The sequence below is a fragment of the Panicum virgatum genome, chromosome 3K (genome assembly GCF_016808335.1).
Source record: "Panicum virgatum strain AP13 chromosome 3K, P.virgatum_v5, whole genome shotgun sequence".
Lineage (NCBI taxonomy): Eukaryota > Viridiplantae > Streptophyta > Magnoliopsida > Poales > Poaceae > Panicum > Panicum virgatum.
This window is the reverse complement of record NC_053138.1, coordinates 12,083,828-12,136,287: the sequence shown is the minus strand read 5'-3', so window position 1 is coordinate 12,136,287 and position 52,460 is coordinate 12,083,828. Positions and strand designations below refer to the sequence as shown.

General features: G+C 46.8%; 6 protein-coding genes across 8 annotated transcripts; 4 read left to right on the top strand and 2 right to left on the bottom strand.

The window, feature by feature from the left end:
* The first annotated feature begins 12,565 nt into the window (after window positions 1-12,565).
* LOC120697639 (acid phosphatase 1-like) lies at window positions 12,566-14,319 on the top strand. Its single transcript, XM_039980922.1, has 2 exons — window positions 12,566-13,543; window positions 13,934-14,319. Exons 1-2 carry the CDS (start codon window positions 12,891-12,893, stop codon window positions 14,106-14,108), a joined length of 828 nt encoding a protein of 275 aa, XP_039836856.1. The 5' UTR covers window positions 12,566-12,890; the 3' UTR covers window positions 14,109-14,319.
* An 826-nt stretch (window positions 14,320-15,145) lies between these two features.
* On the bottom strand, window positions 15,146-16,988 carry LOC120697636 (leucine-rich repeat extensin-like protein 7). The gene has a single exon (XM_039980919.1). The coding sequence runs from the start codon at window positions 16,893-16,895 to the stop codon at window positions 15,327-15,329; it is 1,569 nt and encodes a 522-aa protein (XP_039836853.1). The 5' UTR covers window positions 16,896-16,988; the 3' UTR covers window positions 15,146-15,326.
* Window positions 16,989-21,958: 4,970 nt separating this feature from the next.
* On the top strand, window positions 21,959-24,118 carry LOC120697635. Of its 2 annotated transcripts, XM_039980918.1 has the most exons (4): window positions 21,959-23,135; window positions 23,221-23,373; window positions 23,452-23,662; window positions 23,704-24,118. In XM_039980918.1, the coding sequence occupies exons 1-4, from the start codon at window positions 22,200-22,202 to the stop codon at window positions 23,760-23,762; spliced, it is 1,359 nt and encodes a 452-aa protein (XP_039836852.1). In that variant the 5' UTR covers window positions 21,959-22,199; the 3' UTR covers window positions 23,763-24,118. The 2 variants fall into 2 exon arrangements, with proteins under 2 accessions (XP_039836852.1, XP_039836851.1); XM_039980917.1 differs by having other exon boundaries at window positions 21,960-23,135; window positions 23,452-24,113.
* A 2,449-nt stretch (window positions 24,119-26,567) lies between these two features.
* LOC120700611 (probable inactive purple acid phosphatase 1) lies at window positions 26,568-28,107 on the top strand (the record flags this gene model as incomplete). The annotated part of the gene is made up of 6 exons (XM_039984858.1): window positions 26,568-26,753; window positions 26,860-26,952; window positions 27,175-27,304; window positions 27,415-27,496; window positions 27,609-27,741; window positions 27,841-28,107. Coding segments are annotated over 6 exons (843 nt in total), but the record flags the coding sequence as incomplete, so codon positions are not given.
* Window positions 28,108-43,205: 15,098 nt separating this feature from the next.
* On the bottom strand, window positions 43,206-45,827 carry LOC120697634. The gene is made up of 2 exons (XM_039980915.1): window positions 45,396-45,827; window positions 43,206-43,546 (listed from the first exon to the last, which is right to left on the bottom strand). The coding sequence occupies exon 1, from the start codon at window positions 45,695-45,697 to the stop codon at window positions 45,452-45,454; it is 246 nt and encodes an 81-aa protein (XP_039836849.1). The 5' UTR covers window positions 45,698-45,827; the 3' UTR covers window positions 43,206-43,546; window positions 45,396-45,451.
* Window positions 45,828-47,299: 1,472 nt separating this feature from the next.
* Window positions 47,300-51,854, top strand: LOC120697633 (derlin-1-like). Of its 2 annotated transcripts, XM_039980914.1 has the most exons (7): window positions 47,307-47,477; window positions 49,315-49,450; window positions 50,518-50,591; window positions 50,705-50,798; window positions 50,889-51,017; window positions 51,140-51,300; window positions 51,428-51,854. In XM_039980914.1, exons 1-7 carry the CDS (start codon window positions 47,461-47,463, stop codon window positions 51,540-51,542), a joined length of 726 nt encoding a protein of 241 aa, XP_039836848.1. In that variant the 5' UTR covers window positions 47,307-47,460; the 3' UTR covers window positions 51,543-51,854. The 2 variants fall into 2 exon arrangements, with proteins under 2 accessions (XP_039836847.1, XP_039836848.1); XM_039980913.1 differs by having other exon boundaries at window positions 47,300-47,477; window positions 49,315-50,798.
* Window positions 51,855-52,460: the final 606 nt, after the last annotated feature.

The window sequence follows — 52,460 nt, the reverse complement described above, 5'->3', positions numbered from 1 at the left end:
CCAGTACACCATTTATTATTTGAAGGCATGGCGGGCTAAACAAAGGGTGTTCGAGATGCGGTTCGGCACATACGAAGCATCATATGATAACCTGCCTCGTATGTTATCCCAGGTTGCTGCTAGAAATCCTGGAAGCTTTTATGACACATACCTCGTACTAGCCGTGACTAGGGGCAAAGAATTATGCAACGAACCTTCTTTTGCATAGGTGCTTGTGTTAAAGCATTTCAGTGTTGTCTTACGGTGATCTACATTGATGGCACATTTCTGAGTGGAAGGTATAAAGGTCAGATACTCACCGCAATCAGGGTATATTGCAACAACCAAATAGTTCTGCTCGCATTTGCATTTGTTGAGAATGAGAACTTAGACAGTTGGTATTGGTTCCTTGAACGAGTGAATGTTCATGTTGTTGCTGCACGTCCAGATGTGTGCCTTATTAGTGATAGGCATGCAGGTCTGCTGCAATCAATACTGAAATTGCAACGTGGAATTGCGACAACGCCTCCATTGTGGCCCGATGTCCAAAACAGGTGGTGCATTAGGCATATGGGTGCAAACTTTTATGACCACTTCAAGAAGAAGAATCTTAAGAACATGTTTAAGAGGTTGTGCACCCAAAATTAACAGAGAAAATTCAATGCATTATGGCAGATGCTTGATCAGTTGACTGCAGAGCTAGTGAAGGTAAGGGAATCAGGAACAGGCACGAGTCAGGCTGCAGAGGTTAGGGATTCAATTGAGAAGCCATTTTCACACTGGATTCGAGGTGCACCTAAGGAGAAATGGTCATTCATTTATGATACCAACGGAATACGGTATGGTATTCAGACAACGAACCATGCGGAGTGTTTCAATATGGTTATGCGTTTTTGTCGTGCCTTTCCTCTTGTGGGAATTGTTGAGTTCATCATGTATGGGTGCATAAAGTATTTCATAGATCGTTATATGGCTGCAAGCATAAACATCAGCAACTCCCAAATTTAGTTTTGCACAAGAGTGACACAATATATGCAAGAGAAGATTGAAAAGGCCAAACTGCACCGCGTCATATCGACAGGTACAATGGAGCATAGATTTGAGGTTCTATGCAAGGATAGAACTGGTCGTGGCATCCGTAGAGATAGGGTGGTACAGGAGAGTTTGATTACAGTAGATGGCAAAGCCTTCTGCTCCTGCATGAAGCCTAAGTTATTGCATTTGCCATGCTCGCATCTCATTGCGGCATGTGCAGAGTCTGGGTTGCAGCCAGGAGTATTTGTTTCACCTTACTTCAGATAGGAAGCAGCTGTATCTACCTGGGGACATGAGGTATACGGGATTGGAATAGTGGGGCCTTTCATTCAGGATAATGAGAATAAGATGTTTATTCCTGATCCAGCCACTAAGAAAGGCAAAGGCCGCCGTCAGACACGTCATATTCGGAATGGTATGGACGAGTCCGAAGCAAGCAAGGCAGAAAAGCGTTGCAGCCATTGTGGAGCATTGGGTCACAACTACAAGAAGTGTCCTCAAAATGCACTTCACGATGCTGCTGACGTCGGTCCTTCCGGAAATCCCAGAGATGGAGCACCTCCTACATTCAGACGACCATCGGCGAGAATTGCTCGTGGAAAGCATTCGGTGTCATGATCCACAATTGTATCGAACATATCTGTAATATGTAGTACCTCTGTGTTCTTATATATTTTTGAATGCAGGTATGGAGGTGGACTCCTTGCTAGACCCAGTTACCGACTCGAGCCACAGGTCTTACTTTGCAGCAGTTGAGCACCGAGCCCTAAAGGTGCTACGTCCTCGTCCACCCGGGGAGGCGATCTCTATACACCACGATTGGTGTGACAGGTATGTAATGAAATATTATTGTTTATCACTTATGTATTCGTCGGTATTTCTTTGTTTCGACAATTTTGTTTATTGCAGGTTACGTGAGGCCGGTCTACTGACTCTGGGCCGTCTTGTCGATGGTGGGCCTATTCAGCTCGACCGATCCCTCCTGACGGCGCTCGTTGACAGATGGAGGCCGGAGACACACACTTTCCACCACTCGTGTGGGGAGATGACTCCTACGCTGCAGAACGTTACCTACCTCCTCAGCCTCCCTATCGTCGGGGAAGCTGTAGGTCCGCGTGTGGTGGCGGCCTCGTGGAAGGATGACCTGGAGACCCGTTTTTCCATGGTTGACCGCGTGGAAGAAGCAGGTCCGATCAACCCGCACCCGCGAGCAGCAGGTCCTTCGAAGACCTGGTTCCTACAGTTTACAGTACGTATTCATTGCATACTTAAATTTAATTGTTACAATTCACATTTTGCATTGTCAATTGAAACCATTAATCTTAATTGTTTATGCAGCCTGCCCTGTTGGCTACGGATGCCGACGAGTACAGTGTGACCAGATCGCTGGAGGCGTACCTACTTTGGTTGTTTGGTTACAACATGTTCAACAACACTCATGGCAACTCGGTCGATAGGATTCTCCTTCCGTATGCACGGGAGATTGCGGATGGAGACGAGGACGTACCGGCCTATAGCTAGGGTGAGGCGGTACTTGCAGCCACTTACCGTGGACTCTGCGACGGCTGCATGAAGACACATGGGAACGCTATCCTGGTAGGGTGCCCACTACTGCTACAGCTTTGGTCGTACGAGAGCCTAGCCGTTGGTCGGCCCATGGTCAGCCACGAGCCTTACCACGGGGCCATGTACGGCGACGAGGAGGACGACAGACCCACTATGGGAACTATCTGGATTTGGCATCAGGTACGTTCGCAACAAATCTAATTTTGTTATTCATTGTTACATGATGCATTAGCGCACTTTTAATTTTACTTATTCGGAATGCAGAGGTCCTGGGCGCATGCGCAGGTTAGACACGCATATCCTGAGTTTGTTTCGGAGCTCAATATGCTGACGCCCGATGACGTTGTCTGGGAGCCTTACAGCCCAGAGGCTGTGGCTACCCGTGCACCAGCAGGCCTGTCTTCGCACTGCTCCGCGAATGCGAGCCTGTGGCTTACTACAGCCGTCCTGTTTTATGACATCGCGGTTGAGGCATATTGCTCCTGGAGAGTCAGGAGACAGTTTGGGCAAGGCCAGGAGTTTCCGATGCCCACCGCGTTGGAGCTTGTCAGTCGCCAGGACCACATGTAATTATGAATGAACTTGGCTCATACCTTCGTGTCGAATCTAACGATTCTTCGTGGTCCACTTTTGTAGGTTGTCAAGGAGTGGCTTGCCGTGCTATGATGATTTTCTCACCAAGATGCAGCCATGGGTGGACCAATGGGAACAGGCAGACGAGCATTTGGTCCATCCAACAGGACCACACACAGACAGCTCCTTTAGGGCTTACCTCACTTGGTACTTACCCCGGACTCGGGCTCGTCTGGTTTATGTTGACACTCACCCGCAGCCACACCAGGCGAGGCCTTAGGATGGCTATGCCCGGCACCACATGCATATGTATATTAATATTCATAAGATAATTCATGTGTTTCTAACTGTTCCTTTACTGAATGGATGCAGTTTCGCCTTTGCAACATGATGGAGACGGACTGCTAGACTTACCTGACGAGGGTACGTGCCGGATCCCCAATGACCCAGTTTGAGCAGACAGAGGCATGGTCGAGGCAGTGTGACCAGTTGCGTCAGGTAGTGCACAACTTCGGAAGCCGTGTGCAGTACGAAGACAGCCACGGGTCGTCCCAGGCCTCGTCGTCGTTCCCGTGTCCGTCGACCGTGCACGAGCCGACGTCGCAGTTCTTCCCAAGTGCAGGTAACGTAGATATCTCTTTAAAATTAGATCAAGTGTTCCTACATATTTACTAATATCACAAACAGGATACGATCCAGCTACTGCGTTCGGCCATACTGGAATGTTTAGAGGGACAGCACCAGTTGGCGGACCGTATCCAGGGATGGTACCGGGGCCACAGATACCGGCCTACACAGGTTAGTTTATGTTTCGTATTTCGGTTTCTACATGTCATGATGAAAGACACGAGCGTACGCTAACATCCGCATTTTATGCATAGGATTCTACCCCGATGCGGGCGCCGGACCTTCTTCTTCCTCCTTTCGACCTGGTACATAACACTCTCTCAATGCACTCACTAATTTACCACGCAACATATGTTGGTTTATATTTATATGTTACGCAGGGTTTGTTTCGAGTACGTTCGTTCCAAATAACGAGGGTTTCACCTTAGACGAACTCGACAGCCTGACTCCAGACTCATCTGGCGCGCACGGTGACCCCGATGTCTTGGGGTATTCACAGCTAGGAGGAGCACCACTTGTGATCTCTCAGCAGCAGACACCGCAGCCCGTTTTGCGTCCTGAGCGACAGGTGAGGTCTCCGGATCGTCACACCTACTCCGAGGGCCATGTCCGTGCCCAGCAGAGGGCTAAGAGGGTCTGACGCCCTAGGGGTGGTTAGATATATCTGATGTTTGTATCTCTGATGTTTATTTGTAATGAGATAGTTGTGGACTGCTTATTTTTATCCGATGTTTATGATTATGGTAGTTTACTTGTCATTTGTTTCTATAGATACTATTGATGTGAACTTGTTATGTTTGTGGGTTCCATAATGCTCGTGAAATAAGGAAAGTTCTTACGAATTTTTTCCGTGATTTAATGAAGGACAAGTTATGTGCGGTAGGAGTTAGCGGCTGAGATCCCGCCGACGATGATGACGACTACCGCATACAGTGTAAACTTCGTGACAAGCTCGAATAGCTCAAAATAGGAACCATATTGTATCTAGCTGCGAGTAAGAGATCACAAGTTGCCACTGCTCAGCACGGCGATCATGGGTTTCCCAAATGTCGCATTCTTTGCCCAGACATACGTGACAAAAGACGACAACCCAATAGCAGTGCCCTTCCACCATTTCAAAAAGATGTGACAACACGGCAACCACACCAGCTCACCTTCAAAGCAGTCTCTCTGGCGAGGACGATGGACCTGTCATTCTACAGCGAAGGTCTGTGGTGTGTAGTGGGGAAGGCGGCATCTAGGCGCGATCGACCGAGCGGCAGCAATGCAGTGCTGTGAGTCTGCATGCACTTAGATGCTCTACATGCACAGAGATGCATCGAGTTGTCATTTCGAGAATCGAATCTAATCTTTTCAGTGTTAGGTCAGCTAGCCTCTTCACTGTGTTGTCATGTTGGCTTTTTAGGTGCATTTACACTCCACACTCCGGGTATCAGACCTTTGTGCGCCTATAAATACTCCGAAGTTTGTGAACTCCCAGCAGCACTCAAACACCAAAGCTCATTGTATACCCAATGTCTCGAGGTGGGTCTAGCGGGAAGAATTACTACGGTTTTGGGAAAGGGAAAGGGGAAAAGAAAGGGAGACCCCATAATATGGGAGGGTCCTCTTGGACCTGATTCCTTTCCGGAACCATTGTTTGAGTTTCCGCCACAGCACAAGAGTGAATTTACCAATGAAACTCCTCTTCGACAATACGATAACCGTAGAGAACCGTGGCCAAAATGCAGACATGGTGAGGACTGCTTAGTGCAGATGTGCACCGACGTGATGGATGGCGGTCGGCGTTTCTTTAAATGTCCACACGCATGGGTAATACTCGGTTGTTTAATTTCTTTATCTTCAATGAGACACCTTACATTAAATTTGTTTTGCAGTATTCTGATGCTCTAGAAAACTGTGGTTTTACTAGGTGGGTCGATCCTGCACCACTTGATTCTGTTCAGGAGTTCATCGAGTACCTCCAGATAAAGATCTTTGATCTAGAATGCAAGGTGAACCATTATGAGGAAGTGAGCAAGGGTAACAAAGACGACGAAGATGATGATACCAGCAATGCTGCCGGTTCACAGGATGAACCATGCACTATTTCTTACTGCAACTGTCCTTGTCACAACAAGAAGGGCCCTGCGCCTCCGGCACCACCGCCTGCACCACCTGCAATGGGTGGATAATGCGGAGAAGGCTCAACGCAGTTTGCTACGTGGGGGTACGGCTACTTGGACTACCCTAGTGCTAGTGACATGCTGCATCGTTGTGTTTGTTGTGTTTTTTTTTAAAATTACCTAAGGCATGTTAGGTTAGTCTAGATTTTGTTTACCGTAGTTTGCAACGAGTTCTGGCATGCCACTGCATGTGTGATGTGTGTTTCATTATCGTTGTATTATAATGTAAAATTTGATGGTTCACATTATGTAATGCATTTCTTAGTTCTTATTTCTTATCGTTATATTAATTAAATGTGTGCTTTTTAGTATTCTAGTGACATGAAAAGCTCCGAAAATATTAAGGACAAGTTCAAAGATTTCATAGATTCCCGGCTACAACTGCAAATTAATGGTAAAAGTTACAACACACAGACTCAAGCTCTCAACTGAAAACATAAACACCTAATTGCAGTGGCATGTGCACGTGACAAGGTAATTTCTTATTGTATCTAAACCTACCATGCCTTATGGAATGTAAAATGCCGGGATTACATGGTACTACTCTACTGAGTGCACCGGGGATATTTGCCCTTCCTAGTTGCTTCGGGCCTGGCTTCCTTCGCACGGCGTGCCCTCTCTCGCTTTCTCTCTCTGTCAGTTTCACGTTCGGCCGCCGCCTTACGATCCACCTCCTCCATCCTCTTGCGGATCTCTTCTTGCTCTTTCTTGCGCTTCTCCTCTTGCTGTGCCTCGTGCTTCATTCGGCGCCAACGTTCTGCAGCCCACCTTGCTTGTTGTTCCACAAAGTCCTTTGCCTGCTGCGACTGTACGGTGTCGAACCACTGCATAAAATAACAAAGAGGCGGAGGAGACTTTGTCCAACAAAAGTTAGAATCATAACTCAATGTTAGGTCACAAAGAAAAATAGCGTATGTTGTCCTGCTACCTTGGCCCGGTCTTTGCCGTATCGCTTAGGTGGATCATATTCGTAGTTCTCACACATAAAGAACCTCATGCCGTAATCATCTCTTAAAACCTCAGATTGCATGAACTTGCATAACAAACCGCAGAAGTACATTGGCACATCAATTCCTTCAGGTACGGTGGCTTCACACTTGCTCCACGGAATGTAGGTTGATCCTGACGAAGACATTGGCGCTATAGTGTGGTGCGCCAAATGACGAACAATGATTTAAATAATCCACATATCGTATACCAAATCGATGCGTGAAAATATAGGTACTGTCATAATTCTATTATCTTATGCTGCAATATCAATAAGGTACTGTCATAATTCTATTCTAATGCATAATTAATTTTAAAAAAAAGTCTGTAATAGTACTCAAATTGTAATACTAAACGAGTGTTCTAAAGCACCAAATCTAATTCAGCTAATCCACTAATTAAATTAAATTGTTATACAATATCAACGGATTCATACGGAAGTTACCGGTAGATCACAAGTGCGGAATTCGGCAGAGCTTCGCCGCTTTTCTTCTCCTCACCCCTCTCTTTTTTGCTGAATTTTTAGGCTCAAATGATAAGAGAATGGCGGCCAGGGCTTATATAGGGAGGGAGGACCCTGTCGCTCCTGGGGTGGGCGACAGACCCCTGTCGCCCTTTGGGGGGCGACAGGCCCCCTCCCCCGGGCCAGGGACCTCTTTGCAAATTCCAAAAAAAAATTACATTAGGGTCCTGTCGCCCGTGGCTTGGGCGACAGGACCCCTGTCGCCCCCCCATAGGGCGACCGGGGGTAGTTTTGAAATATTTCAAAACGGACATATATTTTTGAAATTTTGATTTTTTTTAAATATAAAAAAGAAAAAACGCCACACAACACCCATGCCGGCCCAATAATGAGATTTTCCATCGTCTTCTACCTCCTGGAAAAAGAAAAAAAACAATTAGGCGGGCTTCTGCTCCCAGACATGGGTGCCTGTCAATGGTCCTGTCCTTCAATTGGAGCCTAGCATAACCGTTTTGTCGGTACCCCAGGACTGGGGTACCCCCTCTTGCTGTATCTTGGCAAGAGCCTTGTAGTTATCCTTAACTACGTCCAGCAGCCGGACCCCCGCGGTCCGGAGTCCTGTTCCCCCGACAACGGTCCCGGAACCATCCCCTGGTTGGGAAAGGTCCGGGAGCACCACGTGTTCCGGAAGAAGCAGGCGCTCAGCCCGAACAGCCGGATCAATAGTACCCCCTGTATAGTAACCGGACCCCTCACCAAGGGAAGGAATCGACACCCCGCCTCGGGTGGTCCGGAGCCGCCACGTGTCTGCAAGCACAGACACGTATATAAGGCCGCTTGGTCTCCATATTAAGGCTCACCTACCAATGCATTCATTGCGGTAGGAGGACGTCCGCATTGATGTAGCAGAAGCCGAGGCGATTCTTTGACCAGGGGGTACTATTGATCGCGTATTACCAAGATGCATAGTGGAGATGCTGGCGCCGCCCACGCCGCGCCTGTCAGTCTGCCATGACAGTTGGATACGACGGTTCGGCTTCACCCATTATGACGCCTACATAATAGCCTCAACAGGTCACGCCGCAAGCTACGTTCCCCCAACGGGCGCCTTGCTGACGGGACAAGAGAAGACCTCCCTTGGTCAGAGGCTCAGCAGGACATGGAAGCATATCGAAGGAAAGATTTACAACCACTGTAGCCATTTAAGTACTCTGCGCAGTATGCTACACAGTCACGTTGGGCCTACCTGTCGGGGCCTCAACGTCATATGTATCCGCACCCCTTGGTCTATAAAAGGGGGCGTCCGCTAGAAGAAAACTCAGGCTGGGTGAAAGCCAAGACCCGGCAGAGGATAGATTCATACACAACCGAGAACAATACCTCTCCCAGTGGATGTAGGGTATTACGCTCCGGCGGCCCGAACCACTCTAGATCGTGTGTTCTTGTGTGCTTGTCTCAGTGCTAGATTAGCCCAATCGCCAAGTACTTCCCTGAGTACTCCCACTCTGGGAATAGGCGGGTGCCTTCCGCCACCCGGCTATGGGTACCCTAGAAATCCCGCAACATCTGGCGCCGTTCGTGGGGAGGTCAGGTGCTGGCTGGATCTTCAGGCTTCTGGGGCTGTGTTCATCCTCTGCAACGGCGAACGAGAAGATGAAGGAAGGAAGGGCGTCACCCACGCCACATGCCGTGGCACTGGGGCGCCAACGCCCACAGTGCGGCGGCGCACGACAGCGGCGTTTGTTGTGCGTCGCCACTGCGACACCTCAGAGCCGGCGCGGCGACGCACAGTGGAGGCGCCGCTGGGCTCTGCCACCCCTACGTCGGCTCAAGGTTTTCTCTCAAGCAACGGCCACGCTTCCTCTGCGGTGGCATGGTGTCGGCTCAAGGCTTTCTCTCAACATGGAGCCTGGAGCCGACAACCATCCCGGAGGAAGTTGACCGTGTCGTCGTGTCGTCTCCGGCACCACCCGAGGTTCTTGGTGCTGCTGCAGACAGGACCCCGCCACCAGGTGTGGGGACCCCTGGCGCTAGCACCAAGGACAAGCCGGCGAACGACCGCCCTTCTCCACGCTCCGTGCTCGTCCATACGAGCACCCATTCTCCTGCTGCGCCAGGGTGGAAAACCAGTTTCTGCCGCTGCGAGCGGCAGGCGGGCTGGCCTCCGGTAGCAGACGACGACGGCTGGGGGCCTCTCCCATTCAAAGCCAAAGAATTTGTCTCATGCTACCTAAGTATATGACAGCTCTTAGGCAAGGAGTGGCCCCCCGAGCCCCCGAGGTGATGCTGGATGATGCAGTTCAGGCACATCTAGGGCGCCTTCGCCTCCGACGACTATGAAGAATTCAGGAGTGGCCGTACCACTTCCAACCAGAGAAGAACATGCTGTATAGAAGGCAGCTATAGGTTACCCCTAGATAAGACTAAGAGAGTTCCTCCTTTGTAATAATGTGGCGCCTACGTGTGGTCCAGAGCGGTCAAGGTCCGGCCTTGTAAACCCGACCTCTGGTTCTACTGCACAAACAGGCAAAAAGTGGTCCGGAGCGGTAGAGGTCCGACCTCGTAATCCCGACCTCTGATGTATACCATGATAACCACAATAATAAAGGAGATTTATTTTCTTAGTCTTATCTCGACTCCACCCTGATTACATTCATTCGTTTTGGTTGGCTATTTCTTGGTTAACCGTCTCTTTCTCCCAAACAGAGTCTTTTCTTTTGTTGCTAGCGATCCAAGTTAAGTTGCTGGCTTGTGGTCAGGTGAGGACACCCCTTCTAGCTGGAAGGCAGTCCGGACCCCTAAGGACCTACTCTGGAGAAGTGGTACTCGTATCCTGGGGTAGAGAAGCTCCGCGTAGCTTAGCCTGGTAATGTACCATAAGTTTACGTACTTCACTACCCTGTTACAGGTACTCTAGTATCCGAGACTGCTGTCTTTAGAGGTCCCGGGCTCCCTTCTAGTGTAAGGCTTGGTTTCTTGCACCTTACTGTGAGGTCCGGTGACATATTTCATCGGTTCGTCAGCAATAACTAAAGTCCACTCCGGTGGCCCGCTCCGGCGGAGACCGCTCGCCACGGTCGTTTCAAGTCCACTCCGGTGGCCCGCTCCGGCGGAGACCGCTCGCCACGGTTGACTCAAGTCCACTCCGGTGGCCTGCTCCGGCGGAGACCGCTCGCCACGGTCGTCTCAAGTCCACTCCGGTGGCCCGCCCCGGCGGAGACCGCTCGCCACGGTCGACTCAAGTCCACTCCGGTGGCCCGCTCTGGCGGAGACCGCTCGCCACAGTCGTCTCAAGTCCACTCCGGTGGCCCGCTCCGACGGAGACCGCTCGCCACGGTCGACTCAAGTCCACTCCGGTGGCCCGCTCCGGCGGAGACCGCTCGCCACGGTCGACTCAAGTCCACTCCGGTGGCCCGCTCCGGCGGAGACCGCTCGCCACGGTCGACTCAAGTCCACTCCGGTGGCCCGCTCCGGCGGAGACCGCTCGCCACGGTCGACTCAAGTCCACTCCGGTGGCCCGCTCCGGCGGAGACCGCTCGCCACGGTCGACTCAAGTCCACTCCGGTGGCCCGCTCCGGCGGAGACCGCTCGCCACAGTCGTCTCAAGTCCACTCCGGTGGCCCGCTTTGGCGGAGACCGCTCGCTACGGTCGCCAAGAGCTGGGTCCGGGAAGTGGTGCTTGCTCCCTGAGCGATACGAGGTCTGTGTAGCCGCTTAGCTTGGTTCCGCACCCTAAGCCTACACCTTCGTCGCCCTGTGGAGGGCGCTCTAGAACCTGAACCTGGCAACCGGTGTACCGGCCTCAGGGGTCCGGAGCACCCGCTCTTTGCATGAGCACACCGACGCAATCAAGTTTGCGTGGAAACACATCATGATAGTAGGCCCCACCCGCGGGTTCGTGCCTCTCCCGAGGTGGGCCCGAGGGCCACTGTCGGTACCCCAGGACTGGGGTACCCCCTCTTGTTGTATCTTGGCAAGAGCCTTGTAGTTATTCTTAACTACGTCCAGCAGCCGGACCCCCGCGGTCCGGAGCCCTGTTCACCCGACAACGGTCCCGGACCCATCCCCTGGTTGGGAAAGGTCCGTGAGCACCATGTGTTCCGGAAGAAGCAGGCGCTCAGCCCGAACAGCCGGAGGCTCCGGACCTCCCGTGGAGGTCCGGATCCCCGCGGAATCCCAGACCCCCTGTATAGTAACCGGACCCCTCACCAAGGGAAGGAATCGACACCCCGCCTCGGGTGGTCCGGAGCCGCCACATGTCTGCAAGCACAGACACGTATATAAGGCCGCTTGGTCTCCATATTAAGGCTCACCTACCACTGTATTCATTGCGGTAGGAGGACGTCCGCATTGATGTAGCAGAAGCCGAGGCGATTCTTTGACCAGGGGGCACTATTGATCGCGTATTACCAAGATGCATAGTGGAGCTGCTGGCGCCGCCCACGCCGCGCCTGTCAGTCTGCCATGACAGTTGGATACGACGGCTCGGCTTCACCCATTATGACGCCTACATAATAGCCTCAACAGGTCACGCCGCAAGCTACGTTCCCCCAACGGGCACCTTGCTGACGGGACAAGAGAAGACCTCCCTTGGTCAGAGGCTCAGCAGGACATGGAAGCATATCGAAGGAAAGATTCACAACCACTGTAGCCATTTAAGTACTCTGCGCAGTATGCTACACAGTCACGTTGGGCCTACCTGTCGGGGCCTTAACGTCCTATGTATCCGCACCCCTTGGTCTATAAAAGGGGGCGTCCGCTAGAAGAAAACTCAGGCTGGGTGAAAGCCAAGACCCGGCAGAGGATAGATTCATACACAACCGAGAACAATACCTCTCCCAGTGGATGTAGGATATTACGCTCCGGCGGCCCGAACCACTCTAGATCGTGTGTTCTTGTGTGCTTGTCTCAGTGCTAGATTAGCCCAATCGCCTAGTACTTCCCCGAGTACTCTCACTCTGGGAATAGGCGGGTGCCTTCCGCCACCCGGCTGTGGGTACCCTAGAAATCCCGCAACACGCTTTATTTCGTGTATACATGAATATGAATATGAGCGTGCCTCCTAAACGTCACATTATTGTTTCAAAAAAAACTTCACATTATTTTAAAATGGAGGAAATAATACCCAAATGCTGGAGCTGGATTTGGTTTCTCCTCAACACGTGTGAGCACTTCTGCTTCTGCATCATAATTGTTGGGTTGCCTCGCTTCCAAGCTGTGCTGCTACCTAGGCCTTTCGTGGTCACAGTAAACACCGAGGAAATCCGGGCCTACTATTCTGCGCCATGTGCTCGTGCCGCGAGATGATGAGAGGAACCGCCGGTCCTATCCCGGACCAACCTAATAAATCAGTGCACAGTAGTTGATCGTTCCAGTAGACGATGAAGAAACCGTGAGCACACGCTGGCTCAAACGCGGCGAAATCGTCTTCAAAATCATATTTGGATCGTATACCTTCGTCGAGATCCTTGCCAGCTCGAAGCAGAGCAGTCGCCATGGAGCTCCGGCTCCTCCCCCGCCGCGACGCACTCGTGCCGCTGCTCATGCTGCTGCTGCTGCTGGTGGTGGTGGTTCACGTTCACGCCACCCCACGCCTGGAGATGGTGGTGACCTCCTCCGCGGCGTCGGGCGGCGGCGCGGGCACCACCAGCAGGGCGCGAGCGGCGCCGGCGCCGGCGGCGGCGTGCGCGAGCTGGCGCCTCGGGGTGGAGACCAACAACATCCGGGGCTGGTACGGCATCCCCGCGGAGTGCCGGGGCTACGTCAGCGGCTACATGCTCGGCGAGCAGTTCCGGCAGGACTGCGCGGTGGTGGCGCGCGAGGCCGCCGCCTACGCCGAGGGGCTCGCGCTCGCCGGCGACGGCCGGGAGGCGTGGGTGCTGGACGTCGACGACACCGCCCTCAGCAACCTCCCCTACTACGCCGACACCGGGTTCGGGGCGCAGCCGTACAACGCGACCTACTTCGACGAGTACGTGGCGAACGCGACGGCGCCGGCGCTGCGGGAGGTGCTGGAGCTCTACGGGAAGCTGCTGGCGCTGGGCATCAGGGTGGTCTTCATCACCGGCCGGCACGACTACCAGAGGGAGCCCACCGTCGAGAACCTCCGCAGCGCCGGCTACCACACCTGGGAGAAGCTCGTGCTCAAGTGCGTACCGGACGGACTCCCTGCCTCTGCTTCCTTATCCGTTTATTTATCTCCTGCTTGCGGACTGCAGTGCTTCCATCGTTGATCGTCCACCTGGCTAAGTTATACTTAGAAGATCTCCTCTCCCTCTAGCTCACACGCGTACGTCACACGATCTTAGTTTGAAAAGTCATTTCAAATTTTGTTAAAAAAATAAAACTTAGACACCGTTTGGAACAGAGTTTTTTTTTTGAAATTTTACAGGCCCTTAAAGGGACAATTGAAAGAAATGGCTGATTTCAGACCACAGTTTTTATAGACGATGTTGGGCTATACTATAGCTTAGGCTGGTTCGTACCTCATATTTGGGCCCAATCTATGGGCCTAGTCTGATGTTTGGTTTGCTCGCAGGCCGTCGTCGCTGGGTTCGTCGGTGGTGCCGTACAAGTCCGGCGAGCGGCAGAAGCTGGTGGACGCCGGGTACCGCATCGTGGGCAACATGGGCGACCAGTGGAGCGACCTCGTCGGAGCGCCGGAGGGCGAACGCACCTTCAAGGTGCCTGACCCCATGTACTACGTCGCCTGAATGAGATCAGAGAGCTCCAACAATAACCGGCAGGTTATGGCATTGCTCAAGGCTCATCGCCTTTGTTTTGTACTTGCGCGGCTGTCAGTGCTTGTTTACCATACATGGAATAAATCGGGAGCACCTGTGTGCTACTAGCTTGCTTGTATTGTAAGAACATGTGATTCCTGAGGTTGATGAGCAAGCATTACCCTGTTCCTTGTGTGTTCAAGCCAGACTGGTCCTTCCAAGCATTTTCAAGGGATTAGAACGGTGATGCAGCTTGAATTCGCAACGTCATCGCAGCCACATTGGTGCCGAGGGGCCGGTCTGGATGAACAATTTTCTGGGGTTTATTGCGCTTAACGGTCTGTCACTAATAAACCGGCTGTTGGGTCCAACCGAGGAGAGGCCGGAGCACGGCGCGAGAGGGCCGGAGCTCCGAGTCATGGCAGCGGACACACTAGCGCCTAGCACGAGAGAAGAGAGAGACGCTCGCTAGTACAGGTATACAGGATAGATAGCAACACATCACATGGCGAGCGAGGAGCCCCGGCCCCTGCACGGCCGCCGGCCCACGCTGCCGGCTGCTGCCACTCCCCTTCCACACGCTGCCTCGCCTCCACCCACCCACCTCTCCCTGCCCCGCATTCATGGGGCCATTAACACTTCTCCCGAGATCCACTTCTCTCCTCCCTAGCAGGACGCCGCCCGGCGCCCGCCCCCCCCCCCACCACCCGGATTGAGATCCGCTGCAGTTGGGGTGGCTGACTTTGAGCCAGTACATGTGGGGCCCACTAGCGCTGGGGCCCGTTGACAGTGACCCAATTTCAGCAGCCCCAACATCAGCTGATCCGGTTCCCACTCACCCACGCTCTTCTCTCCATTGTCCGGTCGAGCCACACAGGGCGAAAAGGGGGCAGCTTCACGTCGTCGTCATGTTCGTGAACCTACAGCTAATCCCATCACAGCTACGCAACATTCACTTGCATCGCATTGCAGCTGGCGCATCATGCAAACATAACAGAATGGCAAGATTATACTACTAGTATCAAGTATTAATCAGCCAAGAACCAACCAACCAATATTCACCCGTTAGCCGTTACCGCCGCCATGTAAATGTAATTAACGATCACATGCGATACGCCAAGCCGATCGAGGCTAATTGCCTCCAAAAAAAAAATGAAATGATTCCAAGATGCAATGCCAGCGGCCTGCACCAGCGGCACCGATGACCGATCAGGGCACGGTGACGGTGACCGCGCCCCCGGCCCCGGCGGCCGCGCCTGGCAGCCCGAACGGCAGGCCCCCGATTCCGACTCCGACGCCGACGCCCACGGACACGGCGGCGTCGCCGCCGCACCCGGCGGGGCGCGCCCCCGGGATGCGGAGGCAGCTGAGCCCGCCCTCCCCCGGGAACCCCTCGCACTCGGGCTGCGGCCGCTGCATGTCCCGCCCGGGCACGCAGTTGCCCACGAAGTCGAACACGCCGCGGCTCCCCAGCTGCCGGTCGCACCGCTGGCTGATCCCGGAGAAGAAGTTGAAGGACACGGACAGGTTCGTGATCCGCCGCAGGTCGCACAGCAGGTCCGGCAGCTCCCCCGTCAGCTGGTTGTGCGCCACGTTGAGCACCTCGATCCCGGACAGGCACGACAGCGTGCCGGGGAGGTGCCCCGACAGCGCGTTGTAGCTCAGGTCCAGCACCTGGATGCTGGGCAGGAACCCCAGCGCCTCGGGCACGCACCCGGTCAGGTTGTTGTTCAGGAACAGCACCTCGCGCACCCGGCCGCCGTACCCGCCGTAGGCGGCCGGGACGGGGCCCGTGAAGCGGTTGTTGGCCAGCGTGATGACCGTGGCCGGCGACGACCACAGCGTCTCCGGGATCTGGCCCTCGAACTGGTTGTCGTTGAGGAACACGGCGTCGAGGTCCTTGGCGAAGACGTCGGGCGGGAGCTCGCCGGAGAAGGCGTTGAAGCGGAGGTCCAGGTACACCAGCGACGGGATGAGCAGCGTGGACGCAGGGAACGGGCCGGAGAAGAGGTTGTTGCTGAGGTCCAGCTCCGTCAGGTACTGCAGGTCCCGGAGAGAGTCCGGGACGGCGCCGCCCAGGCGGTTGCTGTTGAGGTGGAGGAACGTGAGGTGCGCCAGGAGGGAGACCGCCTCGGGGAGCGTGCCCCGGAGGCCGGCGCGGTTGAGATCGATCCCCGCCACCACCGTCGGCGCGCCCGCGGCCGCCGCGCCGTCGGGCGGCGCGGAGCAGTAGACGCCGCGGTAGGCGCAGACATTGGCGCCCCGCCACGACGACAGCGCGCCGCGGGGGTCCTCGGTGACGGCCGCCTTCAGCGCCTGCAGCGCCGTGTACTCCTGCTGGCTCGGCGCGGCCGAGGATGAGGAGGCGGCACCGGCACCAGCGGGAGGGCTGGGAGACGGCGGCGGCGCGCCGTTGATCCAGGCGGCAATGGCGGAGCCGAGGCCGAGCTGGGAGCTCGGGGCGGGGGACAGCAGCAGCAGCAGGAGCACGGCAGCGGCGGCGGCGGCACGGGAATGGAAAGGTGGCCGCCGCCTCATGGCTGCCCGCCGTAACCTTACCTGGGGTAAGATCAAAGTTTTGCCTGTTTTGCTCGCGAGAGAGATCTGAGGAGGGAGCAGGAGTGATTCTTGTGAGAGGAACGGGATGAGATGGTGGGGGAGTGGCCGGAGGACAGAGGTGATCAGCTCGGCCGGTAATGCATTGATTGGGCCCTGTTTATCCGTAAATCCGGTAAACACAAAAAAAAAACATCCCATCGAATATTTTGACTTATGCATGAGTACTAAATAAAATTTATTTATAAAATTTTTTGCATGGTTGGATTGTAAATCGCTAGACGAATCTAATAAAACTACTTAATTCATGATTTGCAACAGTAATACTACAGTAACCATGCGCTAATTATAGATTAATTAACATCATTAAATTCGTTTCGCGATTTACAATCCATCTGTATAAAAAATTTTATAAATAGATTTTATTTAGTATTTCATAATAGTAAGATTTCATCGCAAAAAATTTTTTTGCGTTTACGACCTCTCCCTGTCTCTCTACGTGTGTTGTGCTGCTAGACGACTAGCAGATGCTCTCTTTTCTCTCGCTGATCAACCACAGCTGGAAGCCGGGAACTGGGATGTGATGGGCGTAGGACTGCCTGGCTGATGGTGTCCAGCATTGCTCTGCCCTTGTTTCTCAGGCCGTCTCCAACGACGTGGCTGAAGAGCCGGCTCACGTGGTGGAGAGAGAATGTGTACAGTGCGGTGGAGTTAATGATTTCAGAGCTTCGATCCTCATGAGCTGAGAGAGAGTTGCATCGGGTACCGTTCGAGATAAGCGTGGGCAGGCCCCGGTAGCTCTAAGGCATTGTTTGGTTCCAGCACTTTTTTCATAAGTTTCTATCACATCAAAAATAATTTTACTATTTTATAATATTAAATAAAATCTGTTTATAAATGTTTTTTTGACAGCTGAGTGCTAATTCGCGAGACGAACCTAATGAGCCTAATTAATTCATAATTTGCTACAGTGATGCTACAGTATCATCCGCTAATCATAGATTAATAAACCTCATTAGATTCGTCTCGCAATTTAGCCACAGAGTTCTGCAGTTAGTTTTATAATTAACATTTATTTAATACTTCTAAATACTAAAAAGTTTCAGGGACTAAAAAAATCTCTGGAACCAAACAAAGCCTAGGCCAGACCGATGGAGGAGGCCTCGTGTGATGTACTAGGACTGTGTGCAAAACCTGCATGAAGAGGGGATATAAAATCATAAGCAGAGCATAGTATAGGAATTCACTCAGTTGGGCAGCCAGCTCCAGCCCAACAGTATTTTTCTCTCACACCACTCCAGTCACAAGCTCCAGCCCAGCGAACGGAGTGATTGTAACATTTCCTGCAAAGTTTATTAGTTGGAAATGGATCCCTTTTATAGGACTTGTTGGAGAAGAGGGACCACAAATGTAAGAGCATCTCCAAGGAGAGCACCCAATTTCTTGTTTAGTTTGCTAATTTTTTTATTTTGATACTGTAGCATTTTTGTTGTTATTTGACATTAATATTCAATTATAGACTAATTAGGCTTTCATTTAATATAATAAGTTATTTTTTAATTGTATTTAATGCTCTATGCATATGTCCAAAGATTTGATGTGATGGGTAGTGTATGAAAATATTTGGGAACTGAACATGGCTGCCTTCCATTTTTGGCAAATGCTCCCTTCCATTTTTTTTCTCTCGAAAAACTACACCCTTCCATTCCAAATGTCATTTCAGGTAGTAAACGTCTAGTAGAATGTACTAGCATTGTGTTCACAATTGGCAAAACAGAGGAGGAGAGCACATCCAACTAGGGATGCCAAAGTTGGAAAAGCAAAACCCAAGTTTCCATGGATTGCGTGGAGGTTGACTGGCCATTTTATGCTATGACCAGAATGGAAAGTCATCCAAGAATCCCTTATCCCGAGGCTCAGCTGAATAGCCATGGAGCTTGAGCAGTACTCCGTATAAGGCATAATTATCTTTTTGATTAATAATTAGTTCAACACTACGTGAGTTATACACTTATACGCCGCAAAGTCGATACCATTGGATTTGCTAATATTTATTATGATTTTGTGACGATTAATAAGATGTTACAGGAAAAATTTACAGCTAAATACGTTTTCTACCGTCCAGAAATGAGAGGATGAAATGGATATTTTGGCTCCTTCCGTTCCTTAGTCATAACCGAACCATCACTCTTCTCTGTCTCAGCCTTTTCATCCATTCCTAATCTCTTGCAGGACCATGAAATTGGTGCTCTTTATGATCAGTCCTAGTAGAAATGATTTTGCCGTGGTGCAGGACCCGGTTGGCAAGTGTGTGAAAGAATCCCACTGGACAGTACAAATATCAATTTGACCGTCCCCCCTTACTAGTACTTGCGCTGTGCGTGGGCCCAACATGGATAATTGACCCTGCTACATGTCAACGGGAACGCTCAAAAGTTTTAGACAGGCCTTTTTTTTTCTTTGAAATCTGAACAGATAGCTATGTGATCCGTGATTCTGTGAACAACACGGGTCAAAGATGCACAGTTTCTGATCCGTTGCCGTCCCGAAACACGCGTCAAAGATAGTACTGTATATTTATTAAGGTTTGTACTGTATTATTTGAGAATATATAAATAGAAAACTGTGGTATGTTCAGAACTCTTTGCTGCCCCTGTCATACCACTTGATGATGAACACTACTGTATCATTTTATTAGGAACATTTGCAAATTTTGTTACTAAATATAACATATTATCAAAATGCTTTTCAAGAAAAAAATCTACATATGATATTTATGCTTCAAAACTAAGATGAAAACGGAACTCATAATCAAAATTTGAAGAGATTGGCCGAAACTTGATCCAGGGTGTATCACGTATAATTAGGCACTGAGACTCTAGTCATATTCCTGGATCCCAGATTCTAAAGAAAATGGAAAGGAGATGACCTTTATTTGTTATTGCTTGCTTTAACCGCACACAAAACAATTAAGATATTTCTTTTGTGTACGTGCCCCTAACTTAGAACTAGAACTTAGCATGCGTGCTTTTATTAGAAGATACCGTGCAGAGCTGAGCTGCAGAGCATTGGGCATTAGACTAACTCCAACAATGAGATGCAATTTTGAGAGGCAAATCAGGGTTGCCTCACGTGTACAGTAAATGCAACTCGCATGTATTTAGTGACATCTCCAACAGCCATAGCATTTCCCGCTCTCCCGGCAGTATCAGTTTCATTTCCCGCCAACTCCCGGAACTGAAGAGGCATGGCCTGGCAATTTCGGCAGCTCGGCGATTGAGCAGCATCGGTCCTCGACTGCTCCTGTTGCTGGCCGGTGGTTTCGGCGGCTCCGCGACTGAGCAACGTCGGTCTTGGACTGCTCCTGTTGGCTGGCGATTTCGGCGGCTCCGCGACTGAGCAGCGTCGGCCCTTGACTGCTCCTGCGCTGCTTCACCAGAGCTCATGGTGATGGCCAAATCTTAGATTTGTGATTTGTCGGCAGAGGCTCGTTCTCCTTCCCGGCGCCAGGTAACACTTGTTCTTAGGATCCGGTCTGCAGATTAATTTTCCTCATTTATATAATGTTTGTCATTGGATATGTGGCTGTTCTTTTAGGGATGGCGATGAGGTATATTAAGCTTTCAAACTGTGGAACGGCTGCCAGTCAGGGGAGAGATGCTGATGATGTTGAGATGGCTGCAACAGTTCTCGTTGTTAGGACAAAACGTCGATGGGGAGGTTCAACACCGGGTCACAAGACATACAAGCGCGACCGTGAAGGTGCTAACAAAATATTGAATGCTCAATATTTTGTTGAACATCCAATTTACAATCCAGATCATTTCCGCAGGAGGTGTGTACGTGAGCTGAAACATAACTTTTACTATATTGTCAACCAAATATGCAGTAAATAATACAAATTATGTGGTAGGTACCGAATGCGGGAGAGTTTGTTCCTTTGGATTGTCGATAAGGTTACTGAAGCGGACTCCTACTTCAAACAAAAACGAAATTGTGCTGGTCAGCGAGGATTTTCCCCCATCCACAAATGCACGATTGCAATTAGAATGCTAGCTTATGGTAGCATTGCTGATTCATTGGACGAGTATCTTCAGATGGGCGAGAGCACTGTATTGGAGACATTGAAGTGTTTTGTCAGAACAATAGTAAATGTTTTCGGGGAAGAATGGATTAGGCCACCAACAGAACTGGAGTTACAGCATATACTAAAGGTTAATGAGGCAAGAGGATTTCCTGGAATGGTTGCCAGCATAGACTGTATGCATTGGGAGTGGTCTAGTTGCCCCACTGCTTTGCATGGGATGTACAAGGGCCACAAAGGGAAGCCAACTATGATTCTAGAGGCTGTGGTGACTGAGGACCTCAGGTTTTGGCATGCATACTTTGGATTACCTGGATCCCATAATGATATTAATGTGCTGCAGCGATCACCGGTCTTTGATGATTTAGCTAATGGCAGAGCACCTCCGGTTGAGTTCAATGTGAATGGCAACATTTACAATATTGGTTATTACCTAGCTGATGGGATATATCCAGATTGGGCTACCTTAATCAAGACAATTAGTGCACCCATAAGTAACAAGCACAAGGTGTATGCAGAGCGACAGGAGGCATGTAGGAAGGATGTGGAGCGTGGTTTCGGTGTTCTTCAGGCTAGGTGGAAGATTTTGCACTCCCCTGCTAGGTTGTGGCACCAAGAAGATCTAAATTATATTATGAGGGCTTGCATCATCTTACATAACATGATCATCATGGATGAGAAAGGTGTGGATCTTCCTACAATTCATTCATCAGAGTGGCCTGGTAGGGAGAACCCTCCTGTCTGTAATATTGCAGATTTTATAGATGCTCAAACTTATATCCGGAACAAAGAAACTTGCCACCATCTTCGTTCTGACCTTGTCGAGCATATATGGGGATTGTACAGTTCAGGCACCGGACCTTTTGCTCGAAAGGGAAGCATATGAATGTTCAAGCAGATCAACTATCTTTTGAAGTCAAGCTTTTGAATGGTGTTGATATCAGGTGGAGACAACAATGGATGTAATTAAGTAGCATGTATCCCAGAACTTGCCACCTTGTAATGAAGTAGCATGGGTCCTCAAAGTTAGTCATATATGTAATTAAGTAGAACATGTCAGGAAGTATAAGTCTCTAATTTTGTTCCACTTTTCGTTTTGCTCTACCACATATATAAAACTGATGTTGTGAAACGATCATTACAACAGAACTTACAAAGTTGAGTTCACACAGAGATTCGCAAAGTGGGCTTTCTGCTTAAATTTCAGATGTACTATTTGTACCCTATGCAAAGTGCATGTCCATTCCTGTTCTATTTCTGCCATCGATTTAACATGCTATCTAACTATCATTGCTTCCATCTTATTTGACAGTAATGTAATAAATAACTAAAAGTTACACTTCATGCCTGATTTGGGTAAAGATTATTTTTCCTATGAAAAACTATCAAGTATAGAGTGATCAGGCACATACCACTGGACCTGGGGTTCAATATTACTCCTTATGCTACTCATGTTTCTTTTCCTTCAATCTAAATCAGCTATTTGCCTTTACAATTCCAATGATCTTGTCTTTTCTCTGCTACGTTTGTGCATGCAGGACATCTGGCATCATATACATTCCCTGATGCCAATGCGAGACGCTGCACGAGCTGCCTGTGTGTCTCGTTCCTTTCTACGTTCCTGGAGATGTCATCCCAACCTCAATTTCAGCAAGTATACATTGTTCTTGAATGAAAATGCATGTCAAAAGGACGAATCAGGTCGATTTTTCTACATCAAAGTCGATCACATTCTGAAAAACCACTCAGGCATTGGTGTGAAGAAGCTCAAGATTCAGATTAATTCAGATTACAGTTCAAAGGACTCTTGTTTCCTCAACAGGTGGCTTCAGAAAGCTGTTACACCAGGGATCGAAGAACTCACACTCATACTTGTCCCATTCAGTGCAAAGTACAATTTCCCATGCTCACTTCTGTTGAATGGGAGGGGAGACTCAATCCGATATCTTCACCTTACCCGTTGTTCCTTCCGCCCGACAGTTACACTTGGTTTAAGAGGTCTGACGAGACTACATCTTTGTCTTGTGCGTATAACAGGGGATGAGTTAGGGTGCCTTCTTTCCCATTCTTTTGCTTTGGAGCAGTTGGAACTCAGGAACTGCGATAGGATAGTTTGCCTGAAGGTACCTCGCCTACTGCAGCGGCTCAACTACCTGGAGGTTCGTGGGTGTGCCAAACTGAAAGTGATAGACAATGAAGCACCAAATGTCTCCAGTTTTACATTTGGAGGAGACAGCACAGTACAACTATCACTTGGAGAAACTTTGCAAATGAAGAGCCTAACCATGGACCGCTATGGTTCAGTTTTTTATGCTCGTGCTGAACTTCCATCCAGCATGCCAAATCTCGAAGCTCTTACCATTCATTCAATGTCAGAGGTATGAGAACTTCAGCCGACTGTTGACTTGGTATAGGCATATCTTATGATACTACAGGTCTAATTAATCTGACCTCTTTATGCAGAGTGCCTATGCACCAATGCTGCATAGCAAATTCCTCTTCCTCAGGCACTTGAGCATTGCTCTTATTGGAGCACCCTTTTACCCAACCTATGATTATTTGTCCTTATCTTCCTTTTTTTATGCTGCTCCTTCTCTGGAGACTTTCAACTTAAATGTGAGTTGCCATTCATACGACTATGATATTAGTATCTGTGGTGGAAACATGGTTTAATTCTATCCTTTTGTATCACAGGTATGGCAGCGATACATGAAGAATGTTTCAATATTTGCAGATCCTGCAGATCTGAGGCAGATGCAAGAACTGCAGCATCACAACCTTAGGAGCGTGAGTATCACAGGATTCAGCTCTGCGAAGAGCTTGGTTGAGTTGACATGCCATGTTCTCAAGAGTATAATCTCACTTGAGTGCTTGACATTGGAGGCCCCTCAGAGTTGTGTCAGGTGCTCTGATCCTGCCAACAAATCTGGTAAATGCTCCCCACTGGCTTTGGATATTCTCATGGAAGGTCACAGAGCGGTCATGGCTATCAGAAAGTATATTGAACCTAGGGTCCCCTCCACAGTGAAGCTACATGTTTTGGAGCCTTGCAGCTGCCATGCTGTGGACCTTCAGATGTCATGTTTATCTTAGTTATTCAAATGTTTAATCATGCAAGTTTCTACATGGGTCTTAGTTTCTAGAACTATCAAAAGTGTTCATTGTCTTGTTGTAGTGTTATTCCTTCCTCTGATTGTGCTGTCTCCTGGTTCATGTCCAATGTTTAGCTTTGTAATAAAATATGATTACACGGGATGTGCTAGAGTTATATATTCATAGTCGGACAGTACCTTTTACTGATAACTTTGTTATGCGATCTGTGTATCTTCACTGGTTTATTTCTTAGTTGATTATTCCTTTACTGAGTTATTGAATAGTGTGAACTTTTTGGCAGTTTTATCTTGTGTGCATTGTAGCTATTGTCGTCACAAATGCTGCAGGGAATATAGTTGGTAGCATTATACTTATGATTTTTGTATAATGCATAATGAAGGAAAGAATTAAGACCACTAGTGCATAGTCCAGTGTTTTGTTAAATTCTGTGCAGCTGAAGTTGGGCGCTGCCGAATAAGGATTGGTTATTGTAGGGTAATCCCAATACGAATTCAAGTTTTCCACCTTTGGAACAAAAGACAAATGAATCTTGGAGGGAATCTAATGTTTCCTTTTTTCTGTGCTGTACTCCGCCCCATTGGCAAATTTCCTGCAATCTACTAAGGATTAGCAAATGGCAACCAATCAGAATCATGCGTTTGAAAATCCTGGGCGTCATAGAATAGAAGTAGAAGCCCTCAATAATATTTGTCGACTGTGTTCAATTGCTCCGACTCTGATAACATTTTTTAAACTGAATCTTCATTAATAATTGATACTAGTATTCAACATTACATCATGAAAATTTGGAGCGGGCAAAATTAAAGCCAAATATGACGGCTCAACAAGTGTTCAATCTTAGGAGTTGGGTACTTGAGTATAACACTATAAAGAACCAAAATAATTGAAAATACTTTTCACCTAAAAAACATTTCTATACCCCTCACAATGGCTCCACTTGTCGGGTCTAAGGTGGGAGAAAGTTTTATAAAACAAGAAAAAATTGTATGCAGCAAAATACTTCTACCCTTTTAGCAATTCTTTTTTCACCGCACCAACATTGACCCGCCCACCGTACCCACGTGGCCACGCCTCTGTCAAACATGCAGTTTGCAATTTTCTACACTATAAAGAACCAAAATAATTAAAAACACTTTCCACCTAAAAAACATCCCTATACCCCTCACAATAGCCCCACTTGTCGGGTCTAAGGTGGGAGAAAGTTTTATAAAACAAGAAAAATCTGTATCCAGCAAAATACTTCTGTCCTTTTAGCAATTCTTTTTTCACCGCACCAACATCGACCTGCCCACCGTACCCACGCGGCCACGCCTCCGTCAAACGAGAAATTTGCAAAAATGGGACTGCAAACATTGGCCCCCACATTTCATAGGCACAGATGATCCCACCGTGTCATTCACTGAGAGTGGCAAATTCACAAGTGGTCAGTGTTTACAGTCCTAATATTACAATTTTTTCCCGTCAAACATGCAGTTTGCAATTTGAACGTGCCGAGATCTCGCACACGTCCGTCCGTCCGTGTCTTTCCTTTTTTTCCGTTCCTCCGCACATGCAGTTTCCAATTTGAACGTGCCTGAGATCTAGCCCGCGCTGCGGCCTCATCGTCAGCCGAGGCCCTCGCCGTCCGTCTTGGCCCTCCCCGCGCGCCGGGGCCCTTGCCGCCGAGATCTCCCGCGACACCTCGCCGTGAGCTCGCCGTCTCGCTCCTCGCCGTCCGTCTCGGCCCTCCCCGCCTCCGGGGCCCTCGCCGCGGTCGCGGAGCCTCGCCGTGAGCCGGGGCCCTTGCCGTCGAGATTGCTCGCGACACCTCGCCGTGAGCTCGCCGTCTCGGCCCTCCCCGCCACCGGGGCCCTCGCCGCGGTCGCGGAGCTCGGCGCACGTCAAGGCGTCCCCTTTGGTTCTTGGTTTGACGGTGAGCCTCGATGTACACCCTGACTTTGACTGATGCTGTTTGACAGTCTGGGACTCTGGGTGACTTGTGGGTTGTGATGATGCGGGGTGAGAATAATGAGTGGGTGGATGTGGAGTTCTTCCATCCGAATCCATCCGGTGACGATTGGATCGGTGTGTTCTCTCCTGCAGATTTCAGGTAAAAGTGTTGGAGTCTAGATGTAAGCAAATCAATTGGATCAGAACAAACTCAACCTAATGGGGATAAATGTGCTTATAATGTTGCATGCAAAGGCCAAGATTCGATCTGATGTTTCTCTTGCTAAAAAAAATGATGTTTCTTGTTTGGGCATTGTCAGTGCTGCAATCTGTGAGCCTAAGAATGAGAGGCAGTATCCTCCAGTGCTTTGCACTGCACCTATTAAGGTTAGCATGCAGCCTGTGCAGTTTAACCTCACTTTCCTGAAGGCCCATAGTATCAAGATCACATGAGGAAGGAACAATGTAGAAGCAGATCTTGCCAGAGGGATGTTGGATCCATCACTTCTATTCTCGCTGCTGTCTGAATTTTCCATGTGAGTACGCCCCCAAAATAATCAACAAGCAATTTAGACCTATCCAGCTGTCCCTCGATTAGTCCACAAGCAAGTTATTCAAAGCTGAAACTGTTAATTGGACAAACAAGCAACACGGGAAGGACCTGAGGCAGGAGTTCCGGCGGACGTTGACCTGGGCGGCAACAAGCAGGGGGCAGCTCGCGGCTGGGGGCAGCTCGCCGAAGTGCTTTTTTCCCTCCAGGTGCTTGATGCCACCGCCCCGCCAGTGCCGAGGCAACCCTGATTGATTTCACCTCCATATCTTCGTTTCAGTACCAATTTGCAAATTTAAAAAATGATGAGTACAATAAGAATGGAAAGGGATCTTTGAAGCTTCAGTTGATCAACCAGAGGGAAGAATTCTTGTTCACGCTTTTTCCAGGAGGTCTCTTGGCGGTAAGTGGAAAGCACTGCATCCTCTGAAACAGTAATTCCAGTATGATACTGAAGGTGCATTCCTTCATGTTCTCCATCTGAAAAAGAAAATACACTCCTGTAACAGCCTAAGCTGATTGCTGTCTCCAACAAAGTGGCATTTGTGAATCCAAAGGCACCAGTGTACCCGCGGTTGGCGCAAGGGAGGTCTTGGAATGAAGTTTTCCTGTCATCCCATGACTGCGATAATCGTTTCTGTTGTATGGATCCTAGAAAACAACGTGCAATGCTTGAGTATTTGGCTTTACAGTAAGTTACTGTAATATTTGGTACTCAGCTCAGCTTTGAATGAACACAGACAATATCCAGTCTGGAAATTAACTGTAGTTACAAACCTAAGAATGTGATGGAAATATCAAATAGTATATTGTTATTATTGCAGATGACAGTCACCTGGACAAGTGGCTATGACATTACAGAAGCAGTTCCTTTTGTTGAATGGGGTGAGAAAGGAGGACGCCGGTTTCTTACTCCAGCTGGCACATTAACATTTGACAAAAGTAGCATGTGTGGTAAGTCATTATTTTCCTAATCTCCCTAGAGAGATGAACAAAGAAAGCTTGTGACAGCTCAGTTTACAATGCCGATATACCTGTCTTTTCATTCTTACCTGCAAAAGCAGGCGCACCGGCACACACTGTTGGTTGGCGCCATCCTGGCTACATTCATACTAGCAGCCTGAAGGATATCTGGCCAGACTCACTGTATGTGTTCTGTGTTCCATATATATGTTTGTACATTCCAATTATGTTTAACCTGTTGTAGAACTGTGGCTGATCCAGCTACTAAGCAACATGTTGATTAGCAAAATTTCAGGTATACTTACAAGCTTGGCCATAGGCTAATGAACGGTACTCGTATCTGGAGCAAGTCATACAGCTTCAAGGCATCGTCTTACCCTGGACAAGATTCTTTGCAACGAGTTGTCATATTTGGGGACATTGGAAAGGTTTTCCTTCTTTTTCTGATTTCTATCCTACTTCACATAGATAACAATTTGGTATTTTCATTTGCAAGTTTAGAATCTTCTTCTGACAAATTTCTTCAGGTGGAAGCAGATGGTTCCAGCGAGTTCAACAACTTCCAACCAGGATCACTTAACACTACTTACCAGATCATCAGAGACCTGGAAAACATTGACATGGTGGTCCACATTGGGGACATTTGCTACGCTAATGGATATTTGTCACAGTGGGATCAGTTCACTGCACAGGTCGAGCCGATTTTTTTTTCTCGAACGCGCAGGAGAACTTTCCAATTAACATAGACCTACATTAGAGGTCAGCATTGAGCCCTTATTTATTTGCTTTGGTGATGGATGAGGTCACAAGGGACATACAAGGTGATATCCCTTGGTGTATGCTCTTTGCTGATGATGTGGTGATAGTTGACGAGAGTAGGGCAGGGGTTAATAGGAAGTTAGAGCTGTTGAGACGTACGTTAGAGTCGAAAGGGTTCAGGCTTAGTAGGACCAAGACTGAGTACATGATGTGCGATTTCAGCGCGACTATGCATGAGGGTGGAGATGTTAGTCTTGAAGGGCAAGTGGTGCCCCAGAAGAATACTTTTCTGTATTTAGGACCGATGCTACAAAAGGATGGCGACATTGATGAAGATGTTAGACATAGAATCTCAGTTGGCTGGTTGAAATTGCGTCAAGCTTCTAGCATCCTCTGTGACAGGAGGGTGCCACAAAAACTAAAAGGCAAGTTCTATAGGACAGCGATTCGCCCGGCGATGTTATATCACTGAATGTTGGCCCACAAAAAGGCGACATGTCCAGCAACTGAGTGTAGCAGAGATGCGGATGTTGCGGTGGTTTTGCGGGCACACATGAAGGGATAGAGTCCGGAACGAAGTTATTCGGGAAAGGGTAGGGTTGTCACCAATTGAGGAGATTGGCAGATAATGTGAATGGCAATGAGTAGATGAACAAATTGATTGTCCAGTTCTCAGCATTAATAAGCAATGTAATTTTCATAAAATTCTACTTGGTGTTTTGATATTTGGAATATTTTGTAGATTTTCACCACAACTAAGATCTCGTTGCTTATTGTCCGCATAATATATTCTTAATTCATATTGCAAACAAAATTTAGTGTATGTATTTCCTTGCAATATTGTTATGCAAACACGTGCGTGCCGCACGTGCATTCTACTAGTCTGGTTAAGAGAACATAACCATCTCAGATAAAAAACACTGAAAATTCCTTAGATGCCAATTAGGACTTATCCTATCCCCTATATCTTACTATTACTAATTGGAGGCTTCAACTATTACTAATTGGAGGCTCCTTTTGAAACCTCCAGGTGAAGCCACCTAGGATCCTATGTGGACAGTCTAAAAAATAAAGAAATCTTACAAATTCTCACAAAAATCAGAAACATCCGGCCATCAATTCGGCAACTCTAATCATAATAGCCATTGAATCTGTTATTTTTTTCTAATAAATTATCCACCTTGCCATTATGAAAATAGACTAAAGTAACCCCTTAAACATGTATCTAAATTATCCACATCTGCCATTATAAAAAATAATCTAAAGTAACCCCCTAATTTTCATGTAGATTATCCACTTATGCCATTATAAAATAATATAAAATAACCCCTTAAATTTTTATACATATTATCCGATTATAACATAATAAAAAGTTGAAGAGAACTACAAGGATAAAATCTGAATCAAAATTATAAAATTCTAAATGACTATTTCTATCATTAATAATATATTATTTATGCTATTATTTATATAAAATACTGATCATAATGTGTGTGTCACCATATATTCATGTATAAGAGAAGAGATAAGAATACCAATTTTCATGTTATTCATATAGCTCAAACAAAGTGTTCACGCGCATCAATATAAAATTCTAAATGACTATTTCTATCATTATTAATATATTATTTATGATATTATTTATATAAAATACTATCATAATGTGTGTGTCACCATATATCTATATCTATTTCTAAAGCGAGTAAGGTTTCCACCTAAATTTTTGATTTGGTCTCCTAAATTTTTGGTTCGGTCTGCCTTGTGTCATTGACAGGTGGGTCTTAGTCCATCTCTTATGCGAGTCGGACTAGCCCTTAGCCCAAGACTCGATCACGTGGATCCCTACAAAATAACATGCAACTATATATACGTATCCGACATGTATACCAACTTTGCCCGTAGCAACGCACGGGCAGAATTATCTAGTTCATATATAAGAGAAGAGATAAAAATACCAATTTTTATATTGTTCACATAGGTCAAACAAAGTGTTCAATTGAATCGGAATGGTTAAAACCAAAATCACTTTGGCCTCCTCCCCGCAACCCACGCGAAAAGGTGGATGCATGTCGTCCAGCGTGAGCTTAGGATATTTTGCAGAAACACCCTCCACTTTTTTAAGAATGGCAAGTCAGTGCAACCCATCCAAAATGAATAGTACATGTGTTATTATATTTTCTATATAGATCCTCGTATTCTAATTTAATTCAACGCAAAGAAGGAAAAATTCGATATTACTATTACTTTTACATAAACACCCCCACGAATCACTTTTACAAAAACCCCCCACAGCTCAAACCCCTCCACATTCTCTCTCCCTCACTCTCCTCCCTGCCGCCAGCCTCTCCCCCAGCTCTCTGGCTCTCTGCCGCCACCTCCCCTCCCCGTGTTCCTCAATGTCACTCTCGTGACCGCCGGCGAGCGCCGCCGGTGTGAGACGCACAAGAAGAATCGATTCAATACGGCAGGAGGGCAGAACCCTGACCCTGCAGCGTAGTGTATTTGCTTTCTAAATAGTTCAATGTGTTCGCGGCCAGCTGCCGCCTGTTCTTAATCCCCAACTCGGGTTACAGGATGCTGGACCCACCGGTCAGCGACACACAACACAAATACATAAACATAGCTAGATAACATAGATAGCCGGTACAAAACTCTTTTGTCTTGACGGCGTAGAGGTCATGACATCTCCCCCCGCTCAAGATCTTGCTGGTCCACTAGGAAGTACACCGGGAAAACGCTCTTGGAGTACATACCAGTCCTGCCACGTCGCCATCTGGGGTGGTAACTTGGACCATTTGACCAATGCTTGAGGCACCGCTTTGTTGCCCTTCTTGACCAGGTGGCGTTCCAGAACAGCTTCCGGCGACAGGTTCTGAAGATCGAGCTCTGCAATTTTAGGAAGTACAGAGAAGACAGGTGTATAGTTAGGCAAACAATTTCAGTTGAGAAACGTGGAACACAGGGCGGATCTTACTGCTGGCTGGCAAATCCAAATGATAGGCCGCCCGGCCAATCCTTTCTGTCACTTTGTATGGGCCAAAATACTTGAAGGATAGCTTGAGAAATGGTCTGTTCACCAACGACGACTGAGCATATGGTTGGAGCTATAACAGAACCATATCCCCCACTTGGTATTCTTGAGCAGTTCTATGCTTGTCGGCTGCTAGCTTCATCCTATTTTGAGCTCTGGCCAATTGTTCCTTCAACACCCTGGTCTGAGCTTGCAAGTGCTGCACCATGTCGTGCACTGATCCACTGGAGGTAGTGTTGGACTAGGGGTAGCCACAGTTGGGGTCATATCCATACAGGGCATGGAAAGGAGAACAACCCAAGGATGAGTGAAAAGAGGTATTGTACCAGAATTCCGCTTGAGAGAGCACATGCTTCCACTGTTTTGGTTCATCATATACCACATAGCGCAAATACATTTCTAGACATTGATTGATGCGTTCCGTCTACCCATCCATTTGTGGGTGGTAAGCTGAGCTGAGAAGTAACTGTGTGCCCATTATCTTGAACAACTCTTTCCAGAATGCACTTGTGAAGCTCTTATCATGATCAGAGACAATGGTCCGAGGCAGTCCATGTAACTTGATCACATTGTCAAACACAGCTTTAGCAATTGTGGCTGCAGTGTAAAGATGTTTGATGGGGATGAAGTGAGCATATTTGGTGAATCTATCTACCATGACCAGAATGACACTATATCCTTCAGACTTCGGGAGCCCCTCTATGAAGTCCATATATAAGTCTCGCCAAGCCCTGCTGGAATGGGTAAAGGTTGCAGTAAACCTGTAGGATGGGAGTTCATGTGTTTTGCTTGTTGACAGATTTGACACTGCTTTAAAAAATCTTCCACAACAAATAAGTTGCTTCGACTCCATAATGACCTCCAATAGCACTAGCATGGAAAGCAGAAATTATCTTGGTCTGCATTGCAGAATTTTGTGCTACCATAGCTTGCCTTTGTATTTGATTAATCCATTTTCTAAACTGTATCCCTGGTTGTCTGGACTATGGAGAGCTAACTGGGTCAACAACTGTTGAGCTTGAGAATCTGTGGCATAGGAATTTAGGAGTTCCTGCACCTAGACTGGTTGTAGTGATGACACAGCTGAAAGGTCCTTGTTTGGTTTTGGTAATTGAGTGACAACATTAAGTGGACTAATAATGTGGCATATGGAGATACACAGGTGATTAGTCCACAGGTAATGATGAGAAGAAGCTCATTGCATATGAGACATGACATAGAGTCATGTGACCAAGGTGGAGAAGATCAAGACAAGGCTTGGCTTGATGGACCGGTTGCAATGGTGAAGGGCAAATCAAGGCTTTGAAGCGATGGACCGCGAGGCGGTGAAGCTTGGGCAAGACTTGGCATCGATGGACTGAGGCGACGGTGAAGAGGAAGCAAGGTCAATATCGATGGACCAAAGAGGTCATGTGATGATATGGAGTGGATCATATAATTCATGATTGTGTTGGTGCATTGGTTGCATTAACAATTGGAGGATGGAGATAAAAATGGAGATGAACAGGGGCGGGCCTGGTATTGATTAAAGGGTATTCAACTGAATACCCAAATTTTTTTGCAACAAAATTTATATACATAGTATATATAACATGTATATGTATTAAAATAGAAAATAAGGGTATCTCTAAAAGAATTCTTAAATTCTATACTCCAACTCTCTATATCCTTTAAGTAGAGGATCATCCAAAATATTATTTCTCTTTGTATTCTTGTGTCGCTATGGTACTTCCCTTGTACCGAATATTTTATTGTTTGAACCTTGACATATTAGGTAAATATGACCCATAAATTTGAAGGTTGAGGGTCTAAGATCCAGTTCTAAAATAGCAAGTATTTGGATAGGGTGTGGAGAGAGATGATTTAGGGTGTCTCTTGGAGATGATCTAACGTCACAATACAGGCTTCCCGATCTCATATTGCCTCTTGTGCTCAAATGTCTCACTTCACCTCTTCTAGGCCCAATAGCAACCCCCAACCGGCACCAATCCATACCAATTCCACTTCCCTTTTCCCTTGTGGCCGCATCCTTTCCACTTCTGGCCGATGAGACCTAAGCAACATGCGTTGCTGGGGACAACGTAGCACAGCGGGCAGCGGCGGTCAAAAACATTTCATCCTTAAAAAATGTTGAATACCCAAACCCCAAATCCTGGGCCCGCCCCTGGAGATGAAATGGAAATGCGCAAGGCAAAGGTATAACCTAGGGCATTTCATTTCACCGGTCTAAGGTTGAGTAGAGAAGTGCTGGACCGGATTTAGGATAGATGCTCGTACTATCAAGAGGGGTAAACTTGTTTGCATATCGGTCATCTAGTTCCACTTGAGCGATCTAACTTTGCGATGTGCTAGGATTGAATGGCGCAGTGAGAGCAAGTGAAAATCCTTTGAAAAATGCTTGTTAAAATGCTAACAGACATGCATATAGTGGTGTACACTTGGTGGTGTTGGCACATTTGCAAAGGAAAAGGTGTTGGATTTGATGTTGATCAACTTGAGGAAGAAAGAAAGGCATTTCGATGTTCTCCGGACACTAGGATGACTCTTGGAGTGGAATACTGCTTTGATCCATTGTGCTTTAGATCAAGTATTCATGTGGGTTGTGTAGCTCTCTAATTAAGCTTTCCAAAATGTCCAAGATCTTTTAAATTGGAGTTCAGAGCTAAAAGTTATGAGCATTTTACCGATGGCCGGTTTTGCTGGAAATAGACCTGCGGACGGTCTGCTATTGGGGGGCGGACGGTCCGCCGGTTTCAGGTTTATGCTCGAACAGAACTGTTCTGGACACTGGGTGTTGTCCCAAGTTGTATAGGCGGACGGTCCGCCTCTTCGGAGCGGACATGGGGTGTGGATAGTCCGCCCAGGGCTCTAACGATCGACTCTGACACGTAATCATTGCAGTTCTAGCCGTTGGGTTCGAATGGCGGACCATCCAGTTTTTGTGAGGTGGACAGTTCACGAAAACTCTATTTCGATAGATTTTTGAGGTAACGGCTAGTTTGGGGCTTCCCTATATAAATAGAGGTGGTAGCCGACCATTTGAGATGCTGAGCACCTCGGGGACTTGGTGTCCTTGTGTGAGAGTGCTTGAGAGCCCTCCAACTCACTTATGATTAGAGCAAATCTTTTCCGCTTAGTGAGAGAGTAATTCTAGTGCATTGCATTGAGAGATTGCAAGAGATTGGCATTAGGTGATCGAGTTGCAAGCCGGTGCTGCTTGTTACTCTTGGAGGTTGCCATCTCCTAGATGGCTTGGTGGTGGTGGTGTCTCCGTGAAGCTTGCAAGGAGATTGTGCAAGGCTCCGGGACCGTGTTTGTGAGAGAGGTTTTGTGCTCACCCCGCGGGAGCCGCGAAGAGCAACTCTAGTTGAGCGAGACTTGAAGAGCAATAAGTGGTCCGACCGAATCATGTGCTAGAGCTCGGTGTGAGCACTCTACGTGGGAGAATGTGACTTGAGAGTCACCACTAGCAAGAGGATCGGCGGCAATCTTGGAGCTTGTCTCAACGGGGACTAGCTTGGTGGAAACCAAGTGAACCTCGAGATAAAATTTACCGTGTTAACTTTTTCTACTCTTCTCGGTGGTTTGCATTCTCCAAATTACAAGCCTTGTATTTACATTCATATATATCTTATGCTTGTGTAGTCGCTCTAGTGATTAGTTAGCTACTAGCTTGTTAATCATTTTCTTGCTTGTGTAGCATAGAAGTAAAGATCCTAGTGTAACTAATTAGCTTGTGTAGCATAACTAGTTGCCTTGCTTAGTTTGTGTAGCTAAGTAAGTTTGAGCCTTTGGATTTGGCTTGTGTAGCCTTGTCCATTGTGCATCTAGTGAGCTTAGGTTGGCTTTGTGCTTTTGCTCATTAGAATTGAGTAGGAGCTCCCCCGGTGTGTGAAGTACTAATGCTTAGGTTTGAGTGACCTTGCATTAGAATTGGTTAGGTGAGCTCTAGCTAGCCCGGCACTCCTTTTGCTTTGTGTAGGATCTTTTGGAGGTGCCTTAGAGTTATAGTTAGAGGGGTGAAGTCTTGGCTAAGTGAATTGTTTAAATTCCACACAAGTTTCGGTTAGCCTGCGCGATTAGTTTTAGAAAGGACTATTCACCCCCGTCTAGTCCGCCATCTCGACCCTACAACAGCCTGCACGGCAAGAAGATGACCCACTCGAGATAAAGAATCAGCTGCTGTATTGTCTATGCCATTTTTGTAAGCCACCATAAATTGGAGACCCATCATCCTGTTCATTGCCTTTCTCTGCATCTCAGGATGCAAATTCAGCTCTGTCAAGTAGGTGAGGCTTTTGTGGTCAGTTCTAATAATAAATTCTTGGTGCTGCAAATATTGTCTCCATTTTTCCACTGCCATAATGAGAGCCAAAAATTCCTTCTCATATATAGATAAATTCTTATGGTGCTTAGCCAGTGCCTTGCTCAAGTAGGCCACAGGTTGGCCATATTGCTTTAGGACAGGCCCAATTCCCACATCTGATGCATCTGTCTCCACTATGAATTGTTCTGTGAAATTTGGTAATGCAAGCACAGGTGTTGTTGTCATGGCTTGTTCAAGTAACTCAAAAGCACTCTGTGCTTCTGGAGACCACTGAAATTGCTTCTTTTTTAATAGCTGAGTAAGTGGTCGGGATATCAAGCCATGATGGACAAACTTCCTGTAATATCCTGTCAAACCCAGAAATCCCCTTAATTCTGTTACTGTTGTAGGTACTGGCCACTTCAGCATAGCTTCAATCTTTGATGGGTCTGTAGCTAACCTAGCATCTGATATGATGTGTCCCAAGTATTACAGTTGGGTTTGAGCATAAGAACATTTACTGGCCTTCATATATAGTTGGTGCCCCCTCAACGTTTTTAGCACTAGTGATAAATGTTGCATATCTATGTCAAAATATGGGCTGTAGATGAGAATATCATCCAAGAAAACCATGACAAACTTCCTTAAAAAAGGGGCCAACATTTCATTCATGATACACTGAAATGTGGCTGGGGCATTAGTCAACCCAAATGGCATAACTCGAAATTTATAGTGGCCCTGGTGAGTCTTGAAAGCTATTTTGTGTTCATCTTTTGGTTTCATCCGTATCTGGTGGTACCCTGAACTCATATCCAGCTTGGTGCTAACAGACATGCACATGGTGGTGTACACTTGGTGGTGTTGGCACATTTGCAAATAAAAAGGTGTTGGAGTTGATGTTGATCAACTTGAGGAAGAAAGAAAGACATTTTGGTGTTCTCCGGACATTAGGATGGCTCTTGGAGTGGAATACTACTTTGATCCATTGTGCTTTAGATCAAGTATTCATGTGGGGGTCAAATACTAGAGGGGAGTATAGGAGGCAAAAAGCAGACTTGATGAGCAGAATCCTATCAATTGATGAGAAATTGCAACATTCCAGTGACATAGAACTCATCACAGAGAGACACATGTTGGTGGGGGAGCTAGAAAAAATTATGGAGGCTGAGGAACTTTATTGGAGACAGAAAGGGGGGGAGAGAAATGGGTCTGTGAGGGGGATGCCAATACACAATTCTTTCATTTAGTTGCCAACGGGAGGAGGAGGAAGAAAACTATAACTATGTTGGAATCAGAGGGGGTGACCATCACTGATCAGAGTGAAATCTAGGAGGCCATTTACACCTATTACAGGAAGCTCTTTGGGATGCAGCCAGAAACCAAAGTAACTTTGGGGGAGGGAGCCTGGGCAGAGCACGGCAAATTAGACTCACATGATAATGCTAGCCTACTCAAGCCCATTACGGAGGAGGAACTGAAAGAAACCATTTTTGGGATGAAAGAAGATACGGCGCCGGGCCCTGATGGTTTCACTGTCACCTTCTATAAAAGATTCTGGCATACCATAAAGGGGGATCTGCTGGAAATGATGAATGACTTCTTTCTGGGACAATTGGATATAGCTAGACTGAACTACGGAGTGATTACGTTGGTCCCAAAAGTTACTAATGCCAAAGATGTCAAGCAATTCAGACCAATTTGCTTGCTAAATGTGAGCTTCAAGATTTTCACCAGACTGCTGATGGGGAGATTATCCAGTGTGGCTGAAAAACTCATCAGCCCGAGCCAAACAGCCTTCATTAAGGGAAGATACATCTATGATGGGGCGGTTATGTTACACGAAGTGATTCATGAACTGAAGCAGAAGAAAATGCAGGGGGTGCTACTAAAGATAGTCTTTAAGAAAGCATATGATAGTATTAGATGGAACTTCGTGGAAAAATTACTGCAAAGAAAAGGTTTTGATGACAGGCTGATCCGGTGGATAATGAGCACTATGAAGGGAGGGAAAGTGTGCATCAATATAAATGGTGAAAATGGAGGATATTTTAGAACCCACAGGGCACTGAGACAAGGTGATCCTCTATCACCTCTTCTTTTCAACATGACTGCAGATTCATTGGCACATCTGTTGGACAAAGCAAAAGAACATGGATACATAAAGGGGGTAGTACCACACTTGATCAATGGGGGCCTGACTCACCTGCAGTATGCTGATGACACGTTGCTGATGATGGGGTGTGACAATGAGTCGATAAGAAACATGAAATTCATCCTCTACTGCTTCGAATGGATGTCGGGGTTAAAGATAAATTACCATAAAAGTGAAGTAGTGGTCTTTGGAGTGGAGGAGGAGAGACAACAGGAAATAGCAAACATGCTGAATTGCAAACTAGGGGAGTTTCCCTGGAATTACTTAGGTTTCCCCATCAGAGACAAGAACCTGGGGGTTGCACATTTTAGCAAGACAGTGAAAAAGATGAGGAAGAAATCAACCCTGGAAAGGAAAACATCTGTCTTCTAGGGGGAGACTGGTCCTAACTAATTCCTCTTTGAGCAATATGCCTACTTATATCATGGGGATGTTCTTGCTGCCTGAGACAACTCATTAGAAAATGGACAGTGTGAGAAGCAAGTTCCTATGGAGAGGAGATGAAACTAAGTTCAAATATCATATGGTCAGGTGGGAGAATGTGTGCTTCCCAAAGGACTATAGTGGGTTGGGAGTAATTAACACCAGAAGAATGAATGAAGCTCTCCTCACAAAATGGGTTTGGAGGATCCAGGAAAATAGAGAGAGTGATCCATGTGTTCAGCTGCTCAAATGTCACGCCCTGAAATTGTTGGATTTCAGGATGCGATTAAAATTAAAATAAAACAACAATTTTTTCTCATAATATAAAAAACTCTCCAACATTTTATTTTCTTCACAGGGAAATTAGTATAAAAGAAAATAGATTGGTTGTCTTTCTAAATTAAATAAGGATGTTTGGTTTGTGTTGCATTCATGCTGCAATGCATTGTTTTATTGCATGTTATTTGGTTCGAATTTGAAATCCCTGAATTTGAATTTGAATTGAATTGAATTGGTTTGGATCATTTTCAAAAATGCAAAACCTTTCACTTTCTCTTCCTCTCTTCTAGCCCAGCCCATTCCCTCTCCTTCTTTTTCTCTTTCTCCTCTAGGCCCAAAACCCCACTGCCCCCTCTTTTTTTTTCTTGTTTTTTTCTACTCAGCAAATCGGCCCAACTCCCTCTCCCGGCCCAATCCATCCGCCCCTCTCTCCCGCGCCGCTGACAGGTGGGGCCCACCTGTCAGGGCCGTCCCCCACCTCCAGCTGAACCGAACTCAGACTCGGGGAGGAGTCTGGCCGCGCCCCGACGTCTGCGCCTTGCCGCGCACACCAAGGACTCCCTTGGCCCCTATTTAAGCGCCGCCCTACCCCTTGGGCCCCCTTCAAGCCACAGTCGCCGCTTTTCGCTGCAAACCCTAGCCCCGCCGCCGCCATAGCCGAGCTCGGAAGCTCCACGCCGCGCCGTCACTCCGCCGCCCCACCTCGACGTTCGAGCATCCTCGGAGCTCTGCTGCAGGGTGAGGAACACCACAGTCCTGTTTCCCTCTCTATCCCGCTCTCCCTCGCGCGGGTCTGCTCGCCGTCGCCGCCGCGCGCCTTTGTCCGGCCTCCAACCCAACCTCCCGAGCCCATAGGTGCGTTCGTCATCACGAGTCCTCTTCCCCAGGTCAACCCGCACTCGAAATCATGCCTGGACTGCCGTTTTGGCGAAGTTCGATGAGCCCGCTGCCGTGTGCCGCCGTCCGCCGGCGACTTGCGTCGCCGCCCCTCCCGCCCGATTGCTCAGAGCCGTCGGATTTGGATCCGACGATCCAAATCAGATCTGACCTGAGTCAAATGAGTCAAGTACCGGTCAACTATGGTCTTTTTGCAAAAGAGTCCCTCAAGATTATGGAAATCAACCCGTCATCCGGCTCTGTTCAAAAATAATTCTATTTAAGTCCTTTTATTTGCAGAAAGAACCCTAAGTTTTTCCAAAATAGAACCCGCCGCCCAGGAGCTGGAGTTTTTCAAGATAACCCCTGAAGTTTTGGTTTAATTATGTTTTAGTCCTCGGTTTCTTCACCCAAAGCCTCTGTTTTTTCTAAAACTCTTACAAATAAACCCCTAGAGCCCTGTTTTAACCATAACTTCTTCGTTTTAGCTCCGTTCTCTGCGTTTCTTGCGCTCTCGTAACCGTAGCAGCAAGCTCTATCCTTTAGTACACTCTTTTAAAGCTTTTCTTTTGTTTTGGTATATTATTCTTAGTTGTACTTTTTTTGCTTTGTATGGTTGCTCGTTGATTGCTTCGAGTAGAAGGATCGCTGTTCGAGGATTGGAGATCAAGTTTTTCAAGTGAGCAATAGCTGAAGAGCAGTAAGAGTAGCTTTTCATTGGAGAAAGGCAAGTGACTTATTTGTAAAAGTATTGTGAATTAATTGGAACATGGAGAACCACCCAAGAAAACAGTGCAACCACAATACCATATGGCTATGGTCTTGGCTAAGTAATTAGATGATCTATACGTCGTTCCTGGGGCGTTTGATTGGTGGAGTTTTGGGTTATCGAGAATTGATGGAGCGGGTGAAAGAAGCTTCGTCTTCTGAGGTACCGCAGAAAGCAAGGGACCAGTGCGTACATATAGTGATTCTTTGGGAAGGCCTCGTAGCGTTCCTATGCAATCACACCTCGAAAGTGTGGTATTGTGCCTGATCATCAGCACATATGCATGGTTGGGTTCAAAGTTCTTTGGAACTTTTACGCGAATTGTGGTGAAAGTGTACAACCTCTGCAGAGTGTAAAACTGATATATCAGCCGTGTTCACGGTTAAGAGCGGCTTGGACCCTCACATAATTAATAAATTTAAAGATAGAAATAAATCATTTTCTGGTTATTTTTGTGGCCTTGCTAAGTACCAACCATAAGTGTACTCACCCTTGCTTACTGCTGCTCAGAGGAGAAAGTTGTTGTGAAGTCTTTTGAAGATGTTGCTGAGTTCTAGGCGTACGCAACCCCCAGTCGATTGCCTGTGAAGTTTGAAGCCTTCGTTTTCAGGATAAGCTGTATAACTCTGATAGTCTTTTATTTGTTTTAGTTCCCTTTTACGTGATACTGTTACTGATTATTTACTTATAATGTCTCTATATGTATGAAACTTGATCCTGTCATACATATAGTTATGTATTCGGTTTTGTCCTTAAAATCGGGTGTGACATCAAAAGGAAATATTTGGCCTCAAAACCTTTTGCTACTAGCACAAGGGGGGGTCCCCAATTCTGGAAGGGAATTCAAAAAATCAAATACCTTTTCAACTGGGGGTCGGCTTTTGTGGTGAAAAATGGTAAAGAAACTACATTTTGGAAAGATGTTTGGTTGGCAGAAACACCCCTAAAAACTACTTTCCCAAAGTGTACGACTACTGCAGGAATAAAAATAGCTTCGTAAGTGAATGCAACACAACTGGTCGCTGGGAATTTGATTTTACTAGAACTTTTGGCCCTGAATAAATGCAGGAATGGGGGGAACTTTTGGACAAGCTGAAGGATGTCACCTTGGGGGTGGAGAAAGATTCAGTATTTTGGAAGTTGGAGAGATCGGGCCACTTTACCACTAGGTCACTTTACATGTGGATGAGCTTTAGAGGCATGAAAAACAAGAGAGCGGAGAAAATCTGGAGGAGCAAACTCCCAATGAAACTGAAAGTGTTCCTATGGCTAACACTTCAAGACAGGCTCCCTACAAAAACAAAAATGAAAGAGAGAAAATGGAAAGGGGAACAAGGTTGCACGATATGTGGGGAGTCGGAAACCCTCAATCATATACTGTTCTCATGCATTGTGGCACGTTTCACCTGGACGTGCCTCAAAGAAGCCTTTGGCTGGGATAGAATACTAGCAAACTAGGGGGACTTCACTGAGGTTTGGCTCCCGCTGGGCGCGAGGGAGTACCAATACAAACTGTTGACTTTTGCTTTCGTTCTCTGGGGGCTTTGGAATGTGAGGAACAAGTGTTCTATTGAGGGGGTTTTCCGAAAATCACCATCTGAACCTTTGTTTAAAATCATATCCTACCTGCAGAGATGGCGTTTGGCGTTGAAGGAGCATGACCGCGAGAAGCTGGACGGACAATTGCAGCAGATGTCGAGCTGGCTGAGGGGCTTCGCATGTCGGCCAAGAAACATGGCGCTAGAAGACTTTTTGTAATCTGTAGTCTGCCTTGTCTTTTTGAGCTATCCTAGACAAACTGGTATCCCCAGTGCTTTTCTACCTTTCTTTTTGTTGTGTTGTATCCAACTTTATATGCTTTCTATAAAAGCTGGGTGCAGCCTTTCTCTAAAAAAAATGCTTAGAAATTAGTTTCTGTTGTATAATGCTTTGACTGAATTGACAGCATAATGCTTTTACTGAATTTTAAGTGCAGGCAAATTCAGTCTTACAAACATATCAATGCATACTATTCTGCTGCAAATTTAGTGGAGCTTAAATCATAAACATTGGATTTAAGAACATCTTTGGTAGTATAGTATCTAGCAATGCAGTCTGCAAGTGCCATTCTTATCATTTATTCTTTTTTTCTTTCTTTCTCAAACCCCCATGTTGTAAGCAAGATAAAGCATAAGGGTCTTTGGCAATCAAATACTTTGGGGAAAGGTAGCCTTGGTTGATCTTTTGGGCAGACAATAACAGTACAGTTTCTTTTTCGTTCTAATTCATTTTCAGGAAGAAGCAATTTGTAATGTTATATTTTTCATACAAGTGTAACTTCAATACCGGTCGAACAATGAGGTTTAGTATATTGTATTTGGTGATTGTGATCCTATTCAATATGAAAAATAACTTTACTTGGAATTTATATTTATTCCAGCATATGAATGGCTAGAGAATTTATGTTGTCTTAAATATCATTTGATTCTATTACTGGATTGATGGTTGAAATGGTGGGGCGCGCATCACATGCCGAATGTTCTAGTACATACCAAACACATATGGATATGTGATGCAAAGTGAGAAAAAATGGTAGTAACTAAATCTATCACATATATTATAATTACATAATGATAAATATGTATCTTTACAGTACTAAATTAGAATATTTAATTGATTAAAAAAATATGAGATAGATAATTATTAGATATTTCTAACTAGTCCGTGCGGGAGCTCGAGTTGATAGTGTGCCACTGAAATCATTCCGTCAGTTAACTTGCAGTTAGAAGCCGCCATTCCATCCCATGCAGTCCCGAGTTGTTCCCGCACCGGGCCCCGAGTCCACCGTTCGCAGCCTCGACCCGACGTCCTGCTGACCGAGAGACCTGTCTGTAGATGCAACAGAGAGCTCAGGGAGTAATCACAATCAGCGGAGGAGGTGCCACGAGCTCCGTCGGCTGGTTGACCTCAAGCGTCGCGATCGAGCAAGCCACTCATGCGTGACGGCCTGGCGCTGGCGTTCCTGGGACTGGAACGCCGCAGGAGTCGAGCTGGCCGAGGTGATCAATGCGGCCGGCGCACGGTCAAGGCGCGCATTGCGGTCACCGCAGCGAGGCGAGGCTGGACGCGCGCGCCAAGAGGTGCGAGACCGCCTCCACCGATATCTTCTGCCAGGACGGCGGCGGCGACGAAGGCATACAAGCGGGCGAGGAGACTTCTTGCAGTGATTACCTGCTCCTGACGCGAGGCTCTTCTACTAATTTAGTTTGCTCATCCACACCAGTGTATCTGTGTATGACAATGGCAGAATGCCCTGTGTTGGTTTCCATAACTAATCAGATAAGTCAAGTGATCCAGCATTACAGCATTAAAAGAGTGATCCTCCTCAGATAGACCTACATTAAGATAATAAACACAACCAATTTGTTAAAATGGAATTACCATAAGAGCCTAGGTCGCTTATGCAATTGAGATAGGGAATCTGAATCATTTTTTTTCTAAATAAAGAAAAAGAACTAACCCACATAACCAGATACAAGGAGGCACCGGGGGAGAAATGAAGTTATCTGGGCAAGATAAGATGCAGCTTGATTTAAAGCAGGTACGGAGAGGAATAATTGGGAATCTTCAACCCTGTCAGCTGAGCAACTATCATCAACCTGTATTAATCAAGTAACTGTTAAAAAAAGAAATAACCAAAGAGATTAAGTACTAGTACAACTACAGAACTTTTGCCTAATATGAAACTTTACATATAAAATCAATGAGATTAATTATGCTGTTAAAGGTGGTCCTATTTGAAGCATTTGTGAAATCACAATTTAGGTGGGGCGCAATATTATAACATTGATACATCTTTACACTTAACTTTTTAAAACTTGGTATTCAAATAACAGAGGTGCCAAGGATAATGAGTAGACATGACATGATCAATGTACTATAATCACTTTAAGGTTTACATCATGAGCAACTGAAAAAAAGGGACATGGTTAATTGGTTCGTAGTGTGACAGAAAAAGGACCCCTCTCCTCTCCGGCGGCCTATCTGGCGTCGGAGAGGGGGGTGGGCTGCGGAATCGTGGCGCCGATGTATATAGACTAGATATAGTTGTGTCTAGGTCTAGGTTTTGCCGGAGGAGTGGAGCAGTTGCTCCTGTTCGCGAGCGGATGGCGAGTACGTCCTCCTCGTTGGCCGGGTTTTCTCCCGCTGGTTGCCGGCGACGGCGGCGAGGCGGGGTGGGTCTTGTTCCTTCTGTTGGTTGCCGGCAACGGCGGCGCGACAGAGTGGATTTTGCTCCTCCATGAACATCCGGGTGAGTTCATTTGCTCGGATTTTCTCTGTGAGGCTGTTTGGTGTCCATCCATTGGCGTGCGGATGGATATCCTCTTCGGGGTGCTTCTCCTTTGTTTTGTTGGTGCTGTTGTTCTTGTCGGAGTTCGGGCGGTGGTCTGGGCTTCGAGGATGGTGGATGCGGAAGGATTTGGGGATGATTCAAAGGAGCCGACAGCTGTGGTACGTACCGAGGATCTCTTGCAGCTTACCAACGTTTGGGGTCCGCTCTTTGCTTTGGCATGGTGTTGAACGGCGGTTTGAAGTCCGGGGGCTTTGCTCGATGGCCGGCGGGACCTTGGTGGCACCGACGGCTTAGGAAGAAGAGAAACAGTAGTGGTCAGGACCTTGGCATGGTGTTGAAAATGGATGTTACCCAGGGGGGACAAAAAGGTTTCCCACTGACAGATATGGTCCACATGTAAGAGAAAAATATTGGTAGTGAGTTTTTGGTAATCTGCTGCAACAATGTGTAAAAAAAACGTAAAATCCGCTATTGGGGAGGGAGAGAGAAATTGTTTTGGTAATGAGTTTTTGTTAAGCTGCTGGAGATGCTCTTAGGAGAGTTGAAATGTACTATCTCTGTTCTGTTGGCATCACGAATTTGAGAGAAGTTTTGAGCTGGAACTGTTCTGTTGGGATATTCATCGTTTGGTCCATGATCAGAACTGCAACAGCCTGCAGAGAAATGTCTGCATAATCTGAACATGGCATGGCATGGGTGACAACAGATCGCTTGGGTAACTTGCACTGTCATCGCTATCGCGTACCAGATAAACTCTGCAATATCTCCCTTTCTTTGCTTGCTGTCTGCTTCATTTACAGATGTGGCAGCTGCAAATTTCCTTTGTAACTGGTCTCATCTGAAACCGTCTTCAATTTCAAGTCCACCAGGAGATCATGAAACAAACGTAAAAGTCCATAGCAGGGACTGAACTGAAGTGATTCCGAGAAAACAAGAGCCGCAGGCCAACGATTTTGGAAATGAAATCAGTCCATCCAATCCAAGAACTGAGAATTCAGACACAAGTCAAGGACAGACGAGGTGAGATGGTATCTACAGACCCTGCACGGCCCGTCGATCGCCCACTGGCTCCCCGCTACACGCTCGCGAACACGACGCCTACACCCACCACAAGATTATTCGACACGAGAACCGGACAGCGACTGGAATCATACTGGAATAGGGACTTGCTTGCTGGCGACCGATCGGACGGGAGGCCGGGGCCGGGGCCCTACTCGTCGTCGTCGTCCTTCTTGGCGGCGTTGGCGCCTCCCTTGGCGGCGCGGGCGGCGTTGTTCTTGGAGTTGGAGATGAAGTCGAGGTCCTCGTCGGCGTAGCCGTCGGCGCCCTCCCAGGTGAACTTGCCGCCGCGGCCGCCCTTCTTGGGGTCGCCGCTCATGCCGGAGGCCGACTTGCGGTCGCTGCGGTAGTCCGCGGAGGCCTTGTGCGGGTTCCGGCCCTTCTTGGCGCCGTCCATGGCTGCTGCTCCGATCGCTGGCTGCTCTGCAACTGCGAGAGAGAGGAGGAAGAGGATGGGATTACAAACTGCTCTGTGGGAATTGGGGCGCTGGTTTTGGGGATCGGGGTTCCGGGGGCTCCATTTATAGATGGGGAAGGAGGAGGTGGGGCTGTTTGGGTTTTGGGGGATGATTGGGGGTTGCCCGGTCAAGATGCTGATAAACCCCGACAACGTGCAGGAGCAGGAGAAGATAAAATTTTCAGATCTTTTGCTTGGTCACAGGATCAAGATAGTACGTATTATAGAGAAAACAGGAGTGACTGTTTTTTTCCTTTTCGATCTGGGCTTTGATTGATGTAGCCTGCGCTACATTCTTAGTCCAAAATACGTGTCGAAATTTGGTTCAGTTTAGTTAATGTTGCAAGTCAGAAAAAAATAGATTGATCAGAACGTATCACGTCCAACTAACTGGTAAGGTGATGCTTCATTTTACATTGCCGCTGTATTAATACCGATACAAGTTTTTCAAACACACAACGATCATAGTTTAAGGTCTTCAGCGAGATCCTATAATTTTACCCCTATACTATGTCCGGAGATGAACCGAAGGTAAAATCGGAACAATTTACTTTGTTACCCTGTTTTGTGTCCTCAGAAAAAAAAAAAGAGGCAGAAAGAAATGACGAACGTTTGCAGCCTGCCTTTTTGTCGCTACGCAGACCCGTGTAGCAGCGTCCCTATCAGCTATACACCGGTTGGCACTGGCATTTCAAAGCGTGGCAGGATGACTCTGACTTGGCGCCCCAACCTTTTTTTTTTTTGCAAATGCGCACCCACATCTTGGTAATGGTTGCGCTAAAAAGAAGTCCCTTTCTTTGGGTTTGTCTTTGTCCCGCGCGGTAGGGAGGAGCGAGGAAACAGACGGCAAACAGGGGGCTCGCACGGCGTCTGCTCCGCCTCTACGAGGGATGGGAATCCGGTAACGGCCGCCGGTACGGATGAGGAGGGGACGTGGTTTCTTGGTGGATTGGATCCCGTCGCCTCGTGTTGCTGCTGCCGCCGCGCCCATGCCAGCCGCGGGCCGGACGGCACGGGAGGTTGGGATAAGGTCAGGCCGGCAGGCGGGCAGAGAATCACCGGCAGGGCACATGGCACTACGGCCTGCGGGACACGCAAGGACGACGGGCGGGTGCATCAAATCAAAACCGAAAATATTTGGTCCCGTCACTCGCGCGCTCGTCACGTGTGATGCGATTGGGCTGGGGTGTTCCGCCGGCCTTGTCGCCCGGCCCGAGCACCAAATCTTCGTACCAAGAATTACTACTCGTGTGTAATTCTTCAAAAAAAAAAACTACTCGTGCGTTTCAATCTCTTCTCTGTACGGAGTACTTGAGCGAATTTTGCAGTTTTTTCCCAAAAAAATAATAATAGAAAATGGATTTTCCTGGCACCGTCCGATCAACTGATCCAACAGCCCGGGTCCACCGCCACGTCACCGGGCCACCTCAGCACCAAGCCGCGGACCGGGCCAATCGCCTGCGCCCAGGCGCGCGCGCCTACGTGTCAGAATCATCCTATCCCTCCGACCCGGAATCGACGGCCCACATCGCTTCTTCTCCCCCTCTGGAAATTTCGCGCAGCGACCTCCCCCGGGTCTTCTTCCTTCCTCCTCCCAAGCTTCGAGCGAACAGCCGAGAAAAAGGAAGCGGAGTAGCGGACGGGAGACCAGGAGTCAAGGACCAGGGAGATAATCGAGGCCTCGAATCGGTCGACGCGACGAGATGTCTTCGCCAGCCGAGTGAGTCTCGTCGAAATCTCCCAGCTGTTTCATCTGACTCTGAGCTCAAATCTCAGATGCGTAAAGCGTGGATGTGGTATTGTAGACCTTGTGGTTTTAGATTGGGGATTGCTGATGGAATTTTAGCTAAAATCGTTCCTATGGGTGGTCTGATTTTATCATTTTGATCAAATAGGACGGGTTTATATTGGGGTTGTGATGGCACAAGGCTATGGGCGTGGATTCGTGGTGATAGTATGGGCACTTAGGTTTTCGAATTGCGTGGGCGAATTTGGGCTGATTGGACGGTGTTTTTCGTTTACTCTGATCGATGTGTCGCTCAAGCATTGTGGACGTAAGCCTGTTAATGAGATGAATGCCTAGTGCTGACCGATAACTCGCGACGCGCATAACTGATGCCCCCTTGGATTTACTCCGTGAGAAAATACGCTCGCTAAACTTGTTGGTTTGCGAATTGATTCTATTGAGGCCCCATTTTCATGGAGTTGGAGCAAAGATCTTTTGCGTCAGCCTCAACCTCCTTGATTTTTTATTGGATGGTTTTGCGATTGTGACTTTGGTGGCAAACTCTAGTGCTTGATAGTTGCGTGATTGTGTATTTGACGGAAAACTGTAATGCCTACAAATTATTTTGTCTTGATTAGTAATATGTTACTTCGCTTGAGACTTTGTGTCTTTGCCGACGAATATCTGAATCACGATTCTTTGGTTCCAAAGGAAGATCAGTAGTGTGCATCACCTGCAATGTGGAACTAGAAAGCAGTAATGCTCTTGCACTATGTGGACTTAAAAAATTTATGAAAGGGTATGGTTTGTCTTTCACTTTAATAAGCTTATTTGTTGGGAACCTTGTGCTGACAATATAATTGCTTGCCAGACTATGGTTAGATGATACCTGATACTGATACTCATCCAATTGAAAAATGACTTGGTTAAAGCAATCTGTGCTGAGAGTTAGAATATATAGATTTGTTCTTCATAAGCTGTTACCATTTTGTACTAGTTCATAATGAGCGAACTTGTTTGGCTGCTTCTCAGACAATGTAGCTGTTAGCTTTTCTGAACTTTCTTCTCTTCAGATTGTTAACTGAGACCTGGGGTATTGGTATGGGCTTTGGTGTTGCCACCAGTTTTAGGCCTGCTTTGAACTGACTATGTTTAGCACTCCTTCCTTACCGTTCTTAATGCATATTTGACCAAATGCGTTAAACATGGAGGATACCACCTCCATTTTGTTTTGAACATATACAATCTCTAATGCGCAACCTTTCACCTTTATTTTTTATACTTAAACGATTGGCATAGTATGTAAGAACTCTGAAGAATCTAAATTCAGCAAATCTGAATAAATTTATTTGTATCGGGCAATTTGCTTATATATTTTTCTGGCAGAGACAATAAATGTGGGGAAAGAGAGAACATGATTAAATTTGCACGAAACATTGGTATTACTAAACGATGTTAGAAAACTGTATGCGTTATTGCCAGAAATGGAGGAAGTACTATTGCTGTAAGGGCTTTGCACTTGCGCTGACCACATGGAATAACTGTCATCTCATTTATTTAGATTTTTCTGTATGCCCCTGTGATAAACATTGGTCCATTTTAATATAGCATGGTACGGGCCTGTCATAATCAGCAGAAGTAATTCCATGTAATGCAAACGTGGTAAGGCCAAACATGGTACGAGCCTGTCATAATCAACATTTTAATGAAAAATTCTGAATGATTGACTGAACTATTGTATGTTTTTACAGTTATGAACTGTCCAGTGACCAGTAGTTTGCTAGTTTTGCTCTTTATCTTGCGTGGTCTCTTACTCCCTTGCCTATTTCAGGTACTACAATTCACTTCCACCAATAAGCAAGGCATATGGGACATTGTGTTTCTTTACCACCGTCCTGTTTCATCTCCATATACTGAACCCAGAATTTATTGGCTTATATTACCCCTTTGTATTCAAGAAATTTGAGGTTAGCTTCTGTTTTCTGTTTCCTTTTTTCTTCTACCAATTGCACCACATTTGTACAGTTTCACATTCTTCAGTTTTGCCTGCAAAAGTTTGTAAGTCTGCATAGGAGGGATGTTGCTGCTAGCGTATATCATAACAGTTGCAACGTACTGCTTTTTTTAATAGAAGAGCGGGGAGGAGGGCCCTACTAAATAATTATATATTAAGCATTTGTGTTATTGTGTATACAAAAGGTGTACAAAAAGGATACATGGGAAACACACATTTCAAAGCAAACTTAAGATTATCAATTACCTAGCCTTTAAATTTAATGAAGCCTAGGAAAAAAGATATGGCTCACTTTTTCTTTAAAGAGATCCATGTCAGAAATTAACCTTACCTTCCATCAATGTGTATTGGGAGGAACTTCCTTTGCATGGAAACATCCCAAAGTTATTAGTTCCTTAAGATTTAATGCTTTTCCTTGGCAGCCGTACCTAGAGAGATGTAACACTGAATGACAATCAAGTCACAGCAACTCTTTACTAACTGGCAATCAAAGAATAAATGACCCCTTCTAAATTATTACCTCTGCATAGTATCCAGAATTTAGGTTGGGGAGGATAATAAGGATTTAAGGATTTATTGTTCCTCAATTTGCATTATCTGTTGCAGCATCTCTCTCTGCTGTATGTTCTATAAAATGGATCAGAGTATCTTCTTATCAATTTAATCTGCGCTGCAGTCTGTTGTGATAAGGTAGATCTAGGGATAGCACGAAGAACCTGTTTGTCGCCCTCCCTTGGAGGCTCTGACTACTTTTAGGGTTCTTCTTGCTTGCCTCAACTGATACAAAGGTGTCTCTTTTATAGAGACGACTGACTTGACCCCTAAGCAATATCCTAACCGAATCAATCTAACTTATCTCTTTCCTAACAAACCCAACGAATCCTTATTCCCGGCACTGTTCACGTGGTACTGTTCACGCAGTACAGTACCGCATGGGCCCTAGACCGGCTCCACTTGCCATAACATGTTGCCTGCTTATTTCTTATCCATGTTTTAAAATAATATTTTTGGGCCTTACAGATATGGAGGTTATTTACAAATTTCTTTTTTCTGGGCCCGTTTTCCATCAACTTTGGTATTCGTCTTCTGATGATGTAAGTTCAAGTTTTTTTCAGACACCAATTGTTGAACAAGTTACTTCAACAATATTATCAATATTTAGCTTGCAGCAGTTGTTTGAAATTGATTTACTTATTTTGGCATATAGAGCAAGGTATGGTGTGCAGTTGGAAAAGGGTGCGTTCGAAAAGCGGACTGCAGATTTCTTGTGGATGATGATATTTGGTGCCATCTCACTACTGGTCAGTGGTTGTTTTTTACCTTTTCCATTCGCATTAAATACCAAAAGACAACTATTAAACCTGCATATGATTGTTTATTGCTTGAATCAGGTACTGTCAGCTATTCCCCTATTTAAGCTTTCATTCTTGGGAATACCTATGGTCAGCATGCTTCTGTATGTCTGGAGCCGAGAGTATCCAAATTCTCAGATAAATATGTACGGCCTCGTCCAATTGAGGGTATGCAACATCATTGTACTATTGAGTCCTTTGCCTATCTTTATGTTGCACAATCAATGTAGTAACCATTGCAGACCTGGCAATATATGTCTAAGTCGTTGACGGTACTTTCTTCCTTGCAGTCTTTTTATCTTCCATGGGCTATGCTTGGATTGGATGTGATATTTGGCTCACCATTACTGCCTGGCTTTATGGGTATCATAGTTGGACATCTATACTACTTCCTTGCAGTTTTGCACCCGCTAGCCACTGGAAAGAATTATCTGAAGACTCCGAAATGGGTGTATCCTTTTACACGGTCTTGGCCAAATAATTCAATCTTAGTTTAAGGATAGCTACACCAATCCCTGTGCTATTCCTACTTTGTTATTAAATGTTTTTTGTCTCCTTGACCTGTGGCGCTTGCACAGGCACAGCATCGTTGCTCGATACAAAATAGGTGTGCAGGCAAACTCTCCGGTCCGACCAGCAGCCAACGGTGGTACCGGTGCCTTCAGAGGAAGAAGCTATAGACTCAATCAATAGATTGACCAGGATAGCTCATCTTATAATGTGATGCTGTTGGGACTGCAATGTAGAGCAGAGCTCACAGCTCAGGACATACAAGTTTAAGGGTTGCTCTCTTAGGGGCTCTAGAAAAATCTGGGCTTGTTACACTTACACGGAATGGCGAATCTTTCGAGTGCTGATTTAGTTCCTGAAAATTATCCGCTTCCATGTTCTACATATAAAATTGTGTAATGCCCGTTTGTCTTGTACACTACCTGTACAAATAACTGTGCACCCGCCTGGTTTTTGTGGGAGAATATTACATTTATATGGGCCGAGCTGTTTTGTTCTGTCACCCGGGCCAAGAAATATGAGGCTGCTTAGGCCCATGCCTCTATATTTGGGTCGGGCGTGGCGTGATGGAACTTGTGCTGACAACCTTGTTACGTGGATTTATTGTTTCCTCGGCCTACAGCATTTTTTATTAGTGTTATCTAGTATAAAAATATATCATTTCGAAATAGAAAGAAATGCATGTTCTGAATGTATCTTTAACATGAACCTTAATGTGGCGTCCGTCTATATGATATTTTAACCGACGGTCGAAAATAAAGTTATTTGAGAAAAATATAAATGGATTTATAATTGCTCTCGGGGTTTGTGTAAACTTGAGCCAATCAGCCAATAAAAGGGATGTTTAGGCACTTGGCCAAACCATACGCGTATCGGACCGTGATGCCAGTAGAGGCATTCATCATGGTAACTCGAAAGTGTTGATTTGCAGCGTCATGGGAGAAATTTACTGCCATTCCAGAACCAGGAGCCAGAGACCCAACGAGCAGATTTTAATTCCTTTTTTAAAAAACGTATTTTAATTCCTTTGGCCAAGGCACCGCTGCAACTGCAAGGATCTATTCTGTCCAGTGATGTTACCAGGCGTATGTATCAGACCTG

Coding starts and splice junctions, on each gene's coding strand:
- LOC120697639 (XM_039980922.1), top strand. CDS start 12,891: ATGGAGCTCCGGCTCCTCCCCCGCCGCGACGCACTCGTGCCGCTGCTC. Junction 13,544..13,933: donor TGGGAGAAGCTCGTGCTCAA/GTGCGTACCGGA, acceptor GTTTGCTCGCAG/GCCGTCGTCGCTGGGTTCGT.
- LOC120697636 (XM_039980919.1), bottom strand. CDS start 16,895: ATGCATAAGTCAAAATATTCGATGGGATGTTTTTTTTTTGTGTTTACC.
- LOC120697635 (XM_039980917.1), top strand. CDS start 22,200: ATGCTACTCATGTTTCTTTTCCTTCAATCTAAATCAGCTATTTGCCTT. Junction 23,136..23,220: donor CCATTCATTCAATGTCAGAG/GTATGAGAACTT, acceptor CTCTTTATGCAG/AGTGCCTATGCACCAATGCT. Junction 23,374..23,451: donor TGGAGACTTTCAACTTAAAT/GTGAGTTGCCAT, acceptor TTTGTATCACAG/GTATGGCAGCGATACATGAA.
- LOC120697634 (XM_039980915.1), bottom strand. CDS start 45,697: ATGGACGGCGCCAAGAAGGGCCGGAACCCGCACAAGGCCTCCGCGGAC.
- LOC120697633 (XM_039980913.1), top strand. CDS start 50,430: ATGGGCCCTAGACCGGCTCCACTTGCCATAACATGTTGCCTGCTTATT. Junction 50,799..50,888: donor TTGGTGCCATCTCACTACTG/GTCAGTGGTTGT, acceptor TGCTTGAATCAG/GTACTGTCAGCTATTCCCCT. Junction 51,018..51,139: donor ACGGCCTCGTCCAATTGAGG/GTATGCAACATC, acceptor TCTTCCTTGCAG/TCTTTTTATCTTCCATGGGC.